Here is a 72,089-nt window from a genome sequence, read left to right as displayed (position 1 = left end):
GCCTCATAGTAATAACATAGAATCAGCCTCATAGTGATACCATAGAATCAGCCTCATAGTAATACCATAGAATCAGCCTCATAGTAATAGGATATAATCAGCCTCATAGTGATATCATATAATCAGCTTCATAGTAATACCATAGAATCAGCCTCATAGTGATACCATAGAATCAGCCTCATAGTAATAACATAGAATCAGCCTCATAGTGATACCATAGAATCAGCCTCATAGTAATACCATTTAATCAGCCTCATAGTGATACCATAGAATCAGCCTCATAGTGATATCATAGAATCAGCCTCATAGTAAGACCATTTAATCAGCCTCATAGCAATACCATAGAATCAGCCTCATAGTAATACCATAAGATCAGTCTCATAGTAATACCATATATTCAGCCACATAGTAATATCATATAATCAGCCTCATAGTAATATCATATAATCAGCCTCATAGTAATAGCATAGAATCAGCCTCATAGTAATATCATATAATCAGCCTCATAGTAATACCATAGTATCAGCCTCATAGTAATATCATATAATCAGCCTCATTGTAATACCATATAATCAGCCTCATAGTAATACCATTTAATCAGCTTCATAATAATACCATATAATCAGCCTCATAGTAATATCATATAATCAACCTCATAGTAATACCATAGAATCAGCCTCATAGTAATAACATAAAATCAGCCTCATAGTAATATCATAGAATCAGCCTCATAGTAATACCATAGAATAAGCCTCATAGTAATATCATATAATCAGCCTCATAGTAATATCATATAATCAGCCTCATAGTAATACCATATAATCAGCTTCATAGTAATACCATATAATCAGCCTCATAGTAATACCATAGAATCAGCCTCATAGTAATACCATAAAATCAGCCTCATAGTAATATCATATAATGAGCCTCATAGTAATATCATATAATCAGCCTCATAGTAATATCATATAATCAGCCTCATAGTAATACCATATAATCAGCTTCATAATAATATCATATAATCAGCCTCATAGTAATACCATAGAATCAGCCTCACAGTAATACCATTTAATCAGCCTCATAGTGATACCATAGAATCAGCCTCATAATGATATCATAGAATCAGCCTCATAGTAAGACCATTTAATCAGCCTCATAGCAATACCATAGAATCAGCCTCATAGTAATACCATAAGATCAGTCTCATAGTAATACCATATATTCAGCCTCATAGTAATATCATATAATCAGCCTCATAGTAATATCATATAATTAGCCTCATAGTAATAGCATAGAATCAGCCTCATAGTAATATCATATAATCAGCCTCATAGTAATACCATAGTATCAGCCTCATAGTAATATCATATAATCAGCCTCATTGTAATACCATATAATCAGCCTCATAGTAATACCATTTAATCAGCTTCATAATAATACCATATAATCAGCCTCATAGTAATACCATAAAATCAGCCTCATAGTAAAACCATAGAAACAGCCTCATAGTAATAGCATATAATCAGCCTCATAGTAATATCATAAAATCAGCCTCATAGTAATACCATAGAATCAGCCTCATAGTAATACCATAGTATCAGCCTCATAGTAATAGCATATAATCAGCCTCATACTAATACCATATAATCAGCCTCATAGTGATACCATAGAATCAGCCTCATAGTAATACCATAGAATCAGCCTCATAGTGATACCATAGAATCAGCCTCATAGTGATACCATAGAATCAGCCTCATAGTGATACCATAGAATCAGCCTCATAGTGATACCATAGAATCAGCCTCATAGTAATGCCATATAATCAGCCTCATAGTAATACCATTTAATCAGCCTCATAGTAATACCATAGAATCAGCCTCATAGTAATACCATATAATCAGCCTAATAGTCATATCATATAATCAGCCTCATAGTAATAGCATAGAATCAGCCTCATAGTAATACCATATAATCAGTCTCATAGTAATACCATATAATCACCCTCATAGTAATATCATATAATCAGCCTCATAGTAATATCATAGAATCAGCCTCATAGTAATATCATATAATCAGCCTCATAGTAATACCAATTAATCAGCTTCATAGTAATACCATATAATCAACCTCATAGTAATATCATATAATCAGCCTCATAGTAATACCATAAAGTCAGCCTCATAGTAATACCATAGAATCAGCCTCATAGTAATAACATAAAATCAGCCTCATAGTAATATCATAGAAACAGCCTCATAGTAATACCTTAGAATCAGCCTCATAGTAATAGGATATAATCAGCCTCATAGTGATATCATATAATCAGCTTCATAGTAATACCATAGAATCAGCCTCATAGTGATACCATAGAATCAGCCTCATAGTAATAACATAGAATCAGCCTCATAGTGATACCATAGAATCAGCCTCATAGTAATACCATAGAATCAGCCTCATAGTAATAGGATATAATCAGCCTCATAGTGATATCATATAATCAGCTTCATAGTAATACCATAGAATCAGCCTCATAGTGATACCATAGAATCAGCCTCATAGTAATAACATAGAATCAGCCTCATAGTGATACCATAGAATCAGCCTCATAGTAATACCATTTAATCAGCCTCATAGTGATACCATAGAATCAGCCTCATAGTGATATCATAGAATCAGCCTCATAGTAAGACCATTTAATCAGCCTCATAGCAATACCATAGAATCAGCCTCATAGTAATACCATAAGATCAGTCTCATAGTAATACCATATATTCAGCCACATAGTAATATCATATAATCAGCCTCATAGTAATATCATATAATCAGCCTCATAGTAATAGCATAGAATCAGCCTCATAGTAATATCATATAATCAGCCTCATAGTAATACCATAGTATCAGCCTCATAGTAATATCATATAATCAGCCTCATTGTAATACCATATAATCAGCCTCATAGTAATACCATTTAATCAGCTTCATAATAATACCATATAATCAGCCTCATAGTAATATCATATAATCAACCTCATAGTAATACCATAGAATCAGCCTCATAGTAATAACATAAAATCAGCCTCATAGTAATATCATAGAATCAGCCTCATAGTAATACCATAGAATAAGCCTCATAGTAATATCATATAATCAGCCTCATAGTAATATCATATAATCAGCCTCATAGTAATACCATATAATCAGCTTCATAGTAATACCATATAATCAGCCTCATAGTAATACCATAGAATCAGCCTCATAGTAATACCATAAAATCAGCCTCATAGTAATATCATATAATGAGCCTCATAGTAATATCATATAATCAGCCTCATAGTAATATCATATAATCAGCCTCATAGTAATACCATATAATCAGCTTCATAATAATATCATATAATCAGCCTCATAGTAATACCATAGAATCAGCCTCACAGTAATACCATTTAATCAGCCTCATAGTGATACCATAGAATCAGCCTCATAATGATATCATAGAATCAGCCTCATAGTAAGACCATTTAATCAGCCTCATAGCAATACCATAGAATCAGCCTCATAGTAATACCATAAGATCAGTCTCATAGTAATACCATATATTCAGCCTCATAGTAATATCATATAATCAGCCTCATAGTAATATCATATAATTAGCCTCATAGTAATAGCATAGAATCAGCCTCATAGTAATATCATATAATCAGCCTCATAGTAATACCATAGTATCAGCCTCATAGTAATATCATATAATCAGCCTCATTGTAATACCATATAATCAGCCTCATAGTAATACCATTTAATCAGCTTCATAATAATACCATATAATCAGCCTCATAGTAATACCATAAAATCAGCCTCATAGTAAAACCATAGAATCAGCCTCATAGTAATAGCATATAATCAGCCTCATAGTAATATCATAGAATCAGCCTCATAGTAATACCATAGAATCAGCCTCATAGTAATACCATAGAATCAGCCTCATAGTAATACCATAGTATCAGCCTCATAGTAATAGCATATAATCAGCCTCATACTAATATCATATAATCAGCCTCATAGTGATACCATAGAATCAGCCTCATAGTAATACCATAGAATCAGCCTCATAGTGATACCATAGAATCAGCCTCATAGTGATATCATAGAATCAGCCTCATAATAATACCATAGAATCAGCCTCATAGTGATACCATAGAATCAGCCTCATATTGATACCATAGAATCAGCCTCATAGTAATGCCATATAATCAGCCTCATAGTAATACCATTTAATCAGCCTCATAGTAATACCATAGAATCAGCCTCATAGTAATACCATATAATCCGCCTAATAGTAATATCATATAATCAGCCTCATAGTGATATCATATAATCAGCCTCATAGTAATACCATAGAATCAGCCTCATAGTGATACCATAGAATCAGCCTCATAGTAATACCATAAAATCAGCCTCATAGTTATACCATAGAATCAGCCTCATACTGATATCATAGAATCAGCCTCATAGTAATACCATTTAATCAGCCTCATAGTGATACCACAAAATCAGCCTCATAGTTATACCATAGAATCAGCCTCATACTGATATCATAGAATCAGCCTCATAGTAATGCCATATAATCAGCCTCATAGTAATACCATTTAATCAGCTTCATAGTAATACCATAAGATCAGTCTCATAGTAATACCATATATTCAGCCTCATAGTAATAGCATATAATCAGCCTCATAGTAATATCATATAATCAGCTTCATAGTAATAACATATAATCAGCTTCATAGTAATAACATATAATCAGCCTCATAGTAATACCATATAATCAGCCTCATAGTAATACCATAGAATCAGCCTCATAGTAATACCATAAAATCAACCTCATAGTAATATCTTATAATCAGCCTCATAGTAATACCATAAAGTCAGACTCATAGAAATACCATAGAATCAGCCTCATAGTAATACCATAGTATCAGCCTCATAGTAATAGCATATAATCAGCCTGATAGTAAAACCATATAATCAGCCTCATAGTAATATCATATAATCAGCCTGATAGTAATACCATATAATCAGCCTCATAGTAATACCATATAATCAGCCTCATAGTAATATCATATAATCAACCTCATAGTAATACCATAGAATCAGCCTCATAGTAATAACATAAAATCAGCCTCATAGTAATATCATAGAATCAGCCTCATAGTAATATCATAGAATAAGCCTCATAGTAATATCATATAATCAGCCTCATAGTAATATCATATAATCAGCCTCATAGTAATACCATATAATCAGCTTCATAATAATACCATATAATCAGCCTCATAGTAATACCATAGAATCAGCCTCACAGTAATACCATTTAATCAGCCTCATAGTGATACCATAGAATCAGCCTCATAGTGATATCATAGAATCAGCCTCATAGTAAGACCATTTAATCAGCCTCATAGCAATACCATAGAATCAGCCTCATAGTAATACCATAAGATCAGTCTCATAGTAATACCACATATTCAGCCTCATAGTAATATCATATAATCAGCCTCATAGTAATACCATAGTATCAGCCTCATAGTAATATCATATAATCAGCCTCATTGTAATACCATATAATCAGCCTCATAGTAATACCATTTAATCAGCTTCATAATAATACCATATAATCAGCCTCATAGTAATACCATAAAATCAGCCTCATAGTAAAACCATAGAAACAGCCTCATAGTAATAGCATATAATCAGCCTCATAGTAATATCATAAAATCAGCCTCATAGTAATACCATAGAATCAGCCTCATAGTAATACCATAGTATCAGCCTCATAGTAATAGCATATAATCAGCCTCATACTAATACCATATAATCAGCCTCATAGTGATACCATAGAATCAGCCTCATAGTAATACCATAGAATCAGCCTCATAGTGATACCATAGAATCAGCCTCATAGTGATACCATAGAATCAGCCTCATAGTGATACCATAGAATCAGCCTCATAGTGATACCATAGAATCAGCCTCATAGTAATGCCATATAATCAGCCTCATAGTAATACCATTTAATCAGCCTCATAGTAATACCATAGAATCAGCCTCATAGTAATACCATATAATCAGCCTAATAGTCATATCATATAATCAGCCTCATAGTAATAGCATAGAATCAGCCTCATAGTAATACCATATAATCAGTCTCATAGTAATACCATATAATCACCCTCATAGTAATATCATATAATCAGCCTCATAGTAATATCATAGAATCAGCCTCATAGTAATATCATATAATCAGCCTCATAGTAATACCAATTAATCAGCTTCATAGTAATACCATATAATCAACCTCATAGTAATATCATATAATCAGCCTCATAGTAATACCATAAAGTCAGCCTCATAGTAATACCATAGAATCAGCCTCATAGTAATAACATAAAATCAGCCTCATAGTAATATCATAGAAACAGCCTCATAGTAATACCTTAGAATCAGCCTCATAGTAATAGGATATAATCAGCCTCATAGTGATATCATATAATCAGCTTCATAGTAATACCATAGAATCAGCCTCATAGTGATACCATAGAATCAGCCTCATAGTAATAACATAGAATCAGCCTCATAGTGATACCATAGAATCAGCCTCATAGTAATACCATAGAATCAGCCTCATAGTAATAGGATATAATCAGCCTCATAGTGATATCATATAATCAGCTTCATAGTAATACCATAGAATCAGCCTCATAGTGATACCATAGAATCAGCCTCATAGTAATAACATAGAATCAGCCTCATAGTGATACCATAGAATCAGCCTCATAGTAATACCATTTAATCAGCCTCATAGTGATACCATAGAATCAGCCTCATAGTGATATCATAGAATCAGCCTCATAGTAAGACCATTTAATCAGCCTCATAGCAATACCATAGAATCAGCCTCATAGTAATACCATAAGATCAGTCTCATAGTAATACCATATATTCAGCCACATAGTAATATCATATAATCAGCCTCATAGTAATATCATATAATCAGCCTCATAGTAATAGCATAGAATCAGCCTCATAGTAATATCATATAATCAGCCTCATAGTAATACCATAGTATCAGCCTCATAGTAATATCATATAATCAGCCTCATTGTAATACCATATAATCAGCCTCATAGTAATACCATTTAATCAGCTTCATAATAATACCATATAATCAGCCTCATAGTAATATCATATAATCAACCTCATAGTAATACCATAGAATCAGCCTCATAGTAATAACATAAAATCAGCCTCATAGTAATATCATAGAATCAGCCTCATAGTAATACCATAGAATAAGCCTCATAGTAATATCATATAATCAGCCTCATAGTAATATCATATAATCAGCCTCATAGTAATACCATATAATCAGCTTCATAGTAATACCATATAATCAGCCTCATAGTAATACCATAGAATCAGCCTCATAGTAATACCATAAAATCAGCCTCATAGTAATATCATATAATGAGCCTCATAGTAATATCATATAATCAGCCTCATAGTAATATCATATAATCAGCCTCATAGTAATACCATATAATCAGCTTCATAATAATATCATATAATCAGCCTCATAGTAATACCATAGAATCAGCCTCACAGTAATACCATTTAATCAGCCTCATAGTGATACCATAGAATCAGCCTCATAATGATATCATAGAATCAGCCTCATAGTAAGACCATTTAATCAGCCTCATAGCAATACCATAGAATCAGCCTCATAGTAATACCATAAGATCAGTCTCATAGTAATACCATATATTCAGCCTCATAGTAATATCATATAATCAGCCTCATAGTAATATCATATAATTAGCCTCATAGTAATAGCATAGAATCAGCCTCATAGTAATATCATATAATCAGCCTCATAGTAATACCATAGTATCAGCCTCATAGTAATATCATATAATCAGCCTCATTGTAATACCATATAATCAGCCTCATAGTAATACCATTTAATCAGCTTCATAATAATACCATATAATCAGCCTCATAGTAATACCATAAAATCAGCCTCATAGTAAAACCATAGAATCAGCCTCATAGTAATAGCATATAATCAGCCTCATAGTAATATCATAGAATCAGCCTCATAGTAATACCATAGAATCAGCCTCATAGTAATACCATAGAATCAGCCTCATAGTAATACCATAGTATCAGCCTCATAGTAATAGCATATAATCAGCCTCATACTAATATCATATAATCAGCCTCATAGTGATACCATAGAATCAGCCTCATAGTAATACCATAGAATCAGCCTCATAGTGATACCATAGAATCAGCCTCATAGTGATATCATAGAATCAGCCTCATAATAATACCATAGAATCAGCCTCATAGTGATACCATAGAATCAGCCTCATATTGATACCATAGAATCAGCCTCATAGTAATGCCATATAATCAGCCTCATAGTAATACCATTTAATCAGCCTCATAGTAATACCATAGAATCAGCCTCATAGTAATACCATATAATCCGCCTAATAGTAATATCATATAATCAGCCTCATAGTGATATCATATAATCAGCCTCATAGTAATACCATAGAATCAGCCTCATAGTGATACCATAGAATCAGCCTCATAGTAATACCATAAAATCAGCCTCATAGTTATACCATAGAATCAGCCTCATACTGATATCATAGAATCAGCCTCATAGTAATACCATTTAATCAGCCTCATAGTGATACCACAAAATCAGCCTCATAGTTATACCATAGAATCAGCCTCATACTGATATCATAGAATCAGCCTCATAGTAATGCCATATAATCAGCCTCATAGTAATACCATTTAATCAGCTTCATAGTAATACCATAAGATCAGTCTCATAGTAATACCATATATTCAGCCTCATAGTAATAGCATATAATCAGCCTCATAGTAATATCATATAATCAGCTTCATAGTAATAACATATAATCAGCTTCATAGTAATAACATATAATCAGCCTCATAGTAATACCATATAATCAGCCTCATAGTAATACCATAGAATCAGCCTCATAGTAATACCATAAAATCAACCTCATAGTAATATCTTATAATCAGCCTCATAGTAATACCATAAAGTCAGACTCATAGAAATACCATAGAATCAGCCTCATAGTAATACCATAGTATCAGCCTCATAGTAATAGCATATAATCAGCCTGATAGTAAAACCATATAATCAGCCTCATAGTAATATCATATAATCAGCCTGATAGTAATACCATATAATCAGCTTCATAGTAATATCATAGAATCAGCTTCATAGTAATACCATAGAATCAGCCTCATAGTAATACCATAGAATCAGCCTCATAGTAATACCATAGAATCAGCGTCATAGTAATAGCATATAATCAGCCTCATAGTAATAGCATAAAATCAGCCTCATAGTGATACCATAGAATCAGCCTCATAGGGATATCATAGAATCAGCCTCATAGTAATGTCATATAATCAGACTCCTAGTAATACCATATAATCAGCCTCATAGTGATACCATATAATCAGCCTCATAGTAATAGCATAGAATCAGCCTCATAGTAATACCATATAATCAGCCTCATAGTAATACCATATAATCAGCCTCATAGTAATATCATATAATCAGCCTCATAGTAATATCATATAATCAGCCTCATAGTAATATCATAGAATCAGCCTCATAGTAATATCATATAATCAGCCTCATAGTAATACCAATTAATCAGCTTCATAGTAATACCATATAATCAGCCTCATAGTAATATCATATAATCAGCCTCATAGTAATACCATAAAGTCAGCCTCATAGTAATACCATAGAATCAGCCTCATAGTAATAACATAAAATCAGCCTCATAGTAATATCATAGAATCAGCCTCATAGTAATACCATAGAATCAGCCTCATAGTAAAAGGATATAATCAGCCTCATAGTGATATCATATAATCAGCTTCATAGTAATACCATATAATCAGCCTCATAGTGTTACCATAGAATCAGCCTCATAGTAATACCATAGAATCAGCCTCATAGTGATATCATAGAATCAGCCTCATAGAAATACCATTTAATCAGCCTCATAGTGATACCATAGAATCAGCCTTATAGTGATATCATAGAATCAGCCTCATAGTAATACCATAGAATCAGCCTCATAGTAATAGGATATAATCAGCCTCATAGTGATATCATATAATCAGCCTCATAGTAATACCATAGAATCAGCCTCATAGTGATACCATAGAATCAGCCTCATAGTAATACCATAGAATCAGCCTCATAGTGATACCATGGAATCAGCCTCATAGGAATATCATAGAATCAGCCTCATAGTAATATCATAGAATCAGCCTCATAGTAATATCATAAAGTCAGGCTCATAGTAATACCATAGAATCAGCCTCATAGTAATACCATAGAATCAGCCTCATAGTAATACCATCAAATCAGCCTCATTGTAATACCATCAAATCAGTCTTATTGTAATACCATCGAATCAGCCTCATATTAATACCATCGAATCAGCCTCATATTAAAAACATAGAATCAGCCTCATAGTAATACCATATAATCAGCCTCATAGTAATACCATATAATCAGCCTCATAGTAATACCATATAATGAGCCTCATATTGATACCATAGAATCAGCCTCATAGTGATACCATAGAATCAGCCTCATAGTGATACCATAGAATCAGCCTCATAGTAATACAATAGAATCAGCCTCATAGTAATATCATATAATCAGCTTCATAGTAATACCATATAATCAGCCTCATAGTGATACCATAGAATCAGCCTCATAGTAATACCATAGAATCAGCCTCATAGTGATATCATAGATTCAGTCTCATAGTAATGCCATATAATGAGCCTCATAGTAATACCATTTAATCAGCCTCATAGTAATACCATAGAATCAGCATCATAGTGATATCATAGAATCAGCCTCATAGTAATAGCATATAATCAGCCTCATAGTGATATCATATAATCAGCCTCATAGTCATATCATATAATCAGCTTCATAGTAATATCATATAATCAGCCTCATAGTAATACCATAGAATCAGCCTCATAGGAATATCATAGAATCAGCTTCATAGTAATACCATATAATCAGCCTCATAGTAATACCATCATATCACACTCATTGTAATACCATCAAATCAGTCTTATTGTAATACCATCAAATCAGTCTTATTGTAATACCATTGAATCAGCCTCATATTAATACCATAGAATCAGCCTCATAGTAATAGCATAGAATCAGCCTCATAGTAATAGCATAGAATCAGCCTCATAGTAATACCATAGAATCAGCCTCATAGTAATACCATAGAATCAGCCTCATAGTGATACCATATAATCAGCCTCATAATGATACCATAGAATCAGCTTCATAGTGATACCATAGAATCAGCCTCATAGTGATATCATAGAATCAGCCAGCCTCATAGTAATACCATAGAATCAGCCTCATAGTAATACCATAGAATCAGCCTCATAGTAATACCATATAATCAGCCTCATAGTGATACCATAGAATCAGCCTTATAGTGATACCATAGAATCAGCCTCATAGTAATACCATATAATCAGCCTCATAGTAATACCATTTAATCAGCCTCATAGTAATACCATAGAATCAGCCTCATAGTAATAGCATAGAATCAGCCTCATAGTAATACCATATAATCAGCCTCATTGTAATACCATCAAATCAGTCTTATTGTAATACCATCGAATCAGCCTCATATTAATACCATCGAATCAGCCTCATATTAAAAACATAGAATCAGCCTCATAGTAATACCATATAATCAGCCTCATAGTAATACCATATAATCAGCCTCATAGTAATACCATATAATGAGCCTCATATTGATACCATAGAATCAGCCTCATAGTGATACCATAGAATCAGCCTCATAGTGATACCATAGAATCAGCCTCATAGTAATACAATAGAATCAGCCTCATAGTAATATCATATAATCAGCTTCATAGTAATACCATATAATCAGCCTCATAGTGATACCATAGAATCAGCCTCATAGTAATACCATAGAATCAGCCTCATAGTGATATCATAGATTCAGTCTCATAGTAATGCCATATAATGAGCCTCATAGTAATACCATTTAATCAGCCTCATAGTAATACCATAGAATCAGCATCATAGTGATATCATAGAATCAGCCTCATAGTAATAGCATATAATCAGCCTCATAGTGATATCATATAATCAGCCTCATAGTCATATCATATAATCAGCTTCATAGTAATATCATATAATCAGCCTCATAGTAATACCATAGAATCAGCCTCATAGGAATATCATAGAATCAGCTTCATAGTAATATCATAGAATCAGCCTCATAGTAATACCATACAATCAGCCTCATAGTAATACCATATAATCAGCCTCATAGTAATACCATCATATCACACTCATTGTAATACCATCAAATCAGTCTTATTGTAATACCATCAAATCAGTCTTATTGTAATACCATTGAATCAGCCTCATATTAATACCATAGAATCAGCCTCATAGTAATAGCATAGAATCAGCCTCATAGTAATAGCATAGAATCAGCCTCATAGTAATACCATAGAATCAGCCTCATAGTAATACCATAGAATCAGCCTCATAGTGATACCATATAATCAGCCTCATAATGATACCATAGAATCAGCTTCATAGTGATACCATAGAATCAGCCTCATAGTGATATCATAGAATCAGCCAGCCTCATAGTAATACCATAGAATCAGCCTCATAGTAATACCATAGAATCAGCCTCATAGTAATACCATATAATCAGCCTCATAGTGATACCATAGAATCAGCCTTATAGTGATACCATAGAATCAGCCTCATAGTAATACCATATAATCAGCCTCATAGTAATACCATATAATCAGCCTCATAGTAATACCATTTAATCAGCCTCATAGTAATACCATAGAATCAGCCTCATAGTAATAGCATAGAATCAGCCTCATAGTAATACCATATAATCAGCCTCATAGTAATATCATATAATCAGCCTCATAGTAATACCATAAAGTCAGGCTCATAGTAATACCATAGAATCAGCCTCATAGTAATACCATAGAATCAGCCTCATAGGAATATCATAGAATCAGCCTCATAGTAATACCATATAATCAGCCTCATAGTAATACCATAGAATCAGCCTCATAGTAATACCATCAAATCAGCCTCATTGTAATACCATCAAATCAGTCTTATTGTAATACCATCGAATCAGCCTCATATTAATACCATCGAATCAGCCTCATATTAATAACATAGAATCAGCCTCATAGTAATACCATAGAATCAGCCTCATAGTAATACCATATAATCAGCCTCATAGTAATACCATAGAATCAGCCTCATAGTAATACCATAGAATCAGCCTCATATTGATACCATAGAATCAGCCTCATAGTGATACCATAGAATCAGCCTCATAGTGATACCATAGAATCAGCCTCATAGTGATACCATAGAATCAGCCTCATAGTAATACAATAGAATCAGCCTCATAGTAATACCATAGAATCAGCCTCATAGTAATATCATATAATCAGCTTCATAGTAATACCATATAATCAGCCTCATAGTGATACCATAGAATCAGCCTCATAGTAATATCATATAATCAGCCTCGTAGTAATACCATAGAATCAGACTCATAGTGATATCATAGATTCAGTCTCATAGTAATGCCATATAATCAGCCTCATAGTAATACCATAGAATCAGCGTCATAGTGATTTCATAGAATCATCCTCATAGTAATAGGATATAATCAGCCTCATAGTGATATCATATAATCAGGCTCATAGTCATATCATATAATCAGCTTCATAGTAATATCATATAATCAGCCTCATAGTAATACCATAGAATCAGCCTCATAGGAATATCATAGAATCAGCTTCATAGTAATATCATAGAATCAGCCTCATAGTAATACCATACAATGAGCCTCATAGTAATACCATATAATCAGCCTCATAGTAATACCATCAAATCAGACTCATTGTAATACCATCAAATCAGTCTTATTGTAATACCATCAAATCAGTCTTATTGTAATACCATCGAATCAGCCTCATATTAATACCATAGAATCAGCCTCATAGTAATACCATAGAATCAGCCTCATAGTAATACTATATAATCAGCCTCAAAGTAATACCATAAAGTCAGCCTCATAGTAATACCATAGAATCAGCCTCATAGTAATACCATAGAATCAGCCTCATAGTAATACCATATAATCAGCCTCATAGTAATACCATATAATCAGCCTCATAGTAATACCATAGAATCAGCCTCATAGTAATACCATAGAATCAGCCTCATAGTGATACCATAGAATCAGCCTCATAGAGATACCATATAATCAGCCTCATAGTGATACCATAGAATCAGCCTCATAGTGATACCATAGAATCAGCCTCATAGTAATATCATATAATCAGCCTCATAGTGATACCATAGAATCAGCCTCATAGTGATATCATAGAATAAGCCTCATAGTAATGCCATATGATCAGCCTCATAGTAATACCATTTAATCAGCCTTATAGTGATACCATAGAATCAGCGTCATAGTAATACCATATAATCAGCGTCATAGTAATATCATATAATCAGCCTCATAGTAATATCATATAATCAGCCTTATAGTAATATCATATAATCAGCCTCTTAGTAATATCATATAATCAGCCTGATTGTAATACCATAGAATCAGCCTCATAGTAATACCATATAATCAGCCTCATAGTAATATCATATAATCAGTCTCATAGTAATATCATATAATCAGTCTCATAGTAATACCGTATAATCAGCCTCATAGTAATACCATATAATCAGCCTCATAGTAATACCATAGAATCAGCCTCATAGTAATACCATCAAATCAGCATCATTGTAATGCCATCAAATCAGTCTTATTGTAATACCATCGAATCAGCCTCATATTAATACCATAGAATCAGCCTCATAGTAATACCATAGAATCAGCCTCATATTAATACCATAGAATCAGCCTCATACTAATACCATATAATCAGCCTCATAGTGATACCATAGAATCAGCCTCATAGTGATATCATAGAATCAGCCTCATAGTAATGCCATATAATCAGCCTCATAGTAATACCATTTAATCAGCCTTATAGTGATACCATAGAATCAGCATCATAGTAATACCATATAATCAGCGTCATAGTAATATCATATAATCAGCCTCATAGTAATATCATATAATCAGCCTCATAGTAATACCTTATAATCAGACTCACAGTAATATCATATAATCAGTCTCACAGTAATATCATATAATCAGCCTCATAGTAATACCATATAATCAGCCTCAAAGTAATATCATATAATCAGCCTCATAGTAATACCATAACGTCATCCTCATAGTAATACCATAGAATCAGCCTCATAGTAATACCATAGAATCAGCCTCAGAGGAATATCATAGAATCAGCCTCAGAGGAATATCATAGAATCAGCCTCATAGTAATACCATATAATCTGCCTCATAGTAATACCATAGAATCAGCCTCATAGTAATACCATCAAATCAGCCTCATTGTAATACCATCGAATCAGCCTCATATTAATACCATCGAATCAGCCTCATAGTAATACCATAGAATCAGCCTCATAGTAATAACATATAATCAGCCTCATAGTAATACCATATAATCAGCCTCATAGTAATACCATATAATCAGCCTCATAGTAATACCATAGAATCAGCCTCATAGTAATACCACATAATCAGCCTCATAGTGATACCATAGAATCAGCCTCATAGTGACACCATAGAATCAGCCTCATAGTGATATCATAGATTCAGCGTCATAGTAATGCCATATAATCAGCCTCATAGTAATACCATTTAATCAGCCTTATAGTGATACCATAGAATCAGCATCATAGTGATATCATAGAATCAGCCTCATAGTAATAGGATATAATCAGCCTCATAGTGATATCATATAATCAGCCTCATAGTAATATCATATAATCAGCTTCATAGTAATATCATATAATCAGCCTCATAGTAATAGCATAGAATCAGCCTCATAGTAATACCATAGAATCAGCCTCATAGGAATATCATAGAATCAGCCTCATAGTAATATCATAGAATCAGCCTCATAGTAATACCATATAATCAGTCTCATAGTAATACCATATAATCAGCCTCATAGTAATACCATCAAATCAGCCTCATTGTAATACCATCAAATCAGTCTTGTTGTAATACCATCGAATCAGCCTCATAGTGATACCATAGAATCAGCCTCATAGTGATACCATATAATCAGCCTAATAGTAATATCATATAATCAGCCTTATAGTAATACCATATAATCAGCCTCATAGTAATATCATATAATCAGCCTCATAGTAATATCATATAATCAGCCTCATAGTAATACCATATAATCAGCTTCATAGTAATACCATATAATCAGCCTAATAGTAATATCATATAATCAGTCTCATAGTAATACCATATAATCAGACTCATAGTAATATCATATAATCAGCCTCATAGTAATATCATATAATCAGCCTCATAGTAATATCATATAATCAGCCTCATAGTAATACCATAGAATCAGCATCATAGTAATATCATAGAATCAGCCTCATAGTGATACCAAAGAATCAGCCTCATAGTGATACCATCGAATCAGCCTTATAGTAATACCATAGAATCAGCCTCATAGTAATATCATAGAATCAGCCTCACAGAAATACCATAGAATCAGCCTCATGGTAATATCATATAATCAGCCTGATTGTAATACCATAGAATCAGCCTCATAGTAATAGCATAGAATCAGCCTCATAGTAATACGATAGAATCAGCCTCATAGTAATACCATAGAATCAGCCTCATAGTGATACCATAGAATCAGCCTCATAGTAATAGCATAGAATCAGCCTCATAGTAATACCATAGAATCAGCCTCATAGTAATACCATAGAATCAGCCTCATAGTGATACCATATAATCAGCCTCATAGTGATACCATAGAATCAGCCTCATAGTGATACCATAGAATCAGCCTCAGAGTGATATCATAGAATCAGCCAGCCTCATAGTAATACCATAGAATCAGCCTCATAGTAATACCATAGAATCAGCCTCATACTGATACCATATAATCAGCCTTATAGTGATACCATAGAATCAGCCTCATAGTAATATCATATAATCAGCCTCATAGTAATATCATATAATCAGCCTCATAGTAATACCATATAATCAGACTCATAGTAATATCATATAATCAGCCTCATAGTAATACCATATAATCAGCCTCATAGTAATATCATAAAGTCAGGCTCATAGTAATACCATAGAATCAGCCTCATAGTAATACCATAGAATCAGCCTCATAGGAATATCATAGAATCAGCCTCATAGTAATATCATATAATCAGCTTCATAGTAATACCATATAATCAGCCTCATAGTGATACCATAGAATCAGCCTCATAGTAATATCATATAATCAGCCTCGTAGTAATACCATAGAATCAGCCTCATAGTGATATCATAGATTCAGTCTCATAGTAATGCCATATAATGAGCCTCATAGTAATACCATTTAATCAGCCTCATAGTAATACCATAGAATCAGCGTCATAGTGATATCATAGAATCAGCCTCATAGTAATAGCATATAATCAGCCTCATAGTGATATCATATAATCAGCCTCATAGTCATATCATATAATCAGCTTCATAGTAATACAATAGAATCAGCCTCATAGTAATACCATAGAATCAGCCTCATAGTAATACCAAAGAATCAGCCTCATAGGAATATCATAGAATCCGCTTCATAGTAATATCATAGAATCAGCCTCATTTTAATACCATACAATCAGCCTCATAGTAATACCATATAATCAGCCTCATAGTAATACCATCATATCAGACTCATTGTAATACCATCAAATCAGTCTTATTGTAATACCATTGAATCAGCCTCATAGTGATACCATAGAATCAGCTTCATAGTGATACCATAGAATCAGCCTCATAGTGATATCATAGAATCAGCCAGCCTCATAGTAATACCATGGAATCAGCCTCATAGTAATACCATAGAATCAGCCTCATAGTAATACCATATAATCAGCCTCATAGTGATACCATAGAATCAGCCTTATAGTGATACCATAGAATCAGCCTCATAGTAATACCATATAATCAGCCTCATAGTAATACCATATAATCAGCCTCATAGTGATACCATAGAATCAGCCTTATAGTGATACCATAGAATCACCCTCATAGTAATATCATATAATCAGCCTCATAGTAATATCATATAATCAGCCTCATAGTAATACCATATAATCAGACTCATAGTAATACCATTTAATCAGCCTCATAGTAATACCATAGAATCAGCCTCATAGTAATAGCATAGAATCAGCCTCATAGTAATACCATATAATCAGCCTCATAGTAATATCATATAATCAGCCTCATAGTAATACCATAAAGTCAGGCTCATAGTAATACCATAGAATCAGCCTCATAGTAATACCATAGAATCAGCCTCATAGGAATATCATAGAATCAGCCTCATAGTAATATCATAGAATCAGCCTCATAGTAATACCATATAATCAGCCTCATAGTAATACCATAGAATCAGCCTCATAGTAATACCATCAAATCAGCCTCATTGTAATACCATCAAATCAGTCTTATTGTAATACCATCGAATCAGCCTCATATTAATACCATCGAATCAGCCTCATATTAATAACATAGAATCAGCCTCATAGTAATACCATAGAATCAGCCTCATAGTAATACCATATAATCAGCCTCATAGTAATACCATATAATCAGCCTCATAGTAATACCATAGAATCAGCCTCATAGTAATACCATATAATCAGCCTCATATTGATACCATAGAATCAGCCTCATAGTGATACCATAGAATCTGCCTCATAGTGATACCATAGAATCAGCCTCATAGTAATACAATAGAATCAGCCTCATAGTAATACCATAGAATCAGCCTCATAGTAATATCATATAATCAGCTTCATAGTAATACCATATAATCAGCCTCATAGTGATACCATAGAATCAGCCTCATAGTAATATCATATAATCAGCCTCGTAGTAATACCATAGAATCAGACTCATAGTGATATCATAGATTCAGTCTCATAGTAATGCCATATAATCAGCCTCATAGTAATACCATAGAATCAGCGTCATAGTGATTTCATAGAATCATCCTCATAGTCATACCATAGAATCAGCCTCATAGTCATATCATATAATCAGCCTCATAGTCATATCATATAATCAGCTTCATAGTAATACCATAGAATCAGCCTCATAGGAATATCATAGAATCAGCTTCATAGTAATAACATAGAATCAGCCTCATAGTAATACCATACAATGAGCCTCATAGTAATACCATATAATCAGCCTCATAGTAATACCATCAAATCAGACTCATTGTAATACCATCAAATCAGTCTTATTGTAATACCATCAAATCAGTCTTATTGTAATACCATCGAATCAGCCTCATATTAATACCATAGAATCAGCCTCATAGTAATACCATAGAATCAGCCTCATAGTAATACTATATAATCAGCCTCATAGTAATATCATATAATCAGCCTCAAAGTAATACCATAAAGTCAGCCTCATAGTAATACCATAGAATCAGCCTCATAGTAATACCATGGAATCAGCCTCATAGGAATATCATAGAATCAGCCTCATAGTAATATCATAGAATCAGCCTCATAGTAATACCATATAATCAGCCTCATAGTAATACCATAGAATCAGCCTCATAGTAATACCATAGAATCAGCCTCATAGTGATACCATAGAATCAGCCTCATAGAGATACCATATAATCAGCCTCATAGTGATACCATAGAATCAGCCTCATAGTGATACCATAGAATCAGCCTCATAGTAATATCATATAATCAGCCTCATAGTGATACCATAGAATCAGCCTCATAGTGATATCATAGAATAAGCCTCATAGTAATACCATATAATCAGCCTCATAGTAATACCATTTAATCAGCCTTATAGTGATACCATAGAATCAGCATCATAGTAATACCATATAATCAGCGTCATAGTAATATCATATAATCAGCCTCATAGTAATATCATATAATCAGCCTTATAGTAATATCATATAATCAGCCTCTTAGTAATATCATATAATCAGCCTGATTGTAATACCATAGAATCAGCCTCATAGTAATACCATATAATCAGCCTCATAGCAATATCATATAATCAGTCTCATAGTAATACCGTATAATCAGCCTCATAGTAATACCATATAATCAGCCTCATAGTAATACCATAGAATCAGCCTCATAGTAATACCATCAAATCAGCATCATTGTAATGCCATCAAATCAGTCTTATTGTAATACCATCGAATCAGCCTCATATTAATACCATAGAATCAGCCTCATAGTAATACCATAGAATCAGCCTCATACTAATAACATATAATCAGCCTCATAGTGATACCATAGAATCAGCCTCATAGTGATATCATAGAATCAGCCTCATAGTAATGCCATATAATCAGCCTCATAGTAATACCATTTAATCAGCCTCATAGTAATATCATATAATCAGCCTCATAGTAATACCTTATAATCAGACTCACAGTAGTATCATATAATCAGTCTCACAGTAATATCATATAATCAGCCTCATAGTAATACCATATAATCAGCCTCATAGTAATATCATATAATCAGCCTCATAGTAATACCATAACGTCATCCTCATAGTAATACCATAGAATCAGCCTCATAGTAATACCATAGAATCAGCCTCAGAGGAATATCATAGAATCAGCCTCATAGTAATATCATAGAATCAGCCTCATAGTAATACCATATAATCAGCCTCATAGTAATACCATAGAATCAGCCTCATAGTAATACCATCAAATCAGCCTCATTGTAATACCATCAAATCAGTCTTATTGTAATACCATCGAATCAGCCTCATAGTAATACCATATAATCAGCCTCATAGTAATACCATATAATCAGCCTCATAGTAATACCATAGAATCAGCCTCATAGTAATACCATATAATCAGCCTCATAGTGATACCATAGAATCAGCCTCATAGTGACAACATAGAATCAGCCTCATAGTGATATCATAGATTCAGCCTCATAGTAATGCCATATAATCAGCCTCATAGTAATACCATTTAATCAGCCTTATAGTGATACCATAGAATCAGCATCATAGTGATATCATAGAATCAGCCTCATAGTAGTAGGATATAATCAGCCTCATAGTGATATCATATAATCAGCCTCATAGTAATATCATATAATCAGCTTCATAGTAATATCATATAATCAGCCTCATAGTAATAGCATAGAATCAGCCTCATAGTAATACCATAGAATCAGCCTCATAGGAATATCATAGAATCAGCCTCATAGTAATATCATAGAATCAGCCTCATAGTAATACCATATAATCAGTCTCATAGTAATACCATATAATCAGCCTCATAGTAATACCATCAAATCAGCCTCATTGTAATACCATCAAATCAGTCTTATTGTAATACCATCGAATCAGCCTCATATTAATACCATAGAATCAGCCTCATAGTAATAGCATAGAAATAGCCTTATAGTAATATCATATAATCAGCCTCATAGTGATATCATGTTATCAGCCTGATTGTAATACCATAGAATCAGCCTCATAGTAATACCATATAATCTGACTCATAGTAATATCATATAATCAGCCTCATAGTAATACCATAAAGTCAGCCTCATAGTAATACCATAGAATCAGCCTCATAGTAATACCATAGAATCAGCCTCATAGGAATATCACAGAATCAGCCTCATAGTAATACCATATAATCAGACTCATAGTAATACTATAGAATCAGCCTCATGGTGATACCATAGAATCAGCCTCATAGTGATACCATATAATCAGCCTCATAGTGATACCATAGAATCAGCCTCATAGTGATATCATAGAATCAGCCTCATAGTTATACAATAGAATCAGCCTCATAGTAATATCATATAATCAGCCTCATAGTAATACCATATAATCAGCCTCACAGTGATACCATAGAATCAGCCTCATAGTGATATCATAGAATCAGCCTCATAGCAATAGGATAAAATCAGCCTCATAGTAATATCATATAATTGGCCTCATAGTAATACCATTTAATCAGCCTTATAGTGATACCATAGAATCAGCGTCATATTGATATCATAGAATCAGCCTCATAGTAATAGGATATAATCAGCCTCATAGTGATACCATATAAGCAGCCACATAGTAATATCATATAATCAGCTTAATAGTAATATCATATAATCAGCTTAATAGTAATATCATATAATCAGCCTCATAGTAATACCATAGAATCAGCCTAATAGTAATGCCATAGAATCAGCCTCATAGTAATAGCATAGAAACAGCCTTATAGTAATATCATATAATCAGCCTCTTAGTAATATCATATAATCAGCCTGATTGTAATACCATAGAATCAGCCTCATAGTAATACCATAGAATCAGCCTCATAGTGATACCATAGAATCAGCCTCATAGTAATAGCATAGAATCAGCCTCATAGTAATACCATAGAATCAGCCTCATAGTAATACCATAGAATCAGCCTCATAGTGATACCATATAATCAGCCTCATAGTGATACCATAGAATCAGCCTCATAGTGATACCATAGAATCAGCCTCAGAGTGATATCATAGAATCAGCCAGCCTCATAGTAATACCATAGAATCAGCCTCATAGTAATACCATAGAATCAGCCTCATACTGATACCATATAATCAGCCTTATAGTGATACCATAGAATCAGCCTCATAGTAATATCATATAATCAGCCTCATAGTAATATCATATAATCAGCCTCATAGTAATACCATATAATCAGACTCATAGTAATATCATATAATCAGCCTCATAGTAATACCATATAATCAGCCTCATAGTAATATCATAAAGTCAGGCTCATAGTAATACCATAGAATCAGCCTCATAGTAATACCATAGAATCAGCCTCATAGGAATATCATAGAATCAGCCTCATAGTAATATCATATAATCAGCTTCATAGTAATACCATATAATCAGCCTCATAGTGATACCATAGAATCAGCCTCATAGTAATATCATATAATCAGCCTCGTAGTAATACCATAGAATCAGCCTCATAGTGATATCATAGATTCAGTCTCATAGTAATGCCATATAATGAGCCTCATAGTAATACCATTTAATCAGCCTCATAGTAATACCATAGAATCAGCGTCATAGTGATATCATAGAATCAGCCTCATAGTAATAGCATATAATCAGCCTCATAGTGATATCATATAATCAGCCTCATAGTCATATCATATAATCAGCTTCATAGTAATACAATAGAATCAGCCTCATAGTAATACCATAGAATCAGCCTCATAGTAATACCAAAGAATCAGCCTCATAGGAATATCATAGAATCCGCTTCATAGTAATATCATAGAATCAGCCTCATTTTAATACCATACAATCAGCCTCATAGTAATACCATATAATCAGCCTCATAGTAATACCATCATATCAGACTCATTGTAATACCATCAAATCAGTCTTATTGTAATACCATTGAATCAGCCTCATAGTGATACCATAGAATCAGCTTCATAGTGATACCATAGAATCAGCCTCATAGTGATATCATAGAATCAGCCAGCCTCATAGTAATACCATGGAATCAGCCTCATAGTAATACCATAGAATCAGCCTCATAGTAATACCATATAATCAGCCTCATAGTGATACCATAGAATCAGCCTTATAGTGATACCATAGAATCAGCCTCATAGTAATACCATATAATCAGCCTCATAGTAATACCATATAATCAGCCTCATAGTGATACCATAGAATCAGCCTTATAGTGATACCATAGAATCACCCTCATAGTAATATCATATAATCAGCCTCATAGTAATATCATATAATCAGCCTCATAGTAATACCATATAATCAGACTCATAGTAATACCATTTAATCAGCCTCATAGTAATACCATAGAATCAGCCTCATAGTAATAGCATAGAATCAGCCTCATAGTAATACCATATAATCAGCCTCATAGTAATATCATATAATCAGCCTCATAGTAATACCATAAAGTCAGGCTCATAGTAATACCATAGAATCAGCCTCATAGTAATACCATAGAATCAGCCTCATAGGAATATCATAGAATCAGCCTCATAGTAATATCATAGAATCAGCCTCATAGTAATACCATATAATCAGCCTCATAGTAATACCATAGAATCAGCCTCATAGTAATACCATCAAATCAGCCTCATTGTAATACCATCAAATCAGTCTTATTGTAATACCATCGAATCAGCCTCATATTAATACCATCGAATCAGCCTCATATTAATAACATAGAATCAGCCTCATAGTAATACCATAGAATCAGCCTCATAGTAATACCATAGAATCAGCCTCATAGTAATACCATATAATCAGCCTCATAGTAATACCATAGAATCAGCCTCATAGTAATACCATATAATCAGCCTCATATTGATACCATAGAATCAGCCTCATAGTGATACCATAGAATCTGCCTCATAGTGATACCATAGAATCAGCCTCATAGTAATACAATAGAATCAGCCTCATAGTAATACCATAGAATCAGCCTCATAGTAATATCATATAATCAGCTTCATAGTAATACCATATAATCAGCCTCATAGTGATACCATAGAATCAGCCTCATAGTAATATCATATAATCAGCCTCGTAGTAATACCATAGAATCAGACTCATAGTGATATCATAGATTCAGTCTCATAGTAATGCCATATAATCAGCCTCATAGTAATACCATAGAATCAGCGTCATAGTGATTTCATAGAATCATCCTCATAGTAATACCATAGAATCAGCCTCATAGTCATATCATATAATCAGCCTCATAGTCATATCATATAATCAGCTTCATAGTAATACCATAGAATCAGCCTCATAGGAATATCATAGAATCAGCTTCATAGTAATAACATAGAATCAGCCTCATAGTAATACCATACAATGAGCCTCATAGTAATACCATATAATCAGCCTCATAGTAATACCATCAAATCAGACTCATTGTAATACCATCAAATCAGTCTTATTGTAATACCATCAAATCAGTCTTATTGTAATACCATCGAATCAGCCTCATATTAATACCATAGAATCAGCCTCATAGTAATACCATAGAATCAGCCTCATAGTAATACTATATAATCAGCCTCATAGTAATATCATATAATCAGCCTCAAAGTAATACCATAAAGTCAGCCTCATAGTAATACCATAGAATCAGCCTCATAGTAATACCATGGAATCAGCCTCATAGGAATATCATAGAATCAGCCTCATAGTAATATCATAGAATCAGCCTCATAGTAATACCATATAATCAGCCTCATAGTAATACCATAGAATCAGCCTCATAGTAATACCATAGAATCAGCCTCATAGTGATACCATAGAATCAGCCTCATAGAGATACCATATAATCAGCCTCATAGTGATACCATAGAATCAGCCTCATAGTGATACCATAGAATCAGCCTCATAGTAATATCATATAATCAGCCTCATAGTGATACCATAGAATCAGCCTCATAGTGATATCATAGAATAAGCCTCATAGTAATACCATATAATCAGCCTCATAGTAATACCATTTAATCAGCCTTATAGTGATACCATAGAATCAGCATCATAGTAATACCATATAATCAGCGTCATAGTAATATCATATAATCAGCCTCATAGTAATATCATATAATCAGCCTTATAGTAATATCATATAATCAGCCTCTTAGTAATATCATATAATCAGCCTGATTGTAATACCATAGAATCAGCCTCATAGTAATACCATATAATCAGCCTCATAGCAATATCATATAATCAGTCTCATAGTAATACCGTATAATCAGCCTCATAGTAATACCATATAATCAGCCTCATAGTAATACCATAGAATCAGCCTCATAGTAATACCATCAAATCAGCATCATTGTAATGCCATCAAATCAGTCTTATTGTAATACCATCGAATCAGCCTCATATTAATACCATAGAATCAGCCTCATAGTAATACCATAGAATCAGCCTCATACTAATAACATATAATCAGCCTCATAGTGATACCATAGAATCAGCCTCATAGTGATATCATAGAATCAGCCTCATAGTAATGCCATATAATCAGCCTCATAGTAATACCATTTAATCAGCCTCATAGTAATATCATATAATCAGCCTCATAGTAATACCTTATAATCAGACTCACAGTAGTATCATATAATCAGTCTCACAGTAATATCATATAATCAGCCTCATAGTAATACCATATAATCAGCCTCATAGTAATATCATATAATCAGCCTCATAGTAATACCATAACGTCATCCTCATAGTAATACCATAGAATCAGCCTCATAGTAATACCATAGAATCAGCCTCAGAGGAATATCATAGAATCAGCCTCATAGTAATATCATAGAATCAGCCTCATAGTAATACCATATAATCAGCCTCATAGTAATACCATAGAATCAGCCTCATAGTAATACCATCAAATCAGCCTCATTGTAATACCATCAAATCAGTCTTATTGTAATACCATCGAATCAGCCTCATAGTAATACCATATAATCAGCCTCATAGTAATACCATATAATCAGCCTCATAGTAATACCATAGAATCAGCCTCATAGTAATACCATATAATCAGCCTCATAGTGATACCATAGAATCAGCCTCATAGTGACAACATAGAATCAGCCTCATAGTGATATCATAGATTCAGCCTCATAGTAATGCCATATAATCAGCCTCATAGTAATACCATTTAATCAGCCTTATAGTGATACCATAGAATCAGCATCATAGTGATATCATAGAATCAGCCTCATAGTAGTAGGATATAATCAGCCTCATAGTGATATCATATAATCAGCCTCATAGTAATATCATATAATCAGCTTCATAGTAATATCATATAATCAGCCTCATAGTAATAGCATAGAATCAGCCTCATAGTAATACCATAGAATCAGCCTCATAGGAATATCATAGAATCAGCCTCATAGTAATATCATAGAATCAGCCTCATAGTAATACCATATAATCAGTCTCATAGTAATACCATATAATCAGCCTCATAGTAATACCATCAAATCAGCCTCATTGTAATACCATCAAATCAGTCTTATTGTAATACCATCGAATCAGCCTCATATTAATACCATAGAATCAGCCTCATAGTAATAGCATAGAAATAGCCTTATAGTAATATCATATAATCAGCCTCATAGTGATATCATGTTATCAGCCTGATTGTAATACCATAGAATCAGCCTCATAGTAATACCATATAATCTGACTCATAGTAATATCATATAATCAGCCTCATAGTAATACCATAAAGTCAGCCTCATAGTAATACCATAGAATCAGCCTCATAGTAATACCATAGAATCAGCCTCATAGGAATATCACAGAATCAGCCTCATAGTAATACCATATAATCAGACTCATAGTAATACTATAGAATCAGCCTCATGGTGATACCATAGAATCAGCCTCATAGTGATACCATATAATCAGCCTCATAGTGATACCATAGAATCAGCCTCATAGTGATATCATAGAATCAGCCTCATAGTTATACAATAGAATCAGCCTCATAGTAATATCATATAATCAGCCTCATAGTAATACCATATAATCAGCCTCACAGTGATACCATAGAATCAGCCTCATAGTGATATCATAGAATCAGCCTCATAGCAATAGGATAAAATCAGCCTCATAGTAATATCATATAATCGGCCTCATAGTAATACCATTTAATCAGCCTTATAGTGATACCATAGAATCAGCGTCATATTGATATCATAGAATCAGCCTCATAGTAATAGGATATAATCAGCCTCATAGTGATACCATATAAGCAGCCACATAGTAATATCATATAATCAGCTTAATAGTAATATCATATAATCAGCTTAATAGTAATATCATATAATCAGCCTCATAGTAATACCATAGAATCAGCCTAATAGTAATGCCATAGAATCAGCCTCATAGTAATAGCATAGAAACAGCCTTATAGTAATATCATATAATCAGCCTCTTAGTAATATCATATAATCAGCCTGATTGTAATACCATAGAATCAGCCTCATAGTAATACCATATAATCAGCCTCATAGTAATATCATATAATCAGTCTCATAGTGATACCGTATAATCAGCCTCATAGTAATACCATATAATCAGCCTCATAGTAATACCATAGAATCAGCCTCATAGTAATACCATCAAATCAGCCTCATTGTAATACCATCAAATCAGTCTTCTTGTAATACCATCGAATCAGCCTCATATTAATACCATAGAATCAGCCTCATAGTAATACCATAGAATCAGCCTCATAGTAATACCATAGAATCAGCCTCATACTAATACCATATAATCAGCCTCATAGTAATACCATAGAATCAGCCTCATAGTGATACCATAGAATCAGCCTCATAGTGATACCATAGAATCAGCCTCATAGTGATACCATAGAATCAGCCTCATAGTTATACAATAGAATCAGCCTCATAGTAATACCATAGAATCAGCCTCATAGTAATATCATATAATCAGCCTCATAGTAATACCATATAATCAGCCTCATAGTGATACCATAGAATCAGCCTCATAGTAATACCATCAAATCAGCCTCATATTAATACCATCGAATCAGTCTTATTGTAATACCATCGAATCAGCCTCATATTAATACCATCGAATCAGCCTCATAGTAATACCATAGAATCAGCCTCATAGTAAAACCATATAATCAGCCTTATAGTAATACCATAGAATCAGCCTCATAGTGATAACATAGAATCAGCCTCATAGTAATACCATATAATCAGCTTCATAGTAATATCATATAATCAGCCTCATAGTAATATCATATAATCAGCCTCATAGTAATACCATATAATCAGCTTCATAGTAATATCATATAATCAGCTTAATAGTAATATCATATAATCAGCCTCATAGTAATATCATATAATCAGCCTCATAGTAATATCATGTAATCAGCCTCATAGTAATAGGATATAATCAGCCTCATAGTGATATCATATAATCAGCCTCATAGTAATATCATATAATCAGCTTAATAGTAATATCATATGATCAGCCTCATAGTAATATCATATAATCAGCCTCATAGTAATACCATAGAATCAGCCTAATAGTAATACCATAGAATCAGCCTCATAGTAATACCATATAATCAGCCTCATAGTAATACCATAGAATCAGCCTCATAGTAATGCCATAGAATAAGCCTCATAGTAATATCATATAATCAGCCTGATTGTAATACCATAGAATCAGCCTCATAGTAATACTATATAATCAGCCTCATAGTAATATCATATAATCAGCCTCATAGTAATACCATATAATCAGCCTCATAGTAATACCATATAATCAGCCTCATAGTAATACCATAGAATCAGCCTCATAGTGAAACCATAGAATCAGCGTCATAGTGATACCATATAATCAGCCTCATAGAGATACCATAGAATCAGCCTCATAGTGATACCATAGAATCAGTCTCATAGTGATATCATAGAATCAGCCAGCCTCATAGTAATACCATAGAATCAGCTTCATAGTAATACTATAGAATCAGCCTCATAGTAATATCATATAATCAGCCTCATAGTAATACCATATAATCAGCCTCATAGTGATACCATAGAATCAGCCTCATAGTGATATCATAGAATCAGCCTCATAGTAATATCATATAATCAGCCTCATAGTAATACCATAAAGTCAGCCTCATAGTAATATCATATAATCAGCCTCATAGTAATACCATAGAATCAGCCTCATAGTAATACCATTTAATCAGCCTTATAGTGATACCATAGAATCAGTGTCACAGTAATACCATAGAATCAGCCTCATAGTAATATCATATAATCAGCCTCATAGTAATATCATATAATCAGCCTCATAGTAATACCATAGAATCAGCCTCATATTAATAGCATAGAATCAGCCTCATAGTAGTACCATATAATCAGCCTAATAGTAATTTCATATAATCAGCCTCATAGTAATACCATAAAGTCAGCCTCATAGTAATACCATAGAATCAGCCTCATAGTAATACCATAGAATCAGCCTCATAGCAATATCATAGAATCAGCCTCATAGTAATATCATATAATCAGCCTCATAGTAATACCATAGAATCAGCCTCATAGTAATAGCATAGAATCAGCCTCATAGTAATAACATATAATCAGCCTAATAGTAATTTCATATAATCAGCCTCATAGTAATACCATAGAATCAGCCTCATAGTAATACCATAGAATCAGCCTCATAGTAATACCATAGAATCAGCCTCATAGGAATATCATAGAATCAGCCTCAAAGTAATATCATAGAATCAGCCTCATAGTAATATCATAGAATCAGCCTCATAGTAATACCATATAATCAGCCTCATAGTAATAGCATATAATCAGCCTCATAGTAATACCATCAAATCAACCTCATTGTAATACCATCAAATCAGTCTTATTGTAATACCATCGAATCAGCCTCATCTTAATACCATAGAATCAGCCTCATAGTGATATCATATAATCAGCCTGATTGTAATAGCATAGAATCAGCCTCATAGTAATAGCATAGAATCAGCCTCATAGTAATACCATAGAATCAGCCTCATAGTGATATCATATAATCAGCCTGATTGTAATAGCATAGAATCAGCCTCATAGTAATAGCATAGAATCAGCCTCATAGTAATACCATAGAATCAGCCTCATAGTAATACCATATAATCAGTCTCATAGTAATATCATATAATCAGCCTCATAGTAATACCATATAATCAGCCTCATAGTAATATCATATAATCAGCCGGATTGTAATACCATAGAATCAGCCTCATAGTAATAGCATAGAATCAGCCTCATAGTAATACCATATAATCAGCCTAATAGTAATATCATATAATCAGCCTCATAGTAATACCATATAATCAGCCTCATAGTAATATCATATAATCAGCCTCATAGTAATATCATATAATCAGCCTCATAGTAATATCATATAATCAGCCTAATTGTAATACCATAGAATCAGCCTCATAGTAACACCATATAATCAGCCTCATAGTAATATCATATAATCAGCCTCATAGTAATACCATAAAGTCAGCCTCATAGTAATACCATAGAATCAGCCTCATAGTAATACTATACAATCAGCCTCATAGTAATACCATAGAATCAGCCTCACAGTAATATCATAGAATCAGCCTCATAGTAATACCATCGAATCAGCCTCACAGTAATATCATAGAATCAGCCTCATAGTAATACCATCGAATCAGCCTCATAGTAATACCATAGAATCAGCCTCATAGTAATACCATAGAATCAGCCTCATAGTAATACCATAGAATCAGCCTCATAGTAATACCATATAATCAGCCTCATAGTAATACCATATAATCAGCCAAATAGTAATATCATATAATCAGCCTCATAGTAATACCATATAATCAGCCTCATAGTAATATCATATAATCAGCCTCATAGTAATATCATATAATCAGCCTCATAGTAATATCATATAATCAGCCTAATTGTAATACCATAGAATCAGCCTCATAGTAATACCATATAATCAGCCTCATAGTAATATCATATAATCAGCCTCATAGTAATACCATAAAGTCAGCCTCATAGTAATACCATAGAATCAGCCTCATAGTAATACTATACAATCAGCCTCATAGTAATACCATAGAATCAGCCTCACAGTAATATCATAGAATCAGCCTCATAGTAATACCATCGAATCAGCCTCACAGTAATATCATAGAATCAGCCTCATAGTAATACCATAGAATCAGCCTCATAGTAATACCATAGAATCAGCCTCATAGTAATACCATATAATCAGCCTCATAGTAATACCATATAATCAGCCAAATAGTAATATCATATAATCAGCCTCATAGTAATACCATATAATCAGCCTCATAGTAATATCATATAATCAGCCTCATAGTAATAGCATATAATCAGCCTCATAGTAATACCATAAAGTCAGCCTCATAGTAATACCATAGAATCAGCCTCATAGTAATACTATAGAATCAGCCTCACAGTAATACCATCGAATCAGCCTCATATTAATACCATCGAATCAGCCTCATATTAATACCATCGAATCAGCCTCATAGTAATGTCATATAATCAGCCTCATAGTAATATCATAGAATCAGCCTCATAGTAATACCATAAAGTCAGCCTCATAGTAATATCATAGAATCAGCCTCATAGTAATACTATACAATCAGCCTCATAGTAATACTATACAATCAGCCTCATAGTAATACCATAGAATCAGCCTCACAGTAATATCATAGAATCAGCCTCATAGTAATACCATCGAATCAGCCTCACAGTAATATCATAGAATCAGCCTCATAGTAATACCATAGAATCAGCCTCATAGTAATATCATATAATCGGCCTCATAGTAATACCATAGAATCAGCCTCATAGTAATACCATTTAATCAGCCTTATAGTGATACCATAGAATCAGCGTCATAGTGATATCATAGAATCAGCCTCATAGTGATATCATAAAATCAGCCTCATAGTAATATCATATAATCAGCTTAATAGTAATATCATATAATCAGCCTCATAGTAATATCATATAAGCAGCCTCATAGGAATACCATAGAATCAGCCTAATAGTAATGCCATAGAATCAGCCTCATAGTAATACCATAGAAACAGCCTTATAGTAATATCATATAATCAGCCTCTTAGTAATATCATATAATCAGCCTGATTGTAATACCATAGAATCAGCCTCATAGTAATACCATATAATCAGCCTCATAGTAATACCATAGAATCAGCCTCATACTAATACCATATAATCAGCCTCATAGTAATACCATAGAATCAGCCTCATAGTGATACCATAGAATCAGCCTCATAGTGATACCATATAAACAGCCTCATAGTGATACCATAGAATCAGCATCATAGTTATACAATAGAATCAGCCTCATAGTAATACCATAGAATCAGCCTCATAGTAATATCATATAATCAGCCTCATAGTAATACAATATAATCAGCCTCATAGTGATACCATAGAATCAGTCTCATAGTGATATCATAGATTCAGCCTCATAGTAATAGGATATAATCAGCCTCATAGTAATATCATATAATCAGCCTCATAGTAATATCATATAATCAGCTTAATAGTAATATCATATAATCAGCATCATAGTAATACCATATAATCAGCCTCATAGTAATACCATAGAATCAGCCTCATAGTAATACCATAGAATCAGCCTCATAGTAATACCATAGAATCAACCTCATAGTAAAACCATATAATCAGCCTTATAGTAATACCATAGAATCAGCCTCATAGTGATACCATAGAATCAGCCTCATAGTGATACCATATAATCAGCCTCATAGTGATACCATAGAATCAGCCTCATAGTAATACAATAGAGTCAGCCTCATAGTAATATCATATAATCAGCTTCATAGTAATACCATATAATCAGCCTCATAGTGATATCATAGATTCAGCCTCATAGTAATAGCATATAATTAGCCTCATAGTAATACCATAGAATCAGCCTCATAGTAATATCATATAATCAGCTTCATAGTAATACCATATAATCAGCCTTATAGTGATACCATAGAATGAGCATCATAGTGATATCATAGAATCAGCCTCATAGTAATAGGATATAATCAGCCTCATAGTGATATCATATAATCAGCCTCATAGTAATAGCATAGAAATAGCCTCATAGTAATACCATAGAATCAGCCTCATAGTAATATCATAGAATCAGCCTCATAGTAATATCATAGAATCAGCCTCATAGTAATACCATGTAATCAGTCTCATAGTAATACCATATAATCAGCCTCATAGTAATACCATCAAATCAGCCTCATTGTAATACCATCAAATCAGTCTTATTGTAATACCATCGAATCAGCCTCATAGTAATAGCATAGAAATAGCCTTATAGTAATATCATATAATCAGCCTCATAGTGATATCATATAATCAGCCTGATTGTAATACCATAGAATCAGCCTCATAGTAATACTATATAATCAACCTCATAGTAATATCATATAATCAGCCTCATAGTAATACCATAAAGTCAGCCTCATGGTAATACCATAGAATCAGCCTCATAGTAATACCATAGAATCAGCCTCATAGGAATATCATAGAATCAGCCTCATAGTAATACCATATAATCAGCCTCATAGTAATGCCATAGAATCAGACTCATAGTGATACCATAGAATCAGACTCATAGTGATACCATATAAACAGCCTCATAGTGATAGGATATAATCAGCCTCATAGTAATATCATATAATCGGCCTCATAGTAATACCATTTAATCAGTCTTATAGTGATACCATAGAATCAGCGTCATAGTGATATCATAGAATCAGCCTCATAGTAATACCATATAATCAGCTTCATAGTAATATCATATAATCAGCTCAATAGTAATATCATATAATCAGCCTCATAGTAATATCATATAATCAGCCTCATAGTAATACCATATAATCAGCTTCATAGTAATATCATATAATCAGCTTAATAGTAATATCATATAATCAGCCTCATAGTAATATCATATAATCAGCCTCATAGTAATATCATGTAATCAGCCTCATAGTAATATCATATAATCAGCTTAATAGTAATATCATATAATCAGCCTCATAGTAATATCATATAATCAGCCTCATAGTAATACCATAGAATCAGCCTAATAGTAATACCATAGAATCAGCCTCATAGTAATACCATATAATCAGCCTCATAGTAATACCATAGAATCAGCCTCATAGTAATGCCATAGAATAAGCCTCATAGTAATATCATATAATCAGCCTGATTGTAATACCATAGAATCAGCCTCATAGTAATACCATATAATCAGCCTCATAGTAATATCATATAATCAGCCTCATAGTAATACCATATAATCAGCCTCATAATAATACCATATAATCAGCCTCATAGTAATACCATAGAATCAGCCTCATAGTGAAACCATAGAATCAGCGTCATAGTGATACCATATAATCAGCCTCATAGTGATACCATAGAATCAGCCTCATAGTGATACCATAGAATCAGTCTCATAGTGATATCATAGAATCAGCCAGCCTCATAGTAATACCATAGAATCAGCTTCATAGTAATACTATAGAATCAGCCTCATAGTAATATCATATAATCAGCCTCATAGTAATACCATATAATCAGCCTCATAGTGATACCATCGAATCAGCCTCACAGTAATATCATAGAATCAGCCTCACAGTAATATCATATAATCAGCCTCATAGTAATATCATATAATCAGCCTCATAGTAATACCATAAAGTCAGCCTCATAGTAATACCATAGAATCAGCCTCATAGTAATACTATACAATCAGCCTCATAGTAATACCATAGAATCAGCCTCACAGTAATATCATAGAATCAGCCTCATAGTAATACCATCGAATCAGCCTCACAGTAATATCATAGAATCAGCCTCATAGTAATACCATAGAATCAGCCTCATAGTAATACCATAGAATCAGCCTCATAGTAATACCATATAATCAGCCTCATAGTAATACCATATAATCAGCCAAATAGTAATATCATATAATCAGCCTCATAGTAATACCATATAATCAGCCTCATAGTAATATCATATAATCAGCCTCATAGTAATAGCATATAATCAGCCTCATAGTAATAGCATATAATCAGCCTCATAGTAATATCATATAATCAGCCTCATAGTAATATCATATAATCAGCCTCATAGTAATACCATAAAGTCAGCCTCATAGTAATACCATAGAATCAGCCTCATAGTAATACTATAGAATCAGCCTCACAGTAATACCATCGAATCAGCCTCATATTAATACCATCGAATCAGCCTCATATTAATACCATCGAATCAGCCTCATAGTAATGTCATATAATCAGCCTGATTGTAATACCATAGAATCAGCCTCATGGTAATATCATATAATCAGCCTCATAGTAATACCATATAATCAGCCTCATAGTAATACCATATAATCAGCCTCATAGTAATACCATATAATCAGCCTAATAGTAATATTATATAATCAGCCTCATAGTAATACCATATAATCAGCCTCATAGTAATATCATATAATCAGCCTCATAGTAATATCATATAATCAGCCTCATAGTAATACCATATAATCAGTCTCATAGTAATATCATATAATCAGCCTCATAGTAATACCATATAATCAGCCTCATAGTAATATCATATAATCAGCCGGATTGTAATACCATAGAATCAGCCTCATAGTAATAGCATAGAATCAGCCTTATAGTAATACCATATAATCAGCCTCATAGTAATACCATAGAATCAGCCTCATAGCAATATCATAGAAACAGCCTCATAGTAATATCATATAATCAGCCTCATAGTAATACCATAGAATCAGCCTCATAGTAATAGCATAGAATCAGCCTCATAGTAATAACATATAATCAGCCTAATAGTAATTTCATATAATCAGCCTCATAGTAATACCATAGAATCAGCCTCATAGTAATACCATAGAATCAGCCTCATAGTAATACCATAGAATCAGCCTCATAGGAATATCATAGAATCAGCCTCAAAGTAATATCATAGAATCAGCCTCATAGTAATATCATAGAATCAGCCTCATAGTAATACCATATAATCAGCCTCATAGTAATAGCATATAATCAGCCTCATAGTAATACCATCAAATCAACCTCATTGTAATACCATCAAATCAGTCTTATTGTAATACCATCGAATCAGCCTCATCTTAATACCATAGAATCAGCCTCATAGTGATATCATATAATCAGCCTGATTGTAATAGCATAGAATCAGCCTCATAGTAATAGCATAGAATCAGCCTCATAGTAATACCATAGAATCAGCCTCATAGTAATACCATATAATCAGTCTCATAGTAATATCATATAATCAGCCTCATAGTAATACCATATAATCAGCCTCATAGTAATATCATATAATCAGCCGGATTGTAATACCATAGAATCAGCCTCATAGTAATAGCATAGAATCAGCCTCATAGTAATACCATATAATCAGCCTAATAGTAATATCATATAATCAGCCTCATAGTAATACCATATAATCAGCCTCATAGTAATATCATATAATCAGCCTCATAGTAATATCATATAATCAGCCTCATAGTAATATCATATAATCAGCCTAATTGTAATACCATAGAATCAGCCTCATAGTAATACCATATAATCAGCCTCATAGTAATATCATATAATCAGCCTCATAGTAATACCATAAAGTCAGCCTCATAGTAATACCATAGAATCAGCCTCATAGTAATACTATACAATCAGCCTCATAGTAATACCATAGAATCAGCCTCACAGTAATATCATAGAATCAGCCTCATAGTAATACCATCGAATCAGCCTCACAGTAATATCATAGAATCAGCCTCATAGTAATACCATCGAATCAGCCTCATAGTAATACCATAGAATCAGCCTCATAGTAATACCATAGAATCAGCCTCATAGTAATACCATAGAATCAGCCTCATAGTAATACCATATAATCAGCCTCATAGTAATACAATATAATCAGCCAAATAGTAATATCATATAATCAGCCTCATAGTAATACCATATAATCAGCCTCATAGTAATATCATATAATCAGCCTCATAGTAATATCATATAATCAGCCTCATAGTAATATCATATAATCAGCCTAATTGTAATACCATAGAATCAGCCTCATAGTAATACCATATAATCAGCCTCATAGTAATATCATATAATCAGCCTCATAGTAATACCATAAAGTCAGCCTCATAGTAATACCATAGAATCAGCCTCATAGTAATACTATACAATCAGCCTCATAGTAATACCATAGAATCAGCCTCACAGTAATATCATAGAATCAGCCTCATAGTAATACCATCGAATCAGCCTCACAGTAATATCATAGAATCAGCCTCATAGTAATACCATAGAATCAGCCTCATAGTAATACCATAGAATCAGCCTCATAGTAATACCATATAATCAGCCTCATAGTAATACCATATAATCAGCCTCATAGTAATACCATATAATCAGCCTCATAGTAATACCATATAATCAGCCTCATAGTAATATCATATAATCAGCCTCATAGTAATAGCATATAATCAGCCTCATAGTAATATCATATAATCAGCCTCATAGTAATATCATATAATCAGCCTCATAGTAATATCATATAATCAGCCTCATAGTAATACCATAAAGTCAGCCTCATAGTAATACCATAGAATCAGCCTCATAGTAATACTATAGAATCAGCCTCACAGTAATACCATCGAATCAGCCTCATATTAATACCATCGAATCAGCCTCACAGTAATATCATAGAATCAGCCTCATAGTAATACCATCGAATCAGCCTCATAGTAATACCATAGAATCAGCCTCATAGTAATACCATAGAATCAGCCTCATAGTAATACCATAGAATCAGCCTCATAGTAATACCATATAATCAGCCAAATAGTAATATCATATAATCAGCCTCATAGTAATACCATATAATCAGCCTCATAGTAATATCATATAATCAGCCTCATAGTAATATCATATAATCAGCCTCATAGTAATATCATATAATCAGCCTAATTGTAATACCATAGAATCAGCCTCATAGTAATACCATATAATCAGCCTCATAGTAATATCATATAATCAGCCTCATAGTAATACCATAAAGTCAGCCTCATAGTAATACCATAGAATCAGCCTCATAGTAATACTATACAATCAGCCTCATAGTAATACCATAGAATCAGCCTCACAGTAATATCATAGAATCAGCCTCATAGTAATACCATCGAATCAGCCTCACAGTAATATCATAGAATCAGCCTCATAGTAATACCATAGAATCAGCCTCATAGTAATACTATACAATCAGCCTCATAGTAATACCATAGAATCAGCCTCACAGTAATATCATAGAATCAGCCTCATAGTAATACCATCGAATCAGCCTCACAGTAATATCATAGAATCAGCCTCATAGTAATACCATAGAATCAGCCTCATAGTAATACCATAGAATCAGCCTCATAGTAATACCATATAATCAGCCTCATAGTAATACCATATAATCAGCCAAATAGTAATATCATATAATCAGCCTCATAGTAATACCATATAATCAGCCTCATAGTAATATCATATAATCAGCCTCATAGTAATAGCATATAATCAGCCTCATAGTAATATCATATAATCAGCCTCATAGTAATATCATATAATCAGCCTCATAGTAATATCATATAATCAGCCTCATAGTAATACCATAAAGTCAGCCTCATAGTAATACCATAGAATCAGCCTCATAGTAATACTATAGAATCAGCCTCACAGTAATACCATCGAATCAGCCTCATATTAATACCATCGAATCAGCCTCATATTAATACCATCGAATCAGCCTCATAGTAATGTCATATAATCAGCCTGATTGTAATACCATAGAATCAGCCTCATGGTAATATCATATAATCAGCCTCATAGTAATACCATATAATCCGCCTCATAGTAATACCATATAATCAGCCTCATAGTAATACCATATAATCAGCCAAATAGTAATTTCATATAATCAGCCTCATAGTAATACCATATAATCAGCCTCATAGTAATATCATATAATCAGCCTCATAGTAATAGCATATAATCAGCCTCATAGTAATATCATATAATCAGCCTCATAGTAATATCATATAATCAGCCTCATAGTAATACCATAAAGTCAGCCTCATAGTAATAGCATATAATCAGCCTCATAGTAATAGCATATAATCAGCCTCATAGTAATATCATATAATCAGCCTCATAGTAATATCATATAATCAGCCTCATAGTAATACCATAGAATCAGCCTCATAGTAATACTATAGAATCAGCCTCACAGTAATACCATCGAATCAGCCTCATATTAATACCATCGAATCAGCCTCACAGTAATATCATAGAATCAGCCTCATAGTAATACCATCGAATCAGCCTCATAGTAATACCATAGAATCAGCCTCATAGTAATACCATAGAATCAGCCTCATAGTAATACCATATAATCAGCCTCATAGTAATACCATATAATCAGCCAAATAGTAATATCATATAATCAGCCTCATAGTAATACCATATAATCAGCCTCATAGTAATATCATATAATCAGCCTCATAGTAATATCATATAATCAGCCTCATAGTAATATCATATAATCAGCCTAATTGTAATACCATAGAATCAGCCTCATAGTAATACCATATAATCAGCCTCATAGTAATATCATATAATCAGCCTCATAGTAATACCATAAAGTCAGCCTCATAGTAATACCATAGAATCAGCCTCATAGTAATACTATACAATCAGCCTCATAGTAATACCATAGAATCAGCCTCACAGTAATATCATAGAATCAGCCTCATAGTAATACCATCGAATCAGCCTCACAGTAATATCATAGAATCAGCCTCATAGTAATACCATAGAATCAGCCTCATAGTAATACCATAGAATCAGCCTCATAGTAATACCATCAAATCAACCTCATTGTAATACCATCAAATCAGTCTTATTTTAATACCATCGAATCAGCCTCATCTTAATACCATAGAATCAGCCTCATAGTGATATCATATAATCAGCCTGATTGTAATAGCATAGAATCAGCCTCATAGTAATAGCATAGAATCAGCCTCATAGTAATACCATAGAATCAGCCTCATAGTAATACCATATAATCAGTCTCATAGTAATATCATATAATCAGCCTCATAGTAATACCATATAATCAGCCTCATAGTAATATCATATAATCAGCCGGATTGTAATACCATAGAATCAGCCTCATAGTAATAGCATAGAATCAGCCTCATAGTAATACCATATAATCAGCCTAATAGTAATATCATATAATCAGCCTCATAGTAATACCATATAATCAGCCTCATAGTAATATCATATAATCAGCCTCATAGTAATATCATATAATCAGCCTCATAGTAATATCATATAATCAGCCTAATTGTAATACCATAGAATCAGCCTCATAGTAATACCATATAATCAGCCTCATAGTAATATCATATAATCAGCCTCATAGTAATACCATAAAGTCAGCCTCATAGTAATACCATAGAATCAGCCTCATAGTAATACTATACAATCAGCCTCATAGTAATACCATAGAATCAGCCTCACAGTAATATCATAGAATCAGCCTCATAGTAATACCATCGAATCAGCCTCACAGTAATATCATAGAATCAGCCTCATAGTAATACCATCGAATCAGCCTCATAGTAATACCATAGAATCAGCCTCATAGTAATACCATATAATCAGCCTCATAGTAATACCATATAATCAGCCAAATAGTAATATCATATAATCAGCCTCATAGTAATACCATATAATCAGCCTCATAGTAATATCATATAATCAGCCTCATAGTAATATCATATAATCAGCCTCATAGTAATATCATATAATCAGCCTAATTGTAATACCATAGAATCAGCCTCATAGTAATACCATATAATCAGCCTCATAGTAATATCATATAATCAGCCTCATAGTAATACCATAAAGTCAGCCTCATAGTAATACCATAGAATCAGCCTCATAGTAATACTATACAATCAGCCTCATAGTAATACCATAGAATCAGCCTCACAGTAATATCATAGAATCAGCCTCATAGTAATACCATCGAATCAGCCTCACAGTAATATCATAGAATCAGACTCATAGTAATACCATAGAATCAGCCTCATAGTAATACCATAGAATCAGCCTCATAGTAATACCATATAATCAGCCTCATAGTAATACCATATAATCAGCCAAATAGTAATATCATATAATCAGCCTCATAGTAATACCATATAATCAGCCTCATAGTAATATCATATAATCAGCCTCATAGTAATAGCATATAATCAGCCTCATAGTAATATCATATAATCAGCCTCATAGTAATATCATATAATCAGCCTCATAGTAATATCATATAATCAGCCTCATAGTAATACCATAAAGTCAGCCTCATAGTAATACCATAGAATCAGCCTCATAGTAATACTATAGAATCAGCCTCACAGTAATACCATCGAATCAGCCTCATATTAATACCATCGAATCAGCCTCATATTAATACCATCGAATCAGCCTCATAGTAATGTCATATAATCAGCCTGATTGTAATACCATAGAATCAGCCTCATGGTAATATCATATAATCAGCCTCATAGTAATACCATATAATCAGCCTCATAGTAATACCATATAATCAGCCTCATAGTAATACCATATAATCAGCCTAATAGTAATATTATATAATCAGCCTCATAGTAATACCATATAATCAGCCTCATAGTAATATCATATAATCAGCCTCATAGTAATACCATATAATCAGTCTCATAGTAATATCATATAATCAGCCTCATAGTAATACCATATAATCAGCCTCATAGTAATATCATATAATCAGCCGGATTGTAATACCATAGAATCAGCCTCATAGTAATTGCATAGAATCAGCCTTATAGTAATACCATATAATCAGCCTAATAGTAATATCATATAATCAGCCTCATAGTAATACCATATAATCAGCCTCATAGTAATATCATATAATCAGCCTCATAGTAATACCATAAAGTCAGCCTCATAGTAATACCATAGAATCAGCCTCATAGTAATACTATACAATCAGAATCATAGTAATACCATAGAATCAGCCTCACAGTAATATCATAGAATCAGCCTCATAGTAATACCATCGAATCAGCCTCACAGTAATATCATAGAATCAGCCTCATAGTAATACCATAGAATCAGCCTCATAGTAATACCATAGAATCAGCCTCATAGTAATACCATATAATCAGCCTCATAGTAATACCATATAATCAGCCAAATAGTAATATCATATAATCAGCCTCATAGTAATACCATATAATCAGCCTCATAGTAATATCATATAATCAGCCTCATAGTAATATCATATAATCAGCCTCATAGTAATATCATATAATCAGCCTAATTGCAATACCATAGAATCAGCCTCATAGTAATACCATATAATCAGCCTCATAGTAATATCATATAATCAGCCTCATAGTAATACCATAAAGTCAGCCTCATAGTAATACCATAGAATCAGCCTCATAGTAATACTATACAATCAGCCTCATAGTAATACCATAGAATCAGCCTCACAGTAATATCATAGAATCAGCCTCATAGTAATACCATAGAATCAGCCTCATAGTAATACCATAGAATCAGCCTCATAGTAATACCATATAATCAGCCTCATAGTAATACCATAGAATCAGCCTCATAGTAATACCATATAATCAGCCTCATAGTAATATCATATAATCAGCCTCATAGTAATACGATAAAGTCAGCCTCATAGTAATACCATAGAATCAGAATCATAGTAATACTATAGAATCAGCCTCACAGTAATACCATCGAATCAGCCTCATATTAATACCATCGAATCAGCCTCATATTAATACCATCGAATCAGCCTCATAGTAATGTCATATAATCAGCCTGATTGTAATACCATAGAATCAGCCTCATGGTAATATCATATAATCAGCCTCATAGTAATACCATATAATCAGCCTCATAGTAATACCATAGAATCAGCCTCATAGTAATAACATATAATCAGCCTAATAGTAATATTATATAATCAGCCTCATAGTAATACCATATAATCAGCCTCATAGTAATATCATATAATCAGCCTCATAGTAATATCATATAATCAGCCTCATAGTAATACCATATAATCAGACTCATAGTAATATCATATAATCAGCCTCATAGTAATACCATAGAATCAGCATCATAGTAATATCATATAATCAGCCTAATAGTAATTTCATATAATCAGCCTCATAGTAATACCACAAAGTCCGCCTCATAGTAATACCATAGAATCAGCCTCATAGTAATACCATAGAATCAGCCTCATAGTAATACCATAGAATCAGCCTCATAGTAATACCATAGAATCAGCCTCATAGTAATACCATATAATCAGCCTCATAGTAATACCATATAATCAGCCAAATAGTAATATCATATAATCAGCCTCATAGTAATACCATATATATAATCAGCCTCATAGTAATATCATATAATCAGCCTCATAGTAATAGCATATAATCAGCCTCATAGTAATATAATATAATCAGCCTCATAGTAATATCATATAATCAGCCTCATAGTAATATCATATAATCAGCCTCATAGTAATATCATATAATCAGCCTCATAGTAATACCATAGAATCAGAATCATAGTAATACCATAGAATCAGCCTGATTGTAATACCATACAATCAGCCTGATTGTAATACCATAGAATCAGCCTCATAGTAATATCATATAATCAGCCTCATAGTAATACCATATAATCAGCCTCATAGTAATACCATAGAATCAGCCTCATAGTAATATCATATAATCAGCCTGATTGTAATACAATAGAATCAGCCTCATAGTAATAGCATGGAATCAGCCTCATAGTAATACCATATAATCAGCCTCATAGTAATAGCATAAGATCAGCCTCATAGTAATATCATAGAATCAGCCTCATAGTGATACCACAGAATCAGCCTCATAGTAATAGCATAGAATCAGCCTCATAGTAATACCATATAATCAGCCTAATAGTAATTTCATATAATCAGCCTCATAGTAATACCACAAAGTCCGCCTCATAGTAATACCATAGAATCAGCCTCATAGTAATACCATAGAATCAGCCTCATAGTAATACCATAGAATCAGCCTCATAGTAATACCATATAATCAGCCTCATAGTAATACCATATAATCAGCCAAATAGTAATATCATATAATCAGCCTCATAGTAATACCATATATATAATCAGCCTCATAGTAATATCATATAATCAGCCTCATAGTAATACCATATAATCAGCCTCATAGTAATTCCATAGAATCAGCCTCATAGTAATACCATAGAATCAGCCTCATAGTAATACTATATAATCAGCCTCATAGTGATACCATATAATCAGCCTCATAGTGATACCATAGAATCAGCCAGACTCATAGTAATACCATAGAATCAGCTTCATAGTAATACCATAGAATCAGCCTCATAGTAATATCATATAATCAGCCTCATAGTAATACCATAGAATCAGCCTCATAGTAATACCATTTAATCAGCCTTATAGTGATACCATAGAATTAGTGTCATAGTAATACCATATAATCAGCCTCATAGTAATATCATATAATCAGCCTCATAGTAATATCATATAATCAGCCTCATAGTAATACCATATAATCAGACTCATAGTAATATCATATAATCAGCCTCATAGTAATACCATAGAATCAGCCTCATAGTGATACCATAGAATCAGCCTCATAGTAATAGCATAGAATCAGCCTCATAGTAATACCATATAATCAGCCTAATAGTAATTTCATATAATCAGCCTCATAGTAATACCACAAAGTCAGCCTCATAGTAATACCATAGAATCAGCCTCATAGTAATACCATAGAATCAGCCTCATAGTAATACCATAGAATCAGCCTGATTGTAATACCATATAATCAGCCTCATAGTAATACCATATAATCAGCCTCATAGTAATACCATATAATCAGCCTCATAGTAATACCATAGTATCAGCCTCATAGTGTTACTATAGAATCAGCCTCATAGTGACACCATAGAATCAGCCTCAAAGTGATACCATAGAATCAGCCTCATAATGATACCATAGAATCAGCCTCATAGTAATACAATAGAATCAGCCTCATAGTGATATCATAGGTTCAGCCTCATAGTAATGCCATATAATCAGCCTCATAGTAATACCATTTAATCAGCCTTATAGTAATATCAAATACTCAGCTTCAAAGTAATATCATATAATCAGCCTCAGAGTAATACCATATAATCACCCTGATTGTAATACCATAGAATCAGCCTCATAGTAATACCATATAATCAGCCTCATAGTAATACCATAAAGTCAGCCTCATAGTAATACCATAGAATCAGCCTCATAGTAATACCATAGAATCAGCCTCATAGGAATGTCATAGAATCAGCCTCATAGTAATACCATATAATCAGCCTCATAGTAATATCATATAATCAGCCTCATATTAATACCATATAATCAGCCTCATAGTAATACCATATAATCAGCCTCATAGTATAATCATATAATCAGACTCATAGTAATATCATATAATCAGCCTCATAGTAATATCATATAATCAGCCTCATAGTAATATCATATAATCAGCCTGATTGTAATACCATAGAATCAGCCTCATAGTAATACCATAAAGTCAGCCTCATAGTAATACCATAGAATTAGCCTCATAGTAATACCATAGAATCAGCCTCATAGGAATATCATAGAATCAGCCTCATAGTAATATCATAGAATCAGCCTCATAGTAATACCATATAATCAGCCTCATAGTAATAGCATATAATCAGCCTCATAGTAATACCATCAAATCAGCCTCATTGTAATACCATCAAATCAGTCTTATTGTAATACCATCGAATCAGCCTCATATTAATACCATAGAATCAGCCTCATAGTAATATCATATAATCAGCCTGATTGTAATAGCATAGAATCAGCCTCATAGTAATAGCATAGAATCAGCCTCATAGTAATACCATATAATCAGCCTCATAGTAATACCATATAATCAGCCTCATAGTAATACCATATAATCAGCCTAATAGTAATATCATATAATCAGCCTCATAGTAATACCATATAATCAGCCTCATAGTATAATCATATAATCAGACTCATAGTAATATCATATAATCAGCCTCATAGTAATATCATATAATCAGCCTCATAGTAATATCATATAATCAGCCTGATTGTAATACCATAGAATCAGCCTCATAGTAATACCATAAAGTCAGCCTCATAGTAATACCATAGAATTAGCCTCATAGTAATACCATAGAATCAGCCTCATAGGAATATCATAGAATCAGCCTCATAGTAATATCATAGAATCAGCCTCATAGTAATACCATATAATCAGCCTCATAGTAATAGCATATAATCAGCCTCATAGTAATACCATCAAATCAGCCTCATTGTAATACCATCAAATCAGTCTTATTGTAATACCATCGAATCAGCCTCATATTAATACCATAGAATCAGCCTCATAGTAATATCATATAATCAGCCTGATTGTAATAGGATAGAATCAGCCTCATAGTAATAGCATAAAATCAGCCTCATAGTAATACCATAGAATCAGCCTCATAGTAATATCATAAAATCAGCCTCATAGTAATACCATATAATCAGTCTCATAATAATACCATATAATCAGCCTAATAGTAATATCATATAATCAGCCTCATATTAATACCATATAATCAGCCTCATAGTAATATCATATAATCAGCCTCATAGTAATACCATATAATCAGCCTCATAGTAATATCATATAATCAGCTTCATAGTAATACCATATAATCAGCCTCATAGTAATACCATAGAATCAGCCTCATAGTAATATCATATAACAAGCCTGATAGTAATACCATAGAATCAGACTCATAGTAATAGCATAGAATCAGCCTCATAGTAATACCAAAGAATCAGCCTCATAGTAATACCATATAATCAGCCTCATAGTAATACCATATAATCAGCCAAATAGTAATATCATATAATCAGCCTCATAGTAATACCATATAATCAGCCTCATAGTAATATCATATAATCAGCCTCATAGTAATACCATATAATCAGCCTCATAGTAATACCATATAATCAGCCTCATAGTAATACCATATAATCAGCCTCATAGTAATATCATATAATCAGCCTCATAGTAATACTATAAAGTCAGCCTCATAGTAATACAATAGAATCAGCCTCATAGTAATACTATAGAATCAGCCTCATAGTAATACCATCGAATCAGCCTCATAGTAATACCATCGAATCAGCCTCATAGTAATACCATCGAAACAGCCTCATAGTAATATCATATAATCAGCCTGATTGTAATACCATAGAATCAGCCTCATAGTAATATAATATAATCAGCCTCATAGTAATACCATATAATCAGCCTCATAGTAATATCATATAATCAGCCTCATAGTAATACCATATAATCAGCCTCATAGTAATACCATAGAATCAGCCTGATTGTAATACCATAGAATCAGCCTCATAGTAATACCATAGAATCAGCCTCATAGTAATACCATATAATCAGCCTAATAGTAATATCATATAATCAGCCACATAGTAATACCATATAATCAGCCTCATAGTAATATCATATAATCAGCCTCATAGTAATACCATAGAATCAGCCTCATAGTAATACCATAGAATCAGCCTCATAGTAATAGCATAGAATCAGCCTGATTGTAATACCATATAATCAGCCTGATTGTAATACCATAGAATCAGCCTGATTGTAATAGCATAGAATCAGCCTCATAGTAATAGCATAGAATCAGCCTCATACTAATACCATGTAATCAGCCTCATAGTAATACCATATAATCAGCCTCATTGTAATACCATCGAATCAGCCTCATATTAATACCACAGAATCAGCCTCATAGTGATACCATAGAATCAGCCTCATAGTGATACCATATAATCAGCCTCATAGTGATACCATATAATCAGCCTCATAGTGATACCATAGAATCAGCCTCATAGTGATACCATAGAATCAGTCTCATAGTAATATCATAGAATCAGCCAGCCTCATAGTAATACCATTTAATCAGCCTTATAGTGATACCATAGAATCAGTGTCATAGTAATACCATATAATCAGTCTCATAGTAATATCATATAATCAGCCTCATAGTAATATCATATAATCAGCCTCATAGTAATACCATATAATCAGCCTCATAGTAATATCATATAATCAGCCTCATAGTAATACCATATAATCAGACTCATTGTAATATCATATAATCAGCCTCATAGTAATAGCATATAATCAGCCTCATAGTAATACCATCAAATCAGCCTCATTGTAATACCATCAAATCAGTCTTATTGTAATACCATCGAATCAGCCTCATATTAATACCATAGAATCAGCCTCATAGTAATATCATATAATCAGCCTGATTGTAATAGCATAGAATCAGCCTCATAGTAATAGCATAGAATCAGCCTCATAGTAATATCATATAATAAGCCTGATTGTAATACCATAGAATCAGCCTCATAGTAATAGCATAGAATCAGCCTCATAGTAATACCATAGAATCAGCCTCATAGTAATACCATAGAATCAGCCTCATAGTAATACCATATAATCAGCCTCATAGTAATACCATATAATCAGCCTCATAGTAATACCATAGAATCAGCCTCATAGTAATACCATAGAATCAGCCTCATAGTAATACCATAGAATCAGCCTCATAGTAATACCATATAATCAGCCTCATAGTAATACCATATAATCAGCCTCATATTAATACCATATAATCAGCCTCATAGTAATACCATATAATCAGCCTCATAGTAATACCATATAATCAGCCTCATAGTAATACCATATAATCAGCCTCATAGTAATACCATATAATCAGCCTCATAGTAATACCATATAATCAGCCTTATAGTAATACCATAGAATCAGCCTCATAGTAATACCATAGAATCAGCCTCATAGTAATACCATATAATCAGCCTCATAGTAATATCATATAATCAGCCTCATAGTAATACCATATAATCAGCCTCATAGTAATACCATATAATCAGCCTCATAGTAATACCATATAATCAGCCTCATAGTAATACCATATAATCAGCCTCATAGTAATACCATATAATCAGCCTCATAGTAATACCATATAATCAGCCTCATAGTAATACCATATAATCAGCCTCATAGTAATATCATATAATCAGCCTCATAGTAATACCATATAATCAGCCTCATAGTAATACCATATAATCAGCCTCATAGTAATATCATATAATCAGCCTCATAGTAATACCATAGAATCAGCCTCATAGTAATAGCATAGAATCATCCTGATTGTAATACCATATAATCAGCCTGATTGTAATACCATAGAATCAGCCTCGTAGTAATAGCATAGAATCAGCCTCATACTAATACAATATAATCAGCCTCATAGTAATACCATATAATCAGCCTCATTGTAATACCATCGAATCAGCCTCATATTAATACCGTAGAATCAGCCTCATAGTAATACCATAGAATCAGACTCATAGTAATACCATATAATCAGCCTCATAGTAATACCATATAATCAGCCTCATAGTAATACCATATAATCAGCCTCATAGTAATACCATAGAATCAGCCTCATAGTAATACCATAGAATCAGCCTCATATTAATACCATAGAATCAGCCTCATAGTAATATCATATAATCAGCCTGATTGTAATAGCATAGAATCAGCCTCATAGTAATAACATAAAATCAGCCTCATAGTAATACCATAGAATCAGCCTCATAGTAATATCATAAAATCAGCCTCATAGTTATACCATTTAATCAGACTCATAATAATACCATATAATCAGCCTAATAGTAATATCATATAATCAGCCTCATAGTAATACCATATAATCAGCCTCATAGTAATATCATATAATCAGCTTCATAGTAATACCATATAATCAGCCTCATAGTAATACCTTAGAATCAGCCTCATAGTAATATCATATAATAAGCCTGATTGCAATACCATAGAATCAGCCTCATAGTAATAGCATAGAATCAGCCTCATAGTAATACCATAGAATCAGCCTCATAGTAATACCATAGAATCAGCCTCATAGTAATACCATATAATCAGCCTCATAGTAATACCATATAATCAGCCTCATAGTAATACCATAGAATCAGCCTCATAGTAATACCATATAATCAGCCTCATAGTAATACCATATAATCAGCCTGATTGTAATACCATAGAATCAGCCTCATAGTAATATCATATAATCAGCCTCATAGTAATACCATATAATCAGCCTCATAGTAATATCATATAATCAGCCTCATAGTAATACCATATAATCAGCCTCATATTAATACCATATAATCAGCCTCATAGTAATACCATATAATCAGCCTCATAGTAATACCATATAATCAGCCTCATAGTAATACCATATAATCAGCCTCATAGTAATATCATATAATCAGCCTCATAGTAATACCATATAATCAGCCTCATAGTAATATCATATAATCAGCCTCATAGTAATACCATAGAATCAGCCTCATAGTAATAGCATAGAATCATCCTGATTGTAATACCATATAATCAGCCTGATTGTAATACCATAGAATCAGCCTCGTAGTAATAGCATAGAATCAGCCTCATACTCATACCATATAATCAGCCTCATAGTAATACCATATAATCAGCGTCATTGTAATACCATCGAATCAGCCTCATATTAATACCGTAGAATCAGCCTCATAGTAATACCATAGAATCAGACTCATAGTAATACCATATAATCAGCCTCATAGTAATACCATATAATCAGCCTCATAGTAATACCATATAATCAGCCTCATAGTAATACCATAGAATCAGCCTCATAGTAATACCATAGAATCAGCCTCATAGTAATACCATATAATCAGCCTCATAGTGATACCATAGAATCAGCCTCATAGTGATACCATAGAATCACTCATAGTGATATCATAGAATCAGCCAGCCTCATAGTATTACCATAGAATCAGCTTCATAGTAATACCATAGAATCAGCCTCATAGTAATATCATATAATCAGCCTCATAGTAATACCATAGAATCAGCCTCATAGTAATAGCATAGAATCAGCCTCATAGTAATAACATATAATCAGCCTAATAGTAATTTCATATAATCAGCCTCATAGTAATACCATATAATCAGCCTCATAGTAATACCATAAAATCAGCCTCATAGTGATACCATAGAATCAGCCTCATAGTGACACCATAGAATCAGCCTCATAGTGATACCATAGAATCAGCCTCATAGTAATACAATAGAATCAGCCTCATAGTGATACCATATAACCAGCCTCATAGTAATATCATATAATGAGCTTCATAGTAATATCATATAATCAGCCTCATAGTAATATCATATAATGAGCTTCATAGTAATATTATATAATCAGCCTCATAGTAATACCATTTAATCAGCCTTATAGTAATATCATATAATCAGCTTCATAGTAATATCATATAATCAGCCTCATAGTAATACCATATAATCAGCCTGATTGTAATACCATAGAATCAGCCTCATAGTAATACCATATAATCAGCCTCATAGTAATACCATAAAGTCTGCCTCATAGTAATACCATAGAATCAGCCTCATAGTAATACCATAGAATCAGCCTCATAGTAATACCATAGAATCAGCCTCATAGGAATATCATAGAATCAGCCTCAAAGTAATATCATATAATCAGCCTCATAGTAATATCATAGAATCAGCCTCATAGTAATACCATATAATCAGCCTCATAGTAATAGCATATAATCAGCCTCATAGTAATACCATAAAATCAACCTCACTGTAATACCATCAAATCAGTCTTATTGTAATACCATCGAATCAGCCTCATCTTAATACCATAGAATCAGCCTCATAGTGATATCATATAATCAGCCTGATTGTAATAGCATAGAATCAGCCTCATAGTAATAGCATAGAATCAGCCTCATAGTAATACCATAGAATCAGCCTCATAGTAATACCATGTAATCAGTCTCATAGTAATATCATATAATCAGCCTCATAGTAATACCATATAATCAGCCTCATAGTAATATCATATAATCAGCCTGATTGTAATACCATAGAATCAGCCTCATAGTAATAGCATAGAATCAGCCTCATAGTAATACCATATAATCAGCCTCATAGTAATACCATATAATCAGCCTAATAGTAATATCATATAATCAGCCTCATAGTAATATCATATAATCAGCCTAATTGTAATACCATAGAATCAGCCTCATAGTAATACCATATAATCAGCCTCATAGTAATATCATATAATCAGCCTCATAGTAATACCATAAAGTCAGCCTCATAGTAATACCATAGAATCAGCCTCATAGTAATACCATATAATCAGCCTCATAGTAATATCATATAATCAGCCTCATAGTAATATCATATAATCAGCCTCATAGTAATATCATATAATCAGCCTAATTGTAATACCATAGAATCAGCCTCATAGTAATACCATATAATCAGCCTCATAGTAATATCATATAATCAGCCTCATAGTAATATCATAGAATCAGCCTGATTGTAATACCATAGAATCAGCCTCATAGTAATACTATACAATCAGCCTCATAGTAATACCATAGAATCAGCCTCACAGTAATATCATAGAATCAGCCTCATAGTAATACCATCGAATCAGCCTCACAGTAATATCATAGAATCAGCCTCATAGTAATACCATAGAATCAGCCTCATAGTAATACCATATAATCAGCCAAATAGTAATATCATATAATCAGCCTCATTGTAATACCATATAATCAGCCTCATAGTAATATCATATAATCAGCCTCATAGTAATAGCATATAATCAGCCTCATAGTAATATCATATAATCAGCCTCATAGTAATATCATAGAATCAGCCTGATTGTAATACCATAGAATCAGCCTCATAGTAATACCATATAATCAGCCTCATAGTAATATCATATAATCAGCCTCATAGTAATACCATAAAGTCAGCCTCATAGTAATACCATAGAATCAGCCTCATAGTAATACTATAGAATCAGCCTCATAGTAATACCATCGAATCAGCCTCATATTAATACCATCGAATAAGCCTCATATTAATACCATCGAATCAGCCTCATAGTAATGTCATATAATCAGCCTGATTGTAATACCATAGAATCAGCCTCATGGTAATATCATATAATCAGCCTCATAGTAATATCATATAATCAGCCTCATAGTAATACCATATAATCAGCCTCATAGTAATACCATATAATCAGCCTAATAGTAATATTATATAATCAGCCTCATAGTAATACCATATAATCAGCCTCATAGTAATATCATATAATCAGCCTCATAGTAATACCATATAATCAGACTCATAGTAATATCATATAATCAGCCTCATAGTAATACCATAGAATCAGCCTCATAGTGATACCACAGAATCAGCCTCATAGTAATAGCATAGAATCAGCCTCATAGTAATACCATATAATCAGCCTAATAGTAATTTCATATAATCAGCCTCATAGTAATACCACAAAGTCCGCCTCATAGTAATACCATAGAATCAGCCTCATAGTAATACCATAGAATCAGCCTCATAGTAATACCATAGAATCAGCCTCATAGTAATACCATAGAATCAGCCTCATAGTAATACCATATAATCAGCCTCATAGTAATACCATAGAATCAACCTCATAGTAATATAATATAATCAGCCTCATAGTAATATCATATAATCAGCCTCATAGTAATACCATATAATCAGCCTCATAGTAATATAATATAATCAGCCTCATAGTAATATCATATAATCAGCCTGATTGTAATACCATAGAATCAGCCTCATAGTAATACCATATAATCAGCCTCATAGTAATATCATATAATCAGCCTCATAGTAATACCATAAAGTCAGCCTCATAGTAATACCATAGAATCAACCTCATAGCAATACTATAGAATCAGACTCATAGTAATACCATCGAATCAGCCTCATATTATTACCATCGAATCAGCCTCATATTAATACCATCGAATCAGCCTCATAGTAATGTCATATAATCAGCCTGATTGTAATACCATAGAATCAGCCTCATGGTAATATCATATAATCAGCCTCATAGTAATACCATATAATCAGCCTCATAGTAATACCATATAATCAGCCTCATAGTAATACCGTATAATCAGCCTAATAGTAATATTATATATTCAGCCTCATAGTAATACCATATAATCAGCCTCATAGTAATATCATATAATCAGCCTCATATTAATATCATATAATCAGCCTCATAGTAATATCATATAATCAGCCTCATAGTAATACCATAGAATCAGCCTCATAGTGATACCATAGAATCAGCCTCATAGTAATAGCATAGAATCAGCCTCATAGTAATACCATATAATCAGCCTAATAGTAATTTCATATAATCAGTCTCATAGTAATACCACAAAGTCAGCCTCATAGTAATACCATAGAATCAGCCTCATAGTAATACCATAGAATCAGCCTCATAGTAATACCATAGAATCAGCCTCATAGTAATACCATAGAATCAGCCTGATTGTAATACCATATAATCAGCCTCATAGTAATACCATATAATCAGCCTCATAGTAATACCATATAATCAGCCTCATAGTAATACCATATAATCAGCCTCATAGTAATACCATAGTATCAGCCTCATAGTGTTACTATAGAATCAGCCTCATAGTGACACCATAGAATCAGCCTCAAAGTGATACCATAGAATCAGCCTCATAGTGATACCATAGAATCAGCCTCATAGTAATACAATAGAATCAGCCTCATAGTGATACCATAGAATCAGCCTCATAGTAATGCCATATAATCAGCCTCATAGTAATACCATTTAATCAGCCTTATAGTAATATCAAATAATCAGCTTCAAAGTAATATCATATAATCAGCCTCAGAGTAATACCATATAATCACCCTGATTGTAATACCATAGAATCAGCCTCATAGTAATACCATATAATCAGCCTCATAGTAATACCATATAATCAGCCTCATAGTAATACCATAGAATCAGCCTCATAGTAATACCATAGAATCAGCCTCATAGGAATGTCATAGAATCAGCCTCAAAGTAATATCATAGAATCAAACTCATAGTAATACCATATAATCAGCCTCATAGTAATAGCATATAATCAGCCTCATAGTAATACCATCAAATCAACCTCATTGTAATACCATCAAATCAGTCTTATTGTAATACCATCGAATCAGCCTCATATTAATACCATAGAATCAGCCTCATGGTAATATCATATAATCAACCTGATTGTAATAGCATAGAATCAGCCTCATAGTAATAGCATAGAATCAGCCTCATAGTAATACCATATAATCAGCCTCATAGTAATACCTTATAATCAGCCTCATAGTAATACCATATAATCAGCCTAATAGTAATATCAAATAATCAGCCTCATAGTAATACCATATAATCAGCCTCATAGTATAATCATATAATCAGACTCATAGTAATATCATATAATCAGCCTCATAGTAATATCATATAATCAGCCTCATAGTAATATCATATAATCAGCCTGATTGTAATACCATAGAATCAGCCTCATAGTAATACCATAAAGTCAGCCTCATAGTAATACCATAGAATCAGCCTCATAGTAATACCATAGAATCAGCCTCATAGGAATATCATAGAATCAGACTCATAGTAATATCATAGAATCAGCCTCATAGTAATACCATATAATCAGCCTCATAGTAATAGCATAGAATCAGCCTCATAGTAACATCATATAATAAGCCTGATAGTAATACCATAGAATCAGACTCATAGTAATAGCATAGAATCAGCCTCATAGTAATATCAAAGAATCAGCCTCATAGTAATACCATATAATCAGCCTCATAGTAATACCATATAATCAGCCAAATAGTAATATCATATAATCAGCCTCATAGTAATACCATATAATCAGCCTCATAGTAATATCATATAATCAGCCTCATAGTAATACCATATAATCAGCCTCATAGTAATACCATATAATCAGCCTCATAGTAATACCATATAATCAGCCTCATAGTAATACCATATAATCAGCCTCATAGTAATATCATATAATCAGCCTCAAAGTAATACCATAAAGTCAGCCTCATAGTAATACCATAGAATCAGCCTCATAGTAATACTATAGAATCAGCCTCATATTAATACCATCGAATCAGCCTCATATTAATACCATCGAATCAGCCTCATAGTAATACCATCGAAACAGCCTCATAGTAATATCATATAATCAGCCTGATTGTAATACCATAGAATCAGCCTCATAGTAATATCATATAATCAGCCTCATAGTAATACCATATAATCAGCCTCATAGTAATATCATATAATCAGCCTCATAGTAATATCATATAATCAGCCTGATTGTAATACCATAGAATCAGCCTGATTGTAATACCATAGAATCAGCCTCATAGTAATATCATATAATCAGCCTCATAGTAATACCATATAATCAGCCTCATAGTAATATCATATAATCAGCCTCATAGTAATACCATATAATCAGCCTGATTGTAATACCATAGAATCAGCCTGATTGTAATACCATAGAATCAGCCTCATAGTAATAGTATAGAATCAGCCTCATAGTAATACCATATAATGAGCCTAATAGTAATATCATATAATCAGCCTAATAGTAATATCATATAATCAGCCTCATAGTAATACCATATAATCAGCCTCATAGTAATATCATATAATCAGCCTCATAGTAATATCATATAATCAGCCTCATAGTAATACCATAGAATCAGCCTCATAGTAATACCATAGAATCAGCCTCATAGTAATACCATAGAATCAGCCTCATAGTAATACCATATAATCAGCCTCATTGTAATACCATAGAATCAGCCTCATAGTAATATCACATAATCAGCCTCATAGTAATACCATATAATCAGCCTCATAGTAATACCATAGAATCAGTCTCATAGTAATATCATATAATCAGCCTGATTGTAATACCATAGAATCAGCCTCATAGTGATAGCATAGAATCAGCCTCATAGTAATACCATATAATCAGCCTCATAGTAATACCATATAATCAGCCTCATAGTAATACCATATAATCAGCCTAATAGTAATATCTTATAATCAGCCAGATAGTAATACCATATAATCAGTCTCATAGTAATATCATATAATCAGCCTCATAGTAATATCATATAATCAGCCTCATAGTAATACCATATAATCAGCCTCATAGTAATATCATATAATCAGCCTCATAGTAATACCATATAATCAGACTCATTGTAATATCATATAATCAGCCTCATAGTAATACCATATAATCAGCCTCATAGTAATACCATATAGTTAGACTCATAGTAACATCATAGAATCAGCCTCATAGTAATATCATAGAATCAGCCTCATAGTAATAGCATATAATCAGCCTCATAGTAATACCATCAAATCAGCCTCATTGTAATACCATCAAATCAGTCTTATTGTAATACCATCGAATCAGCCTCATATTAATACCATAGAATCAGCCTCATAGTAATATCATATAATCAGCCTGATTGTAATAGCATAGAATCAGCCTCATAGTAATAGCATAAAATCAGCCTCATAGTAATACCATAGAATCAGCCTCATAGTAATATCATAAAATCAGCCTCATAGTTATACCATATAATCAGTCTCATAATAATACCATATAATCAGCCTCATAGTAATATCATATAATCAGCCTCATAGTAATACCATATAATCAGACTCATAGTAATATCATATAATCAGCTTCATAGTAATACCATATAATCAGCCTCATAGTAATACCATAGAATCAGCCTCATAGTAATATCATATAATAAGCCTGATTGTAATACCATAGAATCAGCCTCATAGTAATATCATATAATCAGCCTGATTGTAATACCATAGAATCAGCCTCATAGTAATACCATAGAATCAGCCTCATAGTAATACCATAGAATCAGCCTCATAGTAATACCATATAATCAGCCTCATTGTAATACCATTGAATCAGCCGCATATTAATACCGTAGAATCAGCCTCATAGTAATACCATAGAATCAGCCTCATAGTAATACCATATAATCAGCCTCATAGTAATACCATATAAGCAGCCTCATAGTAATATCATATAAATAGCCTCATAGTAATACCATAGAATCAGCCTCATAGTAATACCATAGAATCAGCCTCATAGTAATACCATAGAATCAGCCTCATAGTGATATCATAGAATCAGCCAGCCTCAAAGTATTACCATAGAATCAGCTTCATAGTAATACCATAGAATCAGCCTCATAGTAATATCATATAATCAGCCTCATAGTAATACCATAGAATCAGCCTCATAGTAATAGCATAGAATCAGCCTCATAGTAATAGCATAGAATCAGCCTCATAGTAATTTCATATAATCAGCCTCATAGTAATACCATATAATCAGCCTCATAGTAATACCATATAATCAGCCTCATAGTAATACCATAGAATCAGCCTCATAGTGATACCATAGAATCAGCCTCATAGTGACACCATAGAATCAGCCTCATAGTGACACCATAGAATCAGCCTCATAGTAATACAATAGAATCAGCCTCATAGTGATACCATAGAATCAGCCTCATAGTGATATCATAGAATCAGCCTCATAGTAATACCATATAACCAGCCTCATAGTAATATCATATAATGAGCTTCATAGTAATATCATATAATCAGCCTCATAGTAATATCATATAATGAGCTTCATAGTAATATCATATAATCAGCCTCATAGTAATACCATTTAATCAGCCTTATAGTAATATCATATAATCAGCTTCATAGTAATATCATATAATCAGACTCATAGTAATACCATATAATCAGCCTGATTGTAATACCATAGAATCAGCCTCATAGTAATACCATATAATCAGCCTCATAGTAATACCATAAAGTCTGCCTCATAGTAATACCATAGAATCAGCCTCATAGTAATACCATAGAATCAGCCTCATAGTAATACCATAGAATCAGCCTCATAGGAATATCATAGAATCAGCCTCAAAGTAATATCATATAATCAGCCTCATAGTAATATCATAGAATCAGCCTCATAGTAATAGCATATAATCAGACTCATAGTAATACCATCAAATCAACCTCATTGTAATACCATCAAATCAGTGTTATTGTAATACCATCGAATCAGCCTCATCTTAATACCATAGAATCAGCCTCATAGTGATATCATATAATCAGCCTGATTGTAATAGCATAGAATCAGCCTCATAGTAATATCATATAATCAGCCTCATTGTAATACCATATAATCAGCCTCATAGTAATATCATATAATCAGCCTCATAGTAATAGCATATAATCAGCTTCATAGTAATATCATATAATAAGCCTCATAGTAATATCATATAATCAGCCTGATTGTAATACCATAGAATCAGCCTCATAGTAATACCATATAATCAGCCTCATAGTAATATCATATAATCAGCCTCATAGTAATACCATAAAGTCAGCCTCATAGTAATACCATAGAATCAGCCTCATAGTAATACTATAGAATCAGCCTCATAGTAATACCATCGAATCAGCCTCATATTAATACCGTCGAATCAGCCTCATATTAATACCATCGAATCAGCCTCATAGTAATGTCATATAATCAGCCTGATTGTAATACCATAGAATCAGCCTCATGGTAATATCATATAATCAGCCTCATAGTAATACCATATAATCAGCCTCATAGTAATACCATATAATCAGCCTCATAGTAATACCATATAATCAGCCTAATAGTAATATTATATAATCAGCCTCATAGTAATACCATATAATCAGCCTCATAGTAATATCATATAATCAGCCTCATAGTAATACCATATAATCAGACTCATAGTAATATCATATAATCAGCCTCATAGTAATACCATAGAATCAGCCTCATAGTAATATCATATAATCAGCCTGATTGTAATACCATAGAATCAGCCTCATAGTGATAGCATAGAATCAGCCTCATAGTAATACCATATAATCAGCCTCATAGTAATACCATATAATCAGCCTCATAGTAATACCATAGAATCAGCCTCATAGTGATACCACAGAATCAGCCTCATAGTAATAGCATAGAATCAGCCTCATAGTAATACCATATAATCAGCCTAATAGTAATTTCATATAATCAGCCTCATAGTAATACCACAAAGTCCGCCTCATAGTAATACCATAGAATCAGCCTCATAGTAATACCATGGAATCAGCCTCATAGTAATACCATAGAATCAGCCTCATAGTAATACCATAGAATCAGCCTCATAGTAATACCATATAATCAGCCTCATAGTAATACCATATAATCAGCCTCATAGTAATATCATATAATCAGCCTCATAGTAATACCATATAAACAGCCTCATAGTAATATCATATAATCAGCCTCATAGTAATATCATATAATCAGCCTCATAGTAATACCATAAAGTCAGCCTCATAGTAATACCATAGAATCAACCTCATAGCAATACTATAGAATCAGCCTCATAGTAATACCATCGAATCAGCCTCATATTATTACCATCGAATCAGCCTCATAGTAATACCATCGAATCAGCCTAACAGTAATATTATATAATCAGCCTCATAGTAATACCATATAATCAGCCTCATAGTAATATCATATAATCAGCCTCATATTAATATCATATAATCAGCCTCATAGTAATATCATATAATCAGCCTCATAGTAATACCATAGAATCAGCCTCATAGTAATACCATAGAATCAGCCTGATTGTAATACCATAGAATCAGCCTCATAGTAATATCATATAATCAGCCTCATAGTAATACCATATAATCAGCCTCATAGTAATACCATAGAATCAGCCTCATAGTAATATCATATAATCAGCCTGATTGTAATACCATATAATCAGCCTCATAGTAATACCATATAATCAGCCTAATAGTAATATCATATAATCAGCCTCATAGTAATATCATATAATCAGCCTCATAGTAATATCATATAATCAGCCTCATAGTAATATCATATAATCAGCCTCATAGTAATACCATAGAATCAGCCTCATAGTAATAGCATAGAATCAGCCTGATTGTAATACCATATAATCAGTCTGATTGTAATACCATAGAATCAGCCTCATAGTAATACCATAGAATCAGCCTGATTGTAATACCATAGAATCAGGCTGATTGTAATACCATAGAATCAGCCTCATAGTAATAGCATAGAATCAGCCTCATAGTAATATCATATAATCAGCCTCATAGTAATACCATATAATCAGCCTCATTGTAATACCATAGAATCAGCCTCATAGTAATATCACATAATCAGCCTCATAGTAATACCATATAATCAGCCTCATAGTAATACCATAGAATCAGCCTCATAGTAATATCATATAATCAGCCTGATTGTAATACCATAGAATCAGCCTCATAGTGATAGCATAGAATCAGCCTCATAGTAATACCATATAATCAGCCTCATAGTAATACCATATAATCAGCCTCATAGTAATACCATATAATCAGCCTAATAGTAATATCATATAATCAGCCTAATAGTAATATCATATAATCAGCCACATAGTAATACCATATAATCAGCCTCATAGTAATATCATATAATCAGCCTCATAGTAATACCATAGAATCAGCCTCATAGTAATACCATAGAATCAGCCTCATAGTAATAGCATAGAATCAGCCTGATTGTAATACCATATAATCAGCCTGATTGTAATACCATAGAATCAGCCTCATAGTAATAGCATAGAATCAGCCTCATACTAATACCATGTAATCAGCCTCATAGTAATACCATATAATCAGCCTCATTGTAATACCATCGAATCAGCCTCATATTAATACCACAGAATCAGCCTCATAGTGATACCATAGAATCAGCATCATAGTGATACCATATAATCAGCCTCATAGTGATACCATAGAATCAGCCTCATAGTGATACCATAGAATCAGTCTCATAGTAATATCATAGAATCAGCCAGCCTCATAGTAATACCATTTAATCAGCCTTATAGTGATACCATAGAATCAGTGTCATAGTAATACCATATAATCAGTCTCATAGTAATATCATATAATCAGCCTCATAGTAATATCATATAATCAGCCTCATAGTAATACCATATAATCAGCCTCATAGTAATATCATATAATCAGCCTCATAGTAATACCATATAATCAGAATCATTGTAATATCATATAATCAGCCTCATAGTAATACCATATAATCAGAATCATTGTAATATCATATAATCAGCCTCATAGTAATACCATATAATCAGACTCATTGTAATATCATATAATCAGCCTCATAGTAATACCATATAGTCAGACTCATAGTAATACCATATAATCAGCCTCATAGTAATAGCATATAATCAGCCTCATAGTAATACCATCAAATCAGCCTCATTGTAATACCATCAAATCAGTCTTATTGTAATACCATCGAATCAGCCTCATATTAATACCATAGAATCAGCCTCATAGTAATATCATATAATCAGCCTGATTGTAATAGCATAGAATCAGCCTCATAGTAATAGCATAAAATCAGCCTCATAGTAATACCATAGAATCAGCCTCATAGTAATATCATAAAATCAGCCTCATAGTTATACCATATAATCAGTCTCATAATAATACCATATAATCAGCCTAATAGTAATATCATATAATCAGCCTCATAGTAATACCATATAATCAGCCTCATAGTAATATCATATAATCAGCCTCATAGTAATACCATATAATCAGACTCATAGTAATATCATATAATCAGCCTCATAGTAATACCATATAATCAGACTCATAGTAATAGCATAGAATCAGCCTGATTGTAATACCATATAATCAGTCTGATTGTAATACCATAGAATCAGCCTCATAGTAATACCATAGAATCAGCCTGATTGTAATACCATATAATCAGCCTCATAGTAATACCATATAATCAGCCTCATAGTAATAACATATAATCAGCCAAATAGTAATATGATATAATCAGCCTCATAGTAATACCATATAATCAGCCTCATAGTAATATCATATAATCAGCCTCATAGTAATATCATATAATCAGCCTCATAGTAATAGCATAGAATCATCCTGATTGTAATACCATATAATCAGCCTGATTGTAATACCATAGAATCAGCCTCGTAGTAATAGCATAGAATCAGCCTCATACTAATACCATATAATCAGCCTCATAGTAATACCATATAATCAGCCTCATTGTAATACCATCGAATCAGCCTCATATTAATACCGTAGAATCAGCCTCATAGTAATACCATAGAATCAGACTCATAGTAATACCATATAATCAGCCTCGTAGTAATACCATATAATCAGCCTCATAGTAATACCATAGAATCAGCCTCATAGTAATACCATAGAATCAGCCTCATAGTAATACCATAGAATCAGCCTCATAGTAATACCATATAATCAGCCTCATAGTGATACCATAGAATCAGCCTCATAGTGATACCATAGAATCACTCATAGTGATATCATAGAATCAGCCTCATAGTATTACCATAGAATCAGCTTCATAGTAATACCATAGAATCAGCCTCATAGTAATATCATATAATCAGCCTTATAGTGATACCATAGAATCAGTGTCATAGTAATACCATATAATCAGCCTCATAGTAATATCATATAATCAGCCTGATAGTAATATCATATAATCAGCCTCATAGTAATACCATATAATCAGACTCATAGTAATATCATATAATCAGCCTCATAGTAATACCATATAATCAGACTCATTGTAATATCATATAATCAGCCTCATAGTAATACCATATAGTCAGACTCATAGTAATATCATAGAATCAGCCTCATAGTAATATCATAGAATCAGCCTCATAGTAATACCATAGAATCAGACTCATAGTAATACCATATAATCAGCCTCATAGTAATACCATATAATCAGCCTCATAGTAATACCATATAATCAGCCTCATAGTAATACCATATAATCAGCCTCATAGTAATACCATAGAATCAGCCTCATAGTAATACCATAGAATCAGCCTCATAGTAATACCATATAATCAGCCTCATAGTGATACCATAGAATCAGCCTCATAGTGATACCATAGAATCACTCATAGTGATATCATAGAATAAGCCAGCCTCATAGTATTACCATAGAATCAGCTTCATAGTAATACCATAGAATCAGCCTCATAGTAATATCATATAATCAGCCTCATAGTAATACCATATAATCAGCCTCATAGTGATACCATAGAATCAGCCTCATAGTGATATCATAGAATCAGCCTCATAGTAATATCATATAATCAGCCTAATAGTAATACCATAAAGTCAGCCTCATAGTGATACCATAGAATCAGCCTCATAGTAATACCATTTAATCAGCCTTATAGTGATACCATAGAATCAGTGTCATAGTAATACCATATAATCAGCCTCATAGTAATATCATATAATCAGCCTCATAGTAATATCATATAATCAGCCTCATAGTAATACCATATAATCAGACTCATAGTAATATCATATAATCAGCCTCATAGTAATACCATATAATCAGACTCATTGTAATATCATATAATCAGCCTCATAGTAATACCATATAGTCAGACTCATAGTAATATCATAGAATCAGCCTCATAGTAATATCATAGAATCAGCCTCATAGTAATACCATATAATCAGCCTCATAGTAATAGCATATAATCAGCCTCATAGTAATACCATCAAATCAGCCTCATTGTAATACCATCAAATCAGTCTTATTGTAATACCATCGAATCAGCCTCATATTATTACCATAGAATCAGCCTCATAGTAATATCATATAATCAGCCTGATTGTAATAGCATAGAATCAGCCTCATAGTAATAGCATAAAATCAGCCTCATAGTAATACCATAGAATCAGCCTCATAGTATTATCATAAAATCAGCCTCATAGTAATACCATATAATCAGTCTCATAATAATACCATATAATCAGCCTAATAGTAATATCATATAATCAGCCTCATAATAATACCATATAATCAGCCTCATAGTAATATCATATAATCAGCCTCATAGTAATACCATATAATCAGCCTCATAGTGATATCATATAATCAGCTTCATAGTAATACCATATAATCAGCTTCATAGTAATACCATATAATCAGCCTCATAGTAATACCATAGAATCAGCCTCATAGTAATATCATATAATAAGCCTGATTGTAATACCATGGAATCAGCCGCATAGTAATACCATATAATCAGCCTCAGAGTAATACCATATAATCAGCCTCATAGTAATACCATATAATCAGCCTCATAGTAATATCATATAATCAGCCTCATAGTAATACCATAGAATCAGCCTCATAATAATACCATATAATCAGCCTCATAGTAATACCATCGAATCAGCCTCATATTATTACCATCGAATCAGCCTCATAGTAATACCATCGAATCAGCCTCATAGTAATATCATATAATCAGCCTGGATGTAATACCATAGAATCAGCCTCATAGTAATATCATATAATCAGCCTCATAGTAATACCATATAATCAGCCTCATAGTAATATCATATAATCAGCCTCATAGTAATACCATATAATCAGCCTCATAGTAATAACATAGAATCAGCCTCATAGTAATACCATATAATCAGCCTCATAGTAATATCATATAATCAGCCTCATAGTAATACCATATAATCAGCCTCATAGTAATACCATATAATCAGCCTCATAGTAATATCATATAATCAGCCTCATAGTAATATCATATGATCAGCCTCATAGTAATACCATAGAATCAGCCTCATAGTAATAGCATAGAATCAGCCTGATTGTAATACCATATAATCAGACTGATTGTAATACCATCGAATCAGCCTCATATTAATACCATAGAATCAGCCTCATAGTAATACCATATAATCAGACTCATTGTAATATCATATAATCAGCCTCATAGTAATACCATATAGTCAGACTCATAGTAATATCATAGAATCAGCCTCATAGTAATATCATAGAATCAGCCTCATAGTAATACCATAGAATCAGACTCATAGTAATACCATATAATCAGCCTTATAGTAATACCATATAATCAGCCTCATAGTAATACCATGTAATCAGCCTCATAGTAATACCATATAATCAGCCTCATAGTAATACCATAGAATCAGCCTCATAGTAATACCATAGAATCAGCCTCATAGTAATACCATATAATCAGCCTCATAGTGATACCATAGAATCAGCCTCATAGTGATACCATAGAATCACTCATAGTGATATCATAGAATAAGCCAGCCTCATAGTATTACCATAGAATCAGCTTCATAGTAATACCATAGAATCAGCCTCATAGTAATATCATATAATCAGCCTCATAGTAATACCATATAATCAGCCTCATAGTGATACCATAGAATCAGCCTCATAGTGATATCATAGAATCAGCCTCATAGTAATATCATATAATCAGCCTAATAGTAATACCATAAAGTCAGCCTCATAGTGATACCATAGAATCAGCCTCATAGTAATACCATTTAATCAGCCTTATAGTGATACCATAGAATCAGTGTCATAGTAATACCATATAATCAGCCTCATAGTAATATCATATAATCAGCCTCATAGTAATATCATATAATCAGCCTCATAGTAATACCATATAATCAGACTCATAGTAATATCATATAATCAGCCTCATAGTAATACCATATAATCAGACTCATTGTAATATCATATAATCAGCCTCATAGTAATACCATATAGTCAGACTCATAGTAATATCATAGAATCAGCCTCATAGTAATATCATAGAATCAGCCTCATAGTAATACCATATAATCAGCCTCATAGTAATAGCATATAATCAGCCTCATAGTAATACCATCAAATCAGCCTCATTGTAATACCATCAAATCAGTCTTATTGTAATACCATCGAATCAGCCTCATATTATTACCATAGAATCAGCCTCATAGTAATATCATATAATCAGCCTGATTGTAATAGCATAGAATCAGCCTCATAGTAATAGCATAAAATCAGCCTCATAGTAATACCATAGAATCAGCCTCATAGTATTATCATAAAATCAGCCTCATAGTAATACCATATAATCAGTCTCATAATAATACCATATAATCAGCCTAATAGTAATATCATATAATCAGCCTCATAATAATACCATATAATCAGCCTCATAGTAATATCATATAATCAGCCTCATAGTAATACCATATAATCAGCCTCATAGTAATATCATATAATCAGCTTCATAGTAATACCATATAATCAGCCTCATAGTAATACCATAGAATCAGCCTCATAGTAATATCATATAATAAGCCTGATTGTAATACCATGGAATCAGCCGCATAGTAATAGCATAGAATCAGCCTCATAGTAATACCATAGAATCAGCCTCATAGTAATACCATATAATCAGCCTCATAGTAATACCATATAATCAGCCTCATATTAATACCATATAATCAGCCTCATAGTAATACCATATAATCAGCCTCATAGTAATACCATATAATCAGCCTCAGAGTAATACCATATAATCAGCCTCATAGTAATACCATATAATCAGCCTCATAGTAATATCATATAATCAGCCTCATAGTAATACCATAGAATCAGCCTCATAGTAATACCATATAATCAGCCTCATAGTAATACCATCGAATCAGCCTCATATTATTACCATCGAATCAGCCTCATAGTAATACCATCGAATCAGCCTCATAGTAATATCATATAATCAGCCTGGATGTAATACCATAGAATCAGCCTCATAGTAATATCATATAATCAGCCTCATAGTAATACCATATAATCAGCCTCATAGTAATATCATATAATCAGCCTCATAGTAATACCATATAATCAGCCTCATAGTAATAACATAGAATCAGCCTCATAGTAATACCATATAATCAGCCTCATAGTAATATCATATAATCAGCCTCATAGTAATACCATATAATCAGCCTCATAGTAATATCATATAATCAGCCTCATAGTAATATCATATGATCAGCCTCATAGTAATACCATAGAATCAGCCTCATAGTAATAGCATAGAATCAGCCTGATTGTAATACCATATAATCAGACTGATTGTAATACCATCGAATCAGCCTCATATTAATACCATAGAATCAGACTCATAGTAATACCATAGAATCAGCCTCAAAGTAATACCATATAATCAGCCTCATAGTAATACCATATAATCAGCCTCATAGTAATACCATAGAATCAGCCTCATAGTAATACCATAGAATCAGCCTCATATTAATACCATAGAATCAGCCTCATAGTAATACCATATAATCAGTCTCATAGTGATACCATAGAATCAGCCTCATAGTGATACCATAGAATCAGTCTCATAGTGATATCATAGAATCAGCCAGCCTCATAGTATTACCATCGAATCAGCCTCATAGTAATACCATATAATCAGCCTCATATTAATACCATAGAATCAGCCTCATAGTAATACCATATAATCAGCCTCATAGTGATACCATATAATCAGCCTCATAGTAATACCATAGAATCAGCCTCATAGTAATACCATAGAATCAGCCTCATAGTAATACCATATAATCAGCCTCATAGTGATACCATAGAATCAGCCTCATAGTGATACCATAGAATCAGCTTCATAGTAATACCATAGAATCAGCCTCATAGTAATATCATATAATCAGCCGCATAGTAATACCATATAATCAGCCTCATAGTGATACCATAGAATCAGCCTCATAGTGATATCATAGAATCAGCCTCATAGTAATATCATATAATCAGCCTCATAGTAATACCATAAAGTCAGCCTCATAGTGATACCATAGAATCAGCCTCATAGTAATACCATTTAATCAGCCTTATAGTGATACCATAGAATCAGTGTCATAGTAATACCATATAATCAGCCTCATAGTAATATCATATAATCAGCCTTATAGTAATATCATATAATCAGCCTCATAGTAATACCATATAATCAGACTCATAGTAATATCATATAATCAGCCTCATAGTAATATCATATAATCAGCCTCATAGTAATACCATATAATCAGACTCATTGTAATATCATATAATCAGCCTCATAGTAATACCATATAATCAGACTCATAGTAATATCATATAATCAGCCTCATAGTAATACCATATAATCAGTCTCATAATAATACCATATAATCAGCCTCATAGTAATAGCATAGAATCAGCCTCATAGTAATACCATAGAATCAGCCTCATAGTAATACCATATAATCAGCCAAATAGTAATATGATATAATCAGCCTCATAGTAATACCATATAATCAGCCTCATAGTAATATCATATAATCAGCCTCATAGTAATACCATATAATCAGCCAAATAGTAATATGATATAATCAGCCTCATAGTAATACCATATAATCAGCCTCATAGTAATATCATATAATCAGCCTCATAGTAATACCATATAATCAGCCTCATATTAATACCATATAATCAGCCTCATAGTAATACCATATAATCAGCCTCATAGTAATACCATATAATCAGCCTCATAGTAATATCATATAATCAGCCTCATAGTAATACCATATAATCAGCCTCATAGTAATATCATATAATCAGCTTCATAGTAATACCATATAATCAGCCTCATAGTAATACCATAGAATCAGCCTCATAGTAATATCATATAATAAGCCTGATTGTAATACCATGGAATCAGCCGCATAGTAATAGCATAGAATCAGCCTCATAGTAATACCATAGAATCAGCCTCATAGTAATACCATATAATCAGCCTCATAGTAATACCATATAATCAGCCTCATATTAATACCATATAATCAGCCTCATAGTAATACCATATAATCAGCCTCATAGTAATACCATATAATCAGCCTCAGAGTAATACCATATAATCAGCCTCATAGTAATACCATATAATCAGCCTCATAGTAATATCATATAATCAGCCTCATAGTAATACCATAGAATCAGCCTCATAGTAATACCATATAATCAGCCTCATAGTAATACCATCGAATCAGCCTCATATTATTACCATCGAATCAGCCTCATAGTAATACCATCGAATCAGCCTCATAGTAATATCATATAATCAGCCTCATAGTAATACCATATAATCAGCCTCATAGTAATATCATATAATCAGCCTCATAGTAATACCATATAATCAGCCTCATAGTAATATCATATAATCAGCCTCATAGTAATACCATATAATCAGCCTCATAGTAATAACATAGAATCAGCCTCATAGTAATACCATATAATCAGCCTCATAGTAATATCATATAATCAGCCTCATAGTAATACCATATAATCAGCCTCATAGTAATACCATATAATCAGCCTCATAGTAATATCATATAATCAGCCTCATAGTAATATCATATGATCAGCCTCATAGTAATACCATAGAATCAGCCTCATAGTAATAGCATAGAATCAGCCTGATTGTAATACCATATAATCA

Source organism: Phyllobates terribilis, unplaced genomic scaffold (genome assembly GCF_046119375.1).
Source record: "Phyllobates terribilis strain yellow unplaced genomic scaffold, ASM4611937v1 Scaffold_3__8_contigs__length_932513732, whole genome shotgun sequence".
NCBI lineage: Eukaryota > Metazoa > Chordata > Amphibia > Anura > Dendrobatidae > Phyllobates > Phyllobates terribilis.
This window is presented reverse-complemented; position numbering follows the sequence as displayed.